The 64,041-nt window shown below is 52.8% G+C and overlaps 4 protein-coding genes, 2 non-coding genes and 1 pseudogene across 7 annotated transcripts; 3 read left to right on the forward strand and 4 right to left on the reverse strand.

The window, feature by feature from the left end:
• Positions 1–6,210: 6,210 nt before the first annotated feature.
• LOC111166169 (serine/arginine-rich splicing factor 3 pseudogene) lies at positions 6,211–8,370 on the forward strand (annotated as a pseudogene).
• An 11,694-nt stretch (positions 8,371–20,064) lies between these two features.
• Positions 20,065–24,463, forward strand: EIF3G (eukaryotic translation initiation factor 3 subunit G). Its single transcript, XM_022557356.3, has 11 exons — positions 20,065–20,169; positions 20,309–20,355; positions 20,856–20,939; positions 21,051–21,139; positions 21,290–21,349; positions 22,338–22,442; positions 22,532–22,721; positions 23,448–23,555; positions 23,669–23,805; positions 23,892–23,998; positions 24,348–24,463. Exons 1-11 carry the CDS (start codon positions 20,150–20,152, stop codon positions 24,361–24,363), a joined length of 963 nt encoding a protein of 320 aa, XP_022413064.1. The 5' UTR covers positions 20,065–20,149; the 3' UTR covers positions 24,364–24,463.
• Positions 24,464–31,824, reverse strand: P2RY11 (purinergic receptor P2Y11). Of its 2 annotated transcripts, XM_022557354.3 has the most exons (13): positions 31,719–31,824; positions 31,460–31,630; positions 30,870–30,971; positions 30,627–30,677; positions 30,349–30,519; positions 29,623–29,699; positions 29,309–29,416; positions 29,077–29,200; positions 28,906–28,984; positions 28,657–28,786; positions 28,414–28,583; positions 28,237–28,323; positions 24,464–25,878 (listed from the first exon to the last, which is right to left on the reverse strand). In XM_022557354.3, the coding sequence occupies exons 1-13, from the start codon at positions 31,734–31,736 to the stop codon at positions 24,773–24,775; spliced, it is 2,394 nt and encodes a 797-aa protein (XP_022413062.1). In that variant the 5' UTR covers positions 31,737–31,824; the 3' UTR covers positions 24,464–24,772. The 2 variants fall into 2 exon arrangements, with proteins under 2 accessions (XP_022413062.1, XP_022413061.1); XM_022557353.3 differs by lacking the exons at positions 28,237–28,323; positions 28,414–28,583; positions 28,657–28,786; ... (7 more) ...; positions 31,460–31,630; positions 31,719–31,824 and adding an exon at positions 27,543–28,106.
• Positions 29,496–29,575, reverse strand: LOC115804197 (small nucleolar RNA U105B). Its single transcript, XR_004025058.1, has one exon. It is a non-coding gene; the product is annotated as a small nucleolar RNA U105B (small nucleolar RNA).
• LOC115804196 (small nucleolar RNA SNORD105) lies at positions 30,740–30,825 on the reverse strand. Its single transcript, XR_004025057.1, has one exon. It is a non-coding gene; the product is annotated as a small nucleolar RNA SNORD105 (small nucleolar RNA).
• Positions 31,825–31,969: 145 nt separating the features above from the next.
• ANGPTL6 (angiopoietin like 6) lies at positions 31,970–50,467 on the forward strand. Its single transcript, XM_089905493.1, has 5 exons — positions 31,970–38,690; positions 39,494–39,671; positions 40,227–40,414; positions 40,494–40,764; positions 41,273–50,467. The coding sequence occupies exons 1-5, from the start codon at positions 38,115–38,117 to the stop codon at positions 41,461–41,463; spliced, it is 1,404 nt and encodes a 467-aa protein (XP_089761619.1). The 5' UTR covers positions 31,970–38,114; the 3' UTR covers positions 41,464–50,467.
• Positions 41,675–46,158, reverse strand: SHFL (shiftless antiviral inhibitor of ribosomal frameshifting). The gene is made up of 8 exons (XM_022557406.2): positions 45,897–46,158; positions 45,304–45,427; positions 45,067–45,116; positions 43,654–43,692; positions 43,375–43,524; positions 42,791–42,894; positions 42,490–42,644; positions 41,675–41,957 (listed from the first exon to the last, which is right to left on the reverse strand). The coding sequence occupies exons 1-8, from the start codon at positions 45,915–45,917 to the stop codon at positions 41,752–41,754; spliced, it is 849 nt and encodes a 282-aa protein (XP_022413114.1). The 5' UTR covers positions 45,918–46,158; the 3' UTR covers positions 41,675–41,751.
• Positions 50,468–64,041: the final 13,574 nt, after the last annotated feature.

The raw sequence follows: 64,041 nt of genomic DNA on the forward strand, positions 1-64,041 counted from the left end.
CCCTACCCCTAAATCAAACTAGTGTTTTCTTCCATTATTTCTATGACATCTTAACATATGAATCATTTTTATGTGGCGGGAAATTGACATCTCAACTTATTTTTTCAACAGGTAACGAACGCACATGGTAAACACAACAGCTCGACATGGTAAAGTTCCCGTCAGATTTTATTTTTTAGCTATATGTTCTGCTTTTTTAAGCTAAAAACGCATGAAAAAGTATATCGTGAGTACAGTGAAAAGTATGCTAAGTCTTCATTCCCAGGCCCCCTGACCAAGACACCAAATCCTTGTCTTTCCAAAGTCCTTCTGTGCCCGAGTGCAGGTGTGTGTGTCTATCTTTGCTACAAATAAATGGTGGCATCGATTATAAGCGCTTTGCACTTTGAAGGTTGTTCTACCTAGGAGTGTCTCACTGGATTCCTATTGTAAACTGAGGTCTAATATGGAAATGCACACGTCCTGGGTGTGCAGCAGTTTATTCCGGTAAATGAATCAGTCTGAGGACCGACATCCTTCTCAGACTATAGAATGTTTCCATCACCCCAGAAGTCCCCTGTGTCCCTTCCCAGTTCAGTATCCCCCTTTGCCACCACCACCAGGCAACCTCTGGTCCACGTCCATCTTCATGGATGACTTTCACCTGTTGGTGCAGTGTGGGCTTCTCTGTCTGGCTGCTTTCACTCAGCCTAATGGTTTTGAGATTCACCCATGTTGCTAATGTATCATCGGTAGTTGGTCCCTCCTTCTCACTATGCAGAAGGAATGCCCTTATTTTAAACCTCATCAGTCTGTGTTTTAAAGTCTTCATATAGATATTACAAGTTTCTTAACTCAATTCCTAGGTATTTAATCCTTTTATTACTAATGTATGCAGGATGTTATTTTCCAAACAGTGGTCCTTTGCCTACAGAAAGATTATTGACTTTGGATTTTCTATATATATATATATATATATATATTTTGTGTGTGTGTGTGTGTGTGTGTGTGTGTGGTACGCGGGCGTCTCACTGTTGCGGCCTCTCCCGTTGTGGAGCACAGGCTCCGGACGCGCAGGCTCAGCGGCCATGGCTCACGGGCCTAGCCGCTCCGCGGCATGTGGGATCTTCCCAGACTGGGGCACGAACCCACATCCCCTGCATCGGCAGGCAGACTCTCAACCACTGCGCCACCAGGGGAGCCCTATATATATATTTTTTAACTTAGCCAACTTACTGAATTCCATCATTTTTGTGATACTTTTCCAGTTGAGGTCATCGTTTCAGGTATTCAGTATGCTACCAGGAAAAATCTGAGGAGCACGTTAGCATAAAGAGTGGAAACAGTGTTCTGTGGCTCAGCCCTTGGGTCTCAGCTGGGTGGTGGGCTGTCCCTCAGGGGTGTAGTTCCAGGGGTGGCCCAGGGTATACCTGCCTGTGAGGTATACCCACCTCCATGCACCCCGAGCTCGCTGGCCTGAGCCAGGCTTGTGGACCTAGGGGGCGCTGCTGTGCTTGGGCGGGCCAGAGTGAGGGGACACCGCTGCCAGCAGGTAGCTCCTGCCACCCTGGCCAACTGGCAGGGAAATTGTTCCTTCCATCAGGGTGGAAGTTGAGCCTTCTCTGGGGAGAATAGTGATTGTAGTAGATTGGCGTACATGTACTCTATTTTTGTAAATTGAAGTATAGCTGATTTACAATGTTGTGTTAATTGCTACTGTACGGCAAAGTGACTCAGTTATACATTTATATACGTTCTTTTTTTATATATTCTTTTCCCTTATGGCTTATCAAAGGATATTGAATATAGTTCTCTGTGCTATACGGTAGGACCTTGTTGTTCATCCAATCTATATATAAAAGCTTCCATCTGCTAACCCCAGCTACCCACTCCATCCCTCCCCCAACCCCCTCCTCTTGGAGACCACAAGTCTGTTCTCTATGTCATGTCTGTGAGTCTGTTTCTGTTTCGTAGATAGGTTCATTTGTGTCATATTTTAGATTCCACATATAAGTGATATCATATGGTATTTGTCTTTCTGATTTATTTCACTTAGCATGATAATCTCTAGTTGCATCCATGTTGCTGCAAATGGCATTATTTTGTTCTTACTTATAGCTGAGTAATATTCCATTGTATATATGTACCACATCTTCTTTATCCATTCATCTGTTGATGGACGTTTAGGTGAATAGTGACATTTATTGTGAATAGTGCTGCAATGAACATAGGGGTGGATGTATCTTTTTGAATTAGAGTTTTGTCCAGATATATGCCCAGGATTGCTGGATCATATAATTTTTTTTTAAAGATTTTTTTGATGTGGACCATTTTTAAAGTCTTTACTGAATTTGTTACAATATTGTTTTTGTTTTATGTTTTGTTTTTTTGGCCACAAGGCATGTGGGATCTTAGTTCCCTGACCAGGGAACGAACCCACACCCTCTGCATTGGAAGGTGAAGCCTTAACCACTGGACCTCCAGGGAAGTCCCAAATTGTAAGTAACCCCCGAGGTAATTCTATGTTTAGTTTTCTGAGGAACCTCCATACTGTCTTCCACGGTGGCTGCGGATTGGCATACATTTAATCAATGGAAATACACTGGTGCTCAAAACCTCATTACCGGACTTCCCTGGTGGTGCAGCGGTTAAGAATCCACCTGCCAGTGCAGGCACACGTGTTCGACCCTGGTCTGGGAAGATCCCACATGCCATGGGGCAACTAAGCCCGTGCACCACAACTACTGAGCCTGCGCTCTAGAGCCCGCAAGCCACAACTAGTGAGCCCACGTGCCACAACTACTGAAGCCCGCGCACCTAGAACCTGTGCTCCGCAACAAGAGAAGCCACGCAGTGAGAAGCACGTGCACCGCAACGAAGAGTAGCCCCCGCTCGCCTCAACTAGAGAAAGCCCGTGCACAGCAATGAAGACCCAGCACAGCCAAAAATAAATAAATAAAATTAACAAACAAACACACACAAAAAAACCTCATTACCATTTGAGGTGACTATTCACAAATGCCCCCTTTTTTTTTTCGGCCACACAAGCACGGCTTGTGGGATCTTAGTTCCCTGACCAGGGATCGAACCCGGGCCCCAGCAGTGAAAGCACTGAGTCCTAATCACTGGACTGCCAGGGAATTCTCAGAAGTTCCTTCCTTTTTTTTTTTTTAAATAGTTTTTAAAATAATTTTTTAAATAAATTTATTTGTTTATTTTTGGCTGCGTTGGGTCTTCATTGCTGCGCGTGGGCTTTCTCTAGTTGCGGTGAGTGGGGGCTACTCTTCATTGAGGTGAATGGGCTTCTCACTGCAGTGGCTTCTCTTGCTGCGGAGCACAGGCTCTAGGCGCGCGGGATTCAGTTAGTTGTGGCTTGTGGGCTCTAGAGTGCAGGCTCAGCAGTTGTGGTGCATGGGCTTAGTTGCTCTGTGGCATGTGGGATCTTCCAGGACCAGAGCTCAAACCTGTGTCTGCTGAACTGGCATCTGGATTCTTAACCACTGCATCACCAGGGAAGTCCCTCGTTTTTAAAACTGAATAGTATTCCATTGGATGGATGGACCACATTTTGTTCATTCGTCCATTGATGGACTCTGTGGTTGCTTCCACCTTTTGGCTAGTGTGAATCATGCTGCTATGAATGTGGATGTAGAAATATCTGTTTGAGACCCCTCCCCCCCCCTTTTTTTTAATCTTTTGGCCATGCCGCATGGCATGTGGGATCTTAGTTCCCCGACCAGGGATCGAACCCGTGCCACCTGCAATGGAAGCGTGGAGTCTTAACCACTGGACTGCCAGGGAAGTCCTGAGACCACACTTGCAATTCCCAGTAGAATTGCTGGGTCGTATTTCTATTCTACAGTAATTCTATTTCTAATTTTTTGTGGACCTGTCATACTGTTTTCCACAACAGAAGGGGTTTTTTTTGGGTCTTTTTTTAAATGAAATAAATATTCAAGGCACAGCGGAAGCCCATTTGTGTGCCTCTTGGATCCCCGTCTGCTACTTCCCCAGACACAACCACTATGAAAGTGTTGGTCTGTCTCCTTCCTGTCTATGTTTTCCGACAGTTATCTCATGTCCCTAAACTCAGTTATTCTCTGTGTGTTCAGAAACATTAGGTTAATCTATTCTACCACACATATCTATCTGCAACCTGCTTTTCTCCCTCAAGCATGTTTGCAGTTTTTAAAAAGCAAGCTATAGAAAAAAAGACACTGAATCCCACGACTGCCAAAACGAATGGTCAGCACTTGTTTCCTCTTTTTGTGTCATGAGGAAGCCTTTCTAACACCCCATCATCACCACAGTGACCATGATCACGCACATGTGTAATGTGCCTGTCAGCTTTGTCCACACTGACATGCAGTCGTTTGCAACTACTAATCAAAAACTTACACAGACATCGTCACACAGCCACTGATCTACTGCTGACTATTTCAGTCCTGGTTCCGGGGCTGGGCATGCACGTAGCAATAAGACAGACCAATGCCGCCCCTGTCTGTCTCAAGAACAAGGCAGGCAGGCAAACTCCACAATGAACAAGGGGATTTGAAAGAGTGAGAACTGCTACAATCAAAATAAATCAGAGAATCGGGATGGAGTGACTCTGATCTTTGCTTTGTTCCTCTCCAGATTTTATTAAAATGCACAGATCTTACATGTGCACCTGGATCTTTTTAAAGGATCTGACCCTTTTTTTTTAAGGGTAGCTGGAGTTTTTACGTGTGTATTTGTCTGTGTCATCAACCGCCCAGATCAAGATGCAGAAAATTCCCATCACCTTCCTGGAACCCCTCTCAAGTGGGTCCCACCCCCATTAAGAGATGGTCACAGTTCTGATTTCTGTTACTAAGCATTAGTTTCGCCTATTTGAGAATTTCACACCAATGGAATCATATGGTATCTATTCTTTTGTGTCTGTGACATGCATCCGTGTCACCGTGCATCAATGTCATTTGCCCCTCTTTATTGCTACGTGGTACTCCATTGTAGAGATGGAACACAGCTTTTTGTCCATTTATTGATGGACTTTTGAGTTGTCTGATGACCTGAACTGTGTCCCCCCGAAATTCATACGTTGAAGCCCTAAACCCCAGTACCTCCGAATGTGAGTGTATTTGGAGATAGAGTCTTTAAAGAAGTGATTGAATTAAAATGAGGTCATTAGGATTTGCAGCAGCATGGATGGACCTAGAGATTATCATACTAAGTGAAGAAAGAGAAGTACCATAAGGTATCACTTACATGTGGGATCCAAACTGTGATACAAATGAACTTACGAAACAAAAACAGATTCACGGATATAGAACACAAATTTATGGTTACCAAAGGGGAAAGGGGGTAGGGGAGGGATAAATTAGGAGTTTGGGATTAGCAGATACAAAGTACTATATATAAAATAGATACAACAGGGCACTATATTCAGTATCCTATAATAAACCATATTATAGGATATAATAAAACCTCCCTCCCTCCCTGTCTCTCCCTCTCCGGGAGGGAGGGAGGGAGAGGGAGAGACAGAGGGAGGCAGGAGAGGGAGGGACAGAGAGGGAGGGAGGAGAGGAAGCAGGGAGAAATCAGAGAAAGAACACACCATCTACATTTCTGTCAAATGACACCGGGGGTCCTTACACAACCAGGAGAAAATAACACAGCGAGGCTCTTTCTCAGCTGGAACTGGAACTGCAGACGGGGCCAAACACCACCAGGCTGGCCACACACGTCCAGCCGCCGCCCCAGCCCCGTGAGACCGGTCACCGGGGCTCTGAATGTCTGTTCCAGGGAGCTGGGGTTCACCCTCTCGCCCGGGAGGCCGGGCCATGACAGCAGGGCCCCTGGACTCGACACAGGGGGAAAAGCAGCCCCACAGGACAGCTTGTGCAAGCAGATTCAGCCGCCAGATTCCAGAGGCCCGGGATCACCCTGTGGCCCGTGAAACCCAGGAGCCACGTGGGTCTTGCTGCCCGGGACAGCGGCTTGGGGAACAGAAGTTAGGGCAGCAGAAGTTGGCGTGATGGACCTGAAGCATCTGCCTGGGTCAGCGTGCATCCGTGGCTGTCCCCGAAATCTAGCCGCCCAGAGGCAAACGAGGTGTCACATTTTATGCAGCAGCCTGTCACACAGAACCGGTGAGGATGCTCAAGCCCCGTCTGAACCCCGGGCAGAGCTCACAGGCCGATGCCCACCTGGCCTGGAGTTTGCAAAACTGTCCACGGGGGCAAGATGGAAGCAAGTTTGTAAAAGGCTGAGGACCCGATCAACTGGGAAGGAGCCTGTAGAGACAGGAACTAAACGCAATGCCTGAGGCCTGGCTCGAGCCAGATGGGGCCAGAAACATAAAGACTGCCATGGCGGGGGTGGGGTGGGGGGACTTCCCTGGTGGCACAGTGGTTAAGAATCCGCCTGCCAGGCCATTTCATGGACGACGGGTGTGAGAGAGCATCTGCGGGTGCCAGGCGGGAGGGGACCGGGAAGACCCCGCCAGGGGTGTGTGGATTTGAGCCTCTGCATTTCTAACCCGAGATCTCAAAATGCATCGTGATTCCTGTCCATTGGAGTGTAAAGTTTATGTAGGGAATCTTGGAAACGATGGTAACAAGACCGAATTAGAACGAGCTGTAGGCTATTATGGACCACTCCGAAGTGTGTGGGTAGCTAGATGCCCTACCGACTTCACTTTAGTTGAATTTGAAGATCCCCCAGATGCAGCCGATGCTGTCCGAGAACAAGATGGGAGAACATTACGTGGCTGCCTATTAAGAGTGGACCTGTCGAATGCGGAAAAGAGTAGTCGAAATCGTGGCCGCCTCCTTCTTGGGGTCGTCGCCCTCGATATGATTATCAGAGGATTCCTCCATCTCGCCACAGATCTCCAAGACGGAGAAGCTTCTCCTGCAGCCGGAGCAGGTCCCTTTCTAGAGGTAGGAGAAGAGAGAGATCACTGTCCTGGGAGAGAAATCACAAGCTGTCCCGATCTTTCTCTAGGTCTCCTAGCCGATCCAGGTCAAATGAAAGGAAATAGAAGACCACTTTGCAAGAGGAGTGGTGCACAGGAAATAACTTCATTTGACAGGAGTATGTACAGAAAATTCAAGTTTCGTTTGAGACTTCCGAAGCTTGGTGCACTTTTAAAATGTTTTAGCTGTTCCCATTTGTTTGTCTCTTGGGACAGTGACACATAAAGGTGTCATTCTCTGTGGTTTGAAATGGGTCATATGAGGCATGTAATATGAAGAATTGTTTCTTTACAATGTTCCCTTAAGCAAAATTGAATTTGCTTTGAATTTTTGGTCTTGCCTAGACTGATAATAAAACTCTAACTCCTGCCCACCTAAAGTGTGATGTTTATTATTATGGAAACAACACTGGCAAACATTGAAAAGACTTTCTGTAGCTGGGATGTGGTATGCAGCTGTAGTCAAGCAAGCAGTCTTTAAAAGGTACTGTGAACACAAGCCAGCAGGTAGAAATGAAAGCCGCACCCTTACCCTAGATGAGAGGTTTAAGAATTCCACTAGTCTTCACACTGGACAAGAGGTTGTGCAGTGAGTTTAGCATCTAAGAAGTTTCAAGGAAGTTAGTTTACCTTTGAGTTAGGTCATAAGTCCCCTCTGTGATTGCTGTACATGAATACATAGCTCTTTGTAATATTATTTGGAAATTTGAGACTATTCAAGATACCAATGTCCTGCCCGTTTAAGGGTCCATTGTAGAGCTGAAGTTTTGAGTTACTGTGCAAGATTTTTTTTTTTTTCATGCTGTCATTTGTAACATGTTGTGTGAGAATCCTTGGGATTAATGTTTTGGTTACAAAAAACAAACAAAAAAAAGAATCCTCCTGCCAATGCAGGGGACAGGGTCTCGAGCCCTGGTCCGGGAAGATCCCACGTGCTGCAGAGCAACTAAGCCCGTGCACCACAACTACTGAGACCGTGCTCTAGATCCTGGAATTCACAACTACTGAGCCCACGTGCCAAAACTACTGAAGCCCGGACACCTAGAGCCCGTGCTCCGAGACAAAAGAAGCCACCGCAATGAGAAGCATGTGCCCGCAACGAAGAGCAGCCCCCGCTCGCTGCAACTAGAGAAAGCCCGCGTGCAGCAACGAAGACCCAACGCAGCCAAAAATACATAAATTAATTAATTTTTTAAAAAGACCGCCATCGGGACGGCTGGGGGACAGCTTCACGCTTCCCGAGGGGGGCCTGCACCCGGGGACTCAGGAGGCGCCCTTGCTCCTGGCGATGTGTCCGGAGGCCCCGGCGCAGGAACAGCACACATGGCATCCACATAGGGAGGCCGGACCCGAGGAGCACACGGGGTCTCCCTGGTACTATTCTTGCCACTTCCCTACAGGTGGGCAGTTTTCAAAATAAAGCATTCGGGGAAGAGGGCAGAAGCTGAAAAAGCCGCCCAAGCCCCAGCCCTTCAAGACCCCACGCCGGGTCAGGTGGGGGAGGACCCTGTGAGATTAAAGAAACATCACAGAGAGCGGGGGGGGGGCGGAGTCTCGAGGGACAACTCCCTTTCGGGGCAGAATCTCGGTAGACAGACCGCCACATTCCCCTAGGAAGGATCCAGAGCCTTGGGACCCAAACAGTCTGAGCACCTCAGGAGAAGAAGGCCCTCCCGGGGGTCAGGGGCACACGGACGCCTCTCCACCCCCGCGCGGGGCCCGCACGCACCCAACTCCTCGCGCGTGAATGGCAGGAAGGTCGTGTCCCCGTTCAGGTTCTTGTTGAAGTCGATGCACAGGAGACTCAGCTTCTTCTTGATGCTCCTGATTTTCTGAAGGAAGAAGACGGCCGTGAGATCGGGGGGCGGGGGCACGGAGGGGGGTTAAGGGAGAAGAGGCGGGTGAGAGGAGGGAGATGGGAGAGAAAGGGCCTCGGGTCCTAACTGTTAGGACCCTCCTCAGGAGTTACCCCAAGGTGGCAGTCTAAGCTTCAGCCATTTCAACGGAGCTAAGTTTCTGCCCCTTCAGGGTCTATCTGGTTTGCAGAAACAGGTAGAAATGGACCAGCCTGGGGAAGGGAGCGACGTGGGGTGCAGGAGAAGGTGCCGGTTCCCCGGGGCCCCTGCCGGGCCAGCAGCAGGCGGGGCGCCTCGAGGACCTGCCCAGGCTGCGCGCCCTGCCCAGCCCAGGACTCAGCGCGCCCGCCCCGCTCCCGCTCCCGCTCCCGGGCTGAGCAGACGTGCCTGTCGGAGGACAGGAGGGGCGCTGGGGGAGCGTGTCCCCTGGCTCTGCCAGGAGGAGGGGCTCGTCGGACACGCCTGGCTCAGAAGCAGCCCGAGGGACACCGGGCCTCTGTGGGCAGCAGGCGCCGTGCCGGGCACTGGCCCCCCTGCAGCCTCACGGCCCCACCGGCCACTGCTGGGCAGGAGCACAGGGCGCCCTGGGAGGGCGGGGCGGCACTCAGGACCCCGCCCCGCGCCAGCAGGCCGCCTCTCCTGGGCGTCCCCCCTCCACGGGCGTCCCCGTGGTCCCTCCGGCCAGTGGTTCTCAGGTGCCAAGGCAGTCTGCGCAGCCCCACGGTCCACACCCTCGCCTCCCCCAGCCTCGAAGCTCCATGCGCCTGACGCTCCGGAGGACTTCGGGGCCCCCGCGCTCGGCCCATCCTGGAGACTGGAGTCCCACAGTCCTCCGAGTCCCGGTTTCCTCCACCACAAGGCACAGAACCGGCCAAAGCAGGACAGCATTTGTGTTGAGTAACAAGAACTGTGGCTGAACCCTGGGTTGAGCCTGATAGCCGCGTTAAGTGTTAACCGTGTCTTTGACTTTTGACGCAAACCAGCCAGCGCAGGGCTGCACCCCAGCCCCTTCTGTACGGGGCTCCCACACTTGGGGCCACCGTCCCTCTGCGCTCATCACACCAGGTAGGCCCGGAGCCCCGGGTCATTCTAGCCGATCCTGAGCTGCTCCTACCGGGGGCCCACACCTCAGGCTCCAGTCCCCAGCCACCCCTCCCCTCCTTGCTGCCGAACCCTCGTGCTCCCGGGAGGCCCTAGGTGACGAGGCGGGCCCCTGCCCAGAACCGCGAGTGACAAGCTCTTTCCTCATCTGCTGGCCTCACTGTTCTCTGTCCTCCACACAAACCGACTCGGTCAGCGCTCACGACCACCTGTGAGGGGGTCCTCGGGTCACGCACGTTGCAGAGGGTGAACAGGGACAACGGGGTCCAGTGACCGGCCTCCGGGCACCCAGCCAGTTGGTGGCAGAGCTGGGTCTGATTCCAGCCATCAAGACGCGTGCAGCCACGGCGCCACACGCCCCCCACCGAGGTGACGCGCTCGACCGTGGGTGGCTCACCGTGCCCGCCCCCCTCCCCACCCCATGGGGCTGCCACCCGGGAGGGGCCGGGCTGCCCATCGCCTGCCTGTCCAGGGCGCCGCAGGGTCCCCGTCCGGCTGGACCAGGGGTGGGAAGAGCTGAGGGCTCTGGGGTCCACGCTGAGGGCAGAGGGGTATCAGGCAGCTGGGAGGACCTGAAGGGACGGGTCCTGGGGGACTGGGCCCACTGGGACCCCACGGGACCGCAGGGCTCAGCCCAGAGAGGAGGGAGGGGGTGAAGGCGGACGCCAGGCTCGTCAGCCTCCCATCGCCCCCCAGCCTCCGTGCAGGAGGAAGGAGACGGGGCTGGGCGCTGGCTCTGTGTCCAGGCCACGCTTTCCAGCCGGGCGGTCCGGGAGCCCCCTTCCCTTCCCTCGGCCTGGCCGCACCTGGGTTGGCCTGCTGGACTTGGTGAGCTTGTCCAGCAGCTCCTGGGGGATGGCGCTGCCCGTGCAGTGGTGCTGGGACATCCTGAGCAGCGGCTCCACCTCCCACACCCCGTTCTCCAGCATCTGCGAAGGTGCCTCCACAAAGCCCCACTCCCCGTGGCGAACTCAGCCTGCAAAGCGGCCTGTGGAGCTGCAGGAGGGCCCTACCCTGGACCCCAGACCTGCCCGGGACACAGTGAGGCAGAGAGCCAGCCGTCCTGCGGGTCACCGCGCCCCCTCCCCACCCACGGAGCCAACAGTCTCCAGCCAAAGCCCCGCGCCCAGGAGGCAAAGGCGCAGACACAGAGGATCTGGATGGCGGCCGTTGGCAGGTGCTCGTTGTTCCTCTTGTGCCTGAAATTCTTCCTGAAGACACGGCGCCTGACGCAGTGGGGCTGGAACCCAGGCCCGGCAGGTGTGGGTCCACATGAGCCCAGTGACCCCGGCATGTCCTTCCCAGGCCCCAGGGAGCAGGGCAGACGCTGCCTCCTCACTCCTGGGTCACTCGACCCCCAACTTCTGGTTCCAGCCCCAACTGCAAACAAGCGTCCTTCTCTCGGTCTGCTGAATGCCCCGATGTGTGCATTTTTGTGTTTTCGGGGTGATTTCTCTCCTCAACACGGCTCCGAGCATAGAGCTGAAGCGTTGGCCGCTGTCCCAAGTGCAGGAGGGCGGTGACGTGCTCACGGGGACAGTGCGTGTGTTAGATGAGCTTCCTTCAGGCGAGGGTTACAGCCCCGCCGTGAGTGACTCAACAATTGCTATCAGACCAGGTGTCTCTAAACAGAAACGCACATCACATGTGGCCGCGCGGGGATCGGTGGCGACAACGTGGTGACAGAGGGCGACCCCCAGCCTCACACCACAGACAACACTCCACCACAGTGGACAACAACAAAATGAAAAGCTTGACTACAAAACTTCTAGGCAGAAAATTTAGAAGAAACTCTTAGTGCCCCGGGTTAGAGAAGGAGTTTTTCCATAGGACACAAAAGGTGCAAGAAAACAGTTAATAGACTGAACTTCAAAGTCAAAGCCTTCTGCTCATAAACATACTAGTAATAAGAGGTCCCTCCACACACGGGGACGTCCCTCAGCCACGCAGAGGGGTGAAGCCCTGACACTCGCTGCCATGTGGATGGACCTTGAGAACACGATGCTCAGCGAGAGAAGCCAGACACAGAAGGACACACAGGGGTGTGACTCCACTGATGGGAAACGTCCAGAACAGGTAGATCCACAGAGTCAGAGAGTGGGTTCCTGGTTGTCAGGGGCTGCCGAGGGGAAGGAGTGATAGCTAAGGGCGTGAGGGACATTTTTGGGGTGATGGAAATGGTCCAAAACACGGCAGTAGTGACGGCTGCACAGCTCAGTAAACTGTCCCCACGCGCTCCGGTGCAGCCTGTGAGAACATCGCTCTCGGGACGAGGGGCTGACCGCAGGAAGACTGAGAGAGCAGTGGGTCCTGGGCCTGGCCGCTCAGCTGGGGGCCCCCTGTGGGGAAGTCACTGGGACTTGCTGAGCCTCCATCGAGACTGGCAGCAGCCCCAGGGCCTCACAGGGTGCGGTGCTCCTGGCCCCAGAGCCTTCCCTCTGGTTCTCATCACCGGCTGTCACCAGACTTGCAGGCAACGTTCCTTTCTTTTGTCTTTTTTAAAGGTAACTCTTGAGTACATGTATTTAACATGTAGGGAACTAGCCCTGACACCTTGATCTGGGTCTTCCAGCCTCCAGAGCCTCGAGGACATACATTTCCATTGTTTACGCACCAGTGCGTGGGGTTTGACATGGAAGCTGACCCTGAGGGCGTTGCCACATGAGGGGTGACATCAGCGGAAGAATCCCTTGGCGAGGGCCTGCCCGAGGACCACACGCGCCCTGGGCCCTCCCCGCCCCCTGCCTGCAGCCCCGCGCCCGCACCCACCTGGGAGCAGAGCTGGTGCATCGCGTGCCGGAACTCGTGGAAGTAGGTCTCCAGCTCATTGTGCTGCAGCAGGGAGGGCGGGTCGCGTGGGCTTGGTGAACTTGGCCACCGTGGCCGCGATGGCGATCTGGTGGCTCCCATCCTGCTGCAGGCAAACCGGCTGCAGGCTGAAGCAGGCCGTCTGCTGAGACACAAGAGGAGTTTGTGGATGATTTTCGAGTTGGGGAGTGAGTTTGGGTGAATGGGAATAAGCCTGGATTTATCCAGTTCCTGGGAGAAACCCAGTTTGCACCAGGCCAATGGGCCGGGATCATTTTAGATGAACCCACAGGCAAGAACGATGGTTCAGTGGCAGGAATTCGGTATTTCCAGTGTGAGCCTTTAAAGGGCATATTCACCCGACCTTCAAAGTTGACGAGGAAGGTACAGGCAGAAGACATAGCGGATGGCCTGCAGGCAACTCATGCTTCCAGAGCGACTTCGCCTCTGTCCACTTCGACAGCCAGTATGGTGTCCTCTTCCCCAGCCAACCCCTCAAATATTCCCCATAAATCGCCCCAGCCAACCGCAAAGGAACCTTCAGCTATGCCTCAGGTCAGCAACCTTACAAAAACCACCAATGAATCTATTTCCAACCTTTCAGAGGCCGGCTCAATCAAGAAAGGAGAAAGAGAGCTCAAAACTGGAGACCGAGTATTGGAGACACGGGCTTGATCCCTGATCCGGGAACTGAGATCCCACGTGCCGAGGGGCAACCAAGTCCGGGCGCTCTGGAGCCTGCGTGCCACCACTAGAGAGAAGACTGTGTGCCGCAACAAAGACCCGATGCAGCCAAATAAATAAATATTAAAAAAACAAACAAACAATACAAACTCGGACTTCCTTTCCCTGGGGAGGGACGCGGGGTGAGGCCCAGCTTCTGCAGAGGAGCCCCAGCCCACGGCCGACAGGTTCCCCCACGCACGCACCAAGGGTAGAGGTCCAGGTAGAACTTGCCGATGGAGGACCTTGCCTGAGGCCGCATCCCGGACCGTGTAGAGCCTCACGCCTTCGTGCCACACGTTGGCGCCCTCCTCCAGGTCGAAGGTCAGCCCCAGCAGCTCCTGGGAGATGCCCAGCAGCCCGCACGTGACCACCTGCATGGGGAAGGACTCACTGAGCAGGCACTGGTCCACGTGGTAGCGCGTCTCCTCCCCCTGGTTCATGTAGTAGCGCAGGTCCCAGGCGTTGCTGGGCCCTGTCAAAGTGCAGGCCCCGCCTCTGGCACTCGGCCTTCTTTAGCTCCAGGATCACGGCCACTGCTCCTGGCTCCCCGAGGGGCTTCAGCTTCTGGGTCAGCTCACCTGCGGGCAGAGGGGAGAGGCTTGGCTACGTCCCTGGGGCGGCCCCCCAGCCCCTCAAGGAAGAATGAAGGGTCCGGGAAGGTGACCCCCAAGGGCTGACACAGTGGGGTCTCAGGCAGCACCGCGTCCGGTCAAGGTCCGCCTGACCCCGTCCCCACTGGGACTCAGGGGGAGGCGGGGTTACCTAGGACAGTGGCCACCACCTGGCTGGTCTTGTCCATGTTCATCTCCAGCACGGAGTCGGCATGCGTGCGGAACCCCAGCAGGTGGGACTTCAGGGCCTGCAGCCTCACCAGCTCCCTGAGGATCACGCAGTTCTCCTGGAACCCAGAGACGGAAGGCGCTGGGGACCGTGGGCCACGCCCTCCCCGCGGGCCCCGGGCCAAGTCTCTGCAGGCGGGCAGGGCTCTCAGGCCACTAGCAGGCACAGCCAATCCCGCTAGACACTTTGGTGCTGTCCTAACACGTGGTCTTTATAAACACAGGTCCTTTTGGAACCAGAAAGGGCATGAACCGTGATGGGCTCTAAGGCCAAGGGCAGGAAGAAATGCGGCCAGGCTCTCCAGGAGTCACCAAGGGGCCTCCCCGGGCTCAACAATACAAACTCGGCTGCCATGCAGACAGCAGCTCATCCCCATGGCGCCCAAACACCCAGTCCCTGGACGGTGAGACACCTGTTGCTGCAGGTGGCCCATGGCTCTCTGGTGAGGCCCGGCCCCAGGCGTACGCCCCCTTCTCCGGGGCCACCTCTCCGGTTCTGCGGTGGGGTTCTCCTGGGAGCCCCCAGCCACCACAGGACCAAAGTGGCCTGTGTGCAGCCCAAGAAGATGGGGACCCAGGACTGTCCTCCGTGCTCCCCCGCATCCCCCGCAAGGCCGAGTGAGCACCAGTGGTGTCTGCGGGGAGGATGAAGGGCTCATGCACAGCCCCCATCTACTGAAGATGCGAAACGGGAGAAGCACAGACTGCAGCCACACGCGGTATGGACCAAACACAAGTGTCCATGCAGGACCCGATGTCTGAATGTCAAGGCCGTGCCCGGGCCACAGCGAGAAGGCCCAGCCGCCATGCAAGGCACAGAGAGGGGATGGGGAGGCCATCTGCGCATCTGAGCTCATCGGGCATCACCCCAAAGGGAGACGGAGAGGGAGAGAGGAAGAGACTTCTCTCCCTTCCCTGGGGGCTCTCTAGTGCAGCCAAGGCTGAAAACCACTGCATTTCGGGAGATGGGTCCTCGTGGAAAAGTTAAATAGTAGCTCATGGCATTATCGACACATATTAAAAAGGCTCAAATTCTTGGGGAGTCAGGGAGGGTAGCTGGCAGCTGCCTCGTAAACGAGGAGAGATTGGGCATCAGAGGAGGTGCCTGTGCAGCCCGCCGCCCAGGGCCCCACAGACTTCAACTCCCAGCGGTGGTCCCGGGCTGGAGGTCAGCGGGGAGGTCAGGCTGTCCAAGCATCAACGTTGACTGCAGGGCTGATCTAAAAGGCGCCTGGTGGTTGTTGAAGCAGAAAGAAGAGAAAGCAGTGGGGAGAGGATGGGAGGGGGAGGGAGCCCCCCTCCTCTGCCCCTCTCCCTCTCTCTTTGCTGTACACCTGAAATTAACATAATACTGTAAATCAACTATACTTAACTATATTTTAAAAAATAGATAAGTAGGGCTTCCCTGGTGGCGCAGTGGTTGAGAGTCCACCTGCCGATGCAGGGGATGCGGGTTCGTGTCCCGGTCCGGGAAGATCCCACATGCTGCAGAGCGGCTGGACCCGTGGGCCATGGCCGCTGAGCCTGTGCGTCGTCCGGAGCCTGTGCTCCGCGATGGGAGGAGCCACGGCAGTGAGAGGCCCGCAAAAAAAAAAAAAAAGATAAGTAAAATGAGGTCATTAGGGTGGGCCCAAACCAATATGACTGGTGTCCTTATAAGGAGGATGTGAAGGCACAGGGCGAAAACAGCCATGCACAAGCCAGGGAGAGAGGCCTCAGAACGACATTTTGATCTCAGATCCCCAGCCTTCAGAACTGTGAGAAAATAAAATTCTGTTGTTTATAAGCCATTCAATCTGTGGTATTTTGTTATGGCAGAAACTAATTCAAATTGTTCCCAGTTTTGGCCATTGTGAATAAATCTGCTATGTACATACTCTAATGCGTGGTCTTTTGTGGACGTGTATTTGTGGCTCTTATGAAGAATACTGGGAAGTGGAATTCCACGTGTGACATCCAGTGAACCCCCGAAGCTGCTGCTGAATTTCCAAGGGATGGCACACCCTGCATGTCCACACTCTCCTCCTTATGCCTTTTGCAGGGGTTGCTTCTGCCCTTGTCTTGGCTGCTGTCCTGTGGAGATTCTGGATGTGGAAAGAATGTCTGTGCCATGAAAAGGACCAAAAGAAGGGCTCGGGGACGTTTTTCCATTCAGTCTTGGACTCAGCCTTCTCCCCACTGCCCTATGCTTCCCTGGGCCCCCTTTTATTATTCCTTGGAAAATTCCTGATTTTTAGAAAAAAATAATACACACTTGATGTTTAAGAAAAAGTGCTCCAGGGACTTCCCTGGTGGTCCAGTGGTTAAGACTCCACGCTTCCACTTCAGGGGGCACGGGTTCGATCCTTGGTCGGGGAACTAAGATCCCGCACGCCACACGGTGCAGCCAAAAAAAGAAAAAAAAAAGAAAGAGAAAAGAAAAAGTATTCCATACAGAAAGAATACTGAAAAGGAGGTACATGCATACCTCAGAGATATTGCAGATTTGGTCGTGAACCACTGCAGTAAAGCAAATATCAAAAGCAATCAATGGGGGCTTCCCTGGTGGCGCAGTGGTTGAGAGTACGTCTGCCGATGTAGGGGACAAGGGTTCGTGCCCCGGTCCGGGAAGATCCCACATGCCGTGGAGCGGCTGGGCCCATGAGCCATGGCCGCTAAGCCTGCGTGTCCGGAGCCTGTGCTCCACAATGGGAGAGGCCACAACAGTGAGAGGCCTGCGTAACGCAAAAAAAAAAAAAAAAAAAAATCAATGGATCAATCAATAAAGAGAATATCATGAGTCGCCATTTTTTCTTTGGTTTTCCAGTACATATAAAAGTCACATTTACACTGTACTGTAGTCTATTAAGTGCACGATAGCATTATGTCTAAAAAAAAAAAAATCTTAGGGACTTCCCTGGTGGTCTAGTGGTTAGAAATCTGCCTTCCAATACAAGGCATGCAGGTTCGATCCCTGGTTGTCCCACATGCTATGGGACAATTAAGCCCTGGCGCCACAACTATTGAGCCCATGTGCTTTAGAGCCCTTGTGCCACAACTAGAGAGAAGCCCGCGCACCGCAGCGAGGAAGATCCCGTGTGCCGCAGCGAGGAAGATCCCGTGTGCCGCAACTAAGACCTGATGCAGCCAAATAAATAAATATTTTTAAAAACCCTTAATTTAAAAATATTGCTAAAAATGCTAACCATTATCTGACAACACAGGGTTCCCACAAACGTTCAACTGGTAAAAAAATTCTGCAAAGCGCAATGAAACGAAGTATGCCTGTAAAGATGAGGCCAAACTGAAACACCCAGAAGCATCAGAGTTTAGTGGTTAACGTCCTTTTGGGCAGCCAGAAATGGGCACAGTTTTCCCTCAAGGGGTGGTGCTCATATGAGTGGGGCGACATTTAGCTAATCCCTTAATCATGATGGTTGTGCAGCTTTCAATTTTCCAATCCTTTAAGCCACACTGTGCTGGACACTTTCTTACAGATGATTTAGTGCACTTGGATGTGTATTTCCTTGGGCCAGTCCTGGAAGAAGAAGTGCAAGTTCCTGGATATGAAAAACATATTAAAATACATTTATATGTTACATCTCGCATGTATTACATGAATGTGTGCTATATATTAATATACGAAGTATAATTTTATAGTTATGTATATGTTTGCATTTAAACCAAAAAACATCACATGATAAAAATTTTAAATACAACAGAAAAATCCGGAAATAAGCTTTTCTTTCCTAATGGCTTCCTCTCAAAGCATCCCTTAGCAACAGTTTGATATTACTTTTCCAAAAATAGTTTGCATATATTTATATATATATGTGCTATTAAAGATTTACAAAATTGTTTCCTATAGCATTTGCCATTTTATATCTTGCTTTCTCTCCTTATCATATATATATATATATATATATATATTTTTTTTTTTTTGGCCGCACTGTGCTGGCATGTGGGATCTTAATTCCCTGACCAGGGATCGAACATGTGTGCCCCGCACTGGAAGCGTGGAGTCTTAACCGCTTGACCACCAGGGAAGTCCCTCAGATATATTTTTTAACATGACCACAAAGGGATCTACTTCCTTAAAGACTGCATAGCATTTAATAGATTACAGCATAGCGTGTCTTAATCTATTTAAACAACCCCATGAACGGACAGATAGGCGTTGCTAGTTTTTGTTATCATAAACAATACTGCCCAGATAGCTTATTCTCACATCTTTGCATACATTTACAAGTTTTTCTCACAGGTTGAGTTATTAGCTAGTTCAAAGGAAAATACATATGTGCATTTAAGTTTTAGCAGATGTTGTCAATATTCCATCCAAAGAATTTGCATAATTTCACGGAATAACAAAGTGTGGGAGTGTCTTTTTCTCTACATCTTTGCTAACATTGGGTAAGATACATCTTTTACAGTTTTGCCCATCTGCTACATTGTTTGGATTTTGCATTCCTTGGAGTAAACTTGAGTGAGTTTGCACAAATGTTTATAGGCTCTCTGTACAAACTTTATAATAGTTTCTTCTGTGTGGACACTCTCTCTCTTTCTGTCTGTCTTTTTTTTTTTTTTTTTTGGTGGCGCTGCATGGCTTGCGGGATCTTAGTCCTCCAACTAGGGATCGAACCTGTGACCTCTGCAATGGAAGCTTGAAGTCCTAACCACTGCATGCCAGGGAATTCCCAACCATCCTCTTTATTTACTTACTTTCCCAGCCTCCTTCCTGGACTCCTGCTAATTTATTCCTTTCCACTCTATCCTCTACAGGCTTCCAGAATAACCTTTCTCACAAGAAAATCTGGTCACATTGGGTCACCACTCAAAACATGTCAGTGACCTCACCCACACCCCGCAGCCTATGCTCTTTAGTCTAGTTTAAAAAGTCCTTTATAATATGGTTCCTACCCCATCCCAAATGCCCATTAATTGAGCACTAAGTTCAGACACCCTGTGGGTGCTGGGGACCCAGAGATGAATGAAACAGGCAGATGTCTGCTTTCTGCAGCAGTCTACAGCAGTTTTTACTATTTTTTTCATTATTGCCTCTCTATAGGAGAAAAATAGAATTATCTTTAATTTAAATCAGTTTTAATCTAATTACATTTAATTTCTCCCTAACAACAGAAATTAAATGTTTAGGAATAAGATTTTGTCAGGGAGGGTTGGCTTTGGAGGGCCACAAGCCATTGTCATGTCTAAGGTTTTTTTGTTCTGTTTTGTTTTGTTTTCCCCACCCAAGAATTAGTTTTGGCCCTCTTGGGAGCCATATCACTCCCATTGAGAATGCATGCTCTAGAGGGAGAGCTGGACAGTAAACAAGTAAATGGAAAAGATCATTCCAGGGAGCCAAGAATGTTACTGTGAATTCCCTGGTGGTCCAGTGGTTAGGACTTTGCGCTTCCACTTCAGGGTACCCGGGTTTGATCCCTGGTTGGGGAACTAAGATCCTGTAAGCCCCGTGGCGCAGCTGAAAAAAAAAAAAGTTACTAAAGGAGGAAGAATGGTTGAGGGAGCCACGACATCTTGATAATTTGAATCAGGAAATCTCTTTCCAGACAAGGGAGACGAGCCTTGGTTTCTTCAGCTGCAAAATGGAAATAATAATTTCTCCCCACAGTTCCTGCAAACAGTGAAAGCTCAATAACTGAGCTTTGTTGTTATTATTAATTTTTAATTTTTTAAAAAACGTAAATGAGATACGCTCCTATTTAGCTACCTAGCAGGGTACCAGCGCCCAGCCTCTCACACAGCCGGCGCCTCTACCTCCGTCCGTACGGGGGCGCTGTGGGGCACAGCGGTTGGGCTGCTCTAGGCAGCGGAATCGGAAGTCCCGTGCTCCTCTCACTTCCGGTCTTTGGCCCAGGCTTGGGCTGCGTGGAGAAGGTGTTCCAATGCCGACCGGAGACTTTGAGTGAGTCTGGGGTCATGGAGGGAGGCTTGGGAGGCGGACTGGGCGTTCTAGGGGGTATTATGGAGCCTGGGTGCGCCGAGGCCGCGGGAGCCGGGCCGCGCCTCACCCAGCCCTCCTCCTGGCCAACTTGTCCCCGCAGTTCGAAGCCCAGTTGGGCCGATCAGGTGGAAGAGGAGGGAGAGGACGGTGAGTCTGCCCTGTCGCCCCCGATCACCACAGCCAGCCCTCCAGGCCGTCACTGCTGCCTGTTCCAATCCCCCACCCTGGCACCGCCGTCTGACCCTGCATCTCCCCTCACGGCCAGCCCCTGCCCCGCGCCATCCTTATCCGGGCCAGCCTATCTCCAATTCCAGACGTTCACCTCTTCCTCCCATGCCACCGCCCAAATCCTTGGTCCCAGCACAGCTGCTCCCCTTCTCCGGGGAGGAAGTTGTAACAGCCTCCCTCCTGCCTTTGTACTAGCGCCCGGGTGCCAGGGATCCCCTATGCTTGCCATTGCTGGAAGTTGCTACAGCCAGCTTCGTGTCCCCGGACGGCTATCCCAGGACACTTCCTGGCCAGTCGTCTGCCCTTGGTCCCGCCTTTCTCAACTCTTGGTGCGGACATCATCCCAAAGCTCCCTCCATTTCGGTTTGGGAGCTCTTGCCTCTCTATCTAATCCCTGTTCCCTACACTCCCTTCCACAGACAAATGTGTCACCAGCGAGCTTCTCAAAGGGATCCCTCTGGCCACCGGGGATACCAGCCCAGAGCCTGAACTATTGCCGGGAGGTGAGTGACAGACTCCTCTCCGTCCCTGGGCTGCCTCTTCTCCCCAGCCGCCTTCCTGCCTGGTCCCCGTTCCCCAGGGCTCAGTTCCTCTTGTGTCTTCCCCTCTCCCAGCTCCACTGCCGTCTCCCAAGGAGGTCATCAATGGAAACATCAAGACACTGACTGAGTACAAGATAGATGAGGATGGCAAGAAGTTCAAGGTGAGGCTGGGGAAGAGGTGGGGGCCCTTTGCTTGGGGGCACTTGGACAAGGAGAGAATGATGTGTGTTGGGTGCATTGATGAGGAAGATCCCCTGGCCCCAGGAACCTTAAGGAGCTGGAAGCCCACACGTCTCCCTTTCTGTCTACAGATTGTTCGCACCTTCAGAATTGAGACCCGGAAGGCCTCAAAGGCTGTGGCAAGAAGGAAGGTAAGGACTTCCCTGGCAGTCCAGTGGTTAGGGCTCTGCACGTCCACTGCAGGACGCATGGCTTCAATCCCCGGTCGGGGAACTAAGAGCCCACATGCCGCGTAGTACGGCCAAAAATAGAAAAGAATAAAAAAAGAAAAGAAGGGGGAGGAAGGTAAGACCCTTCTTCCCCTGTCTTGGGGGCGCCTCCAGGGCTGACTCAGAGAAAAATAGGAATGCTTTTCCCCAGTACCTTTATTTTTAGAAGTGGGGTTTAACTATTTGTACTTGTTTTACTGGAGCAGAACTGAGGCCTGTTTGCAGTCTGTGGGGGGCCCTGAAAAGTCCAGCAGGTGCAGCAGTGGGTGGGCTTGATTCTTATTCCTCTTGGGTTGTCTACCAGGAGGAACAGAGCCAAGCCTTCCCCTCAGGTGGCTGTCACAGCAGAAGAAGTGATAGCAATAAATACATTTGGCACAATTCCTGGCGTACTTTCTCTGTGTTAGACCCAGGTGCTTTGCAGGAAGTATTTTCTCATTCAGTCCCCGTAGCGTTCCGGGGAGGTGTGGGGAGCATTGTGGTCCCTTTTTTATAGGGGAGGAAGTTGAGGTTCAGGTTGTTTAATTAGCTCAAGGCCCCTGGAAGTCTGGGTGACCCTGCACACCCCTGAGCATCACTTCATGGTGGGGGCTGGTCCGCTACCTGCACGGCCCCCACCAGGAGCTGTTGGCTGTGGAGCTGTTTCCCCCCTGAGCCTCAGTTCTCTCATCTGGAACATGGGGCTGAGAGCTGCCCTTGCCTCCTGGAGCTGGTGGGAAGCTAGGGCCTGGCAGGCACTCAGGGAACAGGAACTGTCATCACCACTGCTTTGAGGAGCATTTGGGGAGGGTGGTGAGTGGGGTTCAAGGCTCAGACACCCTGGAGGTGGCGCTTGTAAGTCTAGGGTGCCAGTGGAGGGGGTCGCATTTGTCCTTGCCCTAACCTGTCCCCTATCCCGCCCTGAGCTCAGAACTGGAAGAAGTTTGGGAACTCGGAGTTTGACCCACCAGGGCCCAATGTGGCCACCACCACCGTCAGCGATGATGTATCCATGACATTCATCACCAGCAAAGAGGTAAGTGGGCCAAGAGGCTGGTGGCCAGGGTGGTGGTGGTGTCGGGGTTGTGCCAGCCCAGTCTGAGCTGCTCTGACCTGCCCCACCAGGATCTGAACTGCCAGGAAGAGGAGGACCCGATGAACAAGCTCAAGGGCCAGAAGATCGTGTCCTGCCGCATCTGCAAGGGCGACCACTGGACCACCCGCTGCCCCTACAAAGACACGCTGGGGCCCATGCAGAAGGAGCTGGCCGAGCAGCTGGGCCTGTCCACTGGCGAGAAAGAGAAGCTGCCCGGAGGTGCCAGGGCCCGGGGATGCGGCTGGCAGGCTGTGGGGTGGAGGATGGGGATTGTGTGCGCCTCTGGGAGAGTCGTGGGTCGTCACCTGGCATCTGAACGGGACCGCCACTGCTGGGGCTGTCGTCTCCCACACAACAGCGTCCGCACTGCAAGGCTGTGACCACAGGCCACGTTTGTTTGTGTGAGAGAGACTGGCAGGTGGGTGCTCTGACTGCTGGTGATGTCACCTGACTCTCCTCACTGGGGGCCGTGAGAGCCGCTCGTGGGCACGGCCGCGTGTGTGACTACATACACCATGAGTGGTGGGGAGACGGTTGTTCCCCGGATGTGTCTGTGAGTTTCCTGACTTGAGTGCGCTGTGTTTGCATGCCCACACCAAGGAGCAGACTCACCCAGATGAGCAGCCACTTGTCGCCTGCCCGGGGGCAGGTACCTGGGGCCTGTCCCTAACCCTGTGTACCTGTCTTCCCATGTGTTGTGAGGCTGGACATTGCTGTCAACCCCTGTGGGTTCTCTCGCTCTTTCTGTGCCGCCGGCAGGGTGTTGAGGTGGTGTCAGCTTCCTGCATGTGACCTTTAAGTCATGACCACGAGGCCTTGAAGGAATCAACCGATCACCTGTGGTTTGACAGATGGTGCTTGGGCGGGTCCGTGGCTGGAGCCGCCAGCATCCTGGGGCAGGTCTGTGCCGGGGAGGCCTGACTGGGCCTTGCTTTTGGTCTCCAGAGCTGGAGCCTGTGCAGGCCACTCAGAACAAGACGGGGAAGTATGTACCTCCGAGCCTGCGGGATGGAGCCAGCCGCCGCGGGGAATCCATGCAGCCCAACCGCAGAGGTGAGGTGACGAGCACCCTGGCACTGGGCCGGCGGGCGGGCACCTCCCTGCACCCTGTGATTATCCCGCGGGCGGGGCCGGCCCCTTACAGATGCCTCTCCTTGCCCGCCCAGCCGACGACAATGCCACCATCCGCGTCACCAACCTGTCCGAGGACACTCGTGAGACCGACCTGCAGGAGCTCTTCCGGCCCTTCGGCTCCATCTCCCGCATCTACCTGGCAAAGGACAAGACCACCGGCCAGTCCAAGGTGGGCTGGCGGCCAGGGGGTGGGGAGGGGTCCTCCATAGGTCCCAGTTGTGCCTTGAGCGTCCCTGACCCCACCCCCTCCCCCAGGGCTTTGCCTTCATCAGCTTCCACCGCCGCGAGGACGCCGCTCGCGCCATTGCCGGGGTGTCCGGCTTCGGCTACGACCACCTCATCCTCAACGTCGAGTGGGCCAAGTGAGACCCCTGCCTTCCCCCGCCCCCCGACGGCGTCGCGGCCCACAGACGCTCAGGCTGACTGCAGGCCCCAGGCCAGGTTAACAGCCACAAAGGCTGTCCTGGGGCGCAGGTCATTTACTGTCCTTCTCCTCTCACGGAGGGGCGCACAGCCCATGTGCGGTGGGGCCTTCCTGCCGGTCTGGCTCGTCGTGTGCTCTGCGCCGCCGCCTGGTCTTGTCCTGCCCTGTCCCCCTCATCCCCGTTGAGTTCCCTGTGGTGTGGGTGTAGGGTGTGCTCTTGGGATTCCCTTAGGGGTCGGAAGCCCCCATACTTCCCATCCTCAGCCACCTCGTGTTTCTCTCTCTAGGCCATCAACCAACTAAGCCGGCTGCTGCTGCTCGGCCCCCAGACCCGGGATCCTTCAGTGACAGAGGGCAGCCTCCGGAAGCAGGGGGCTCCGAGGGCAATAAAAGATCTCCATCACCCTGTGCTGTTCCATTTATTCGCAGATGTCACTCACACTGTGGTGGGCGGGGCCAGGCCCCCTCCCCCCTTCCCCCCCTGTTGTGAGTTTGCTCCCTGGCCCTGCCCGGGGTTACTGCTGCGGGTGGCAATTCCTGCTGCTCTGGCTTGGGCGCTCCCTGGTCCCACTGCAGGCCTTTCCTTGGGGAGGAAGTTTTGGCTCAGGGCCTCTTGGGGGATCAGAGCCAGGGGCCTGCTGTGCTCTCAGCCTCCATTCTGCTGCTGGGTCCCAGTGTCTCGTGATGAGGAGGGGGCTGAAGATGGACCAGGTCACGGGCTCAACTCAGGGGACTGGGGCCCCGAGGTTTTGGGGGTGGCTGTGACATTGAGGGGCAGGGCTTGGCCGGAGCACTCCATGTTCTCTGGGGCCTGCCCCTGCCCGCAGCCAGGGCAGCGTCGGTGGCAGCAGTCCAGGCTGGGCACCACAGCCATGTAGAGCAGCGGGTGTACGCAGATGGCCAGGGGAACGAGGCCCCGTGTTACCTGATGGGCCACGTACGTCCTCCAGCCCAGCGCCGCCTTTGCCTGGGCCACACTCGCAAAGCCTGGGCAGAGGGCTCTCCAGCGCTGCCGGGCATACACGTTGAGCACCCCTGTGACGTAGTAGGGCACGTAGGAACTAGCGTAGAGGGCAACGCCACTGGCCACCAGCACCATGACGTGCAGCTTGTTGGCCGCTGTCATGCCGTGGCTCTGCAGCACGGCCTGCCCGAGGGCGCCGTAGGCCACTAGGCTGAGCAGCAGCGGCAGGCCGCAGCCCAGAGCCGTGAGCGCCAGGCTGTAGACCCTGTAGGCCTCAAGCTGCTTGTCATCCGCTGTCCCCAGGCACTTGATGCAGGCATCGGGCCTGTCCACAGTGCACTTGCCTTCCTGCTGTGGCCCACTCAGGTGGGAGAAGCTGAGCGTGGGTGCGGCCAGCAGGGCCGCCAGTGCCCAGCCAGCAGCGCTGATGGCCCAGGCGTGCTTGGGCCGCAGTTGGCTGTGGGTGAAGAAGGGGTGGGCAATGCCCAGGTAGCGGTTGAGGCTGATGCAGGTGATGAAGATGACGCTGCCCAGCAGGTTGCAGGTGAAGAGGAAGCGCTCCAGGCGGCAGGCAGTCTCCCCGTAGCTCCAGTGTTTGGGTGGGTAGAAGTAGGCGGCCAGCGGGGGCAGCGTCAGGGCATAGAGCAGGTCGCTGACTGCCAGCTGGGCTGAGAAGATCACGGCTGGGTGCCAAGGGCGATGGTCCTGGGTGCAGAAGCGGTACAGGGCCAGGCTGTTGCCAGCCAAGGCCACCAGAAACACAGCCACCAGCATGGGCCACAGAAAGTCTTCCTGGAAACCGCTGAGGATGTGGTCAGCAGCCGCTGAGATGTTGGCTGGGCAGTGTGTGGGACCTGGGGCAGAGAGCGTTGCTGCATCAGCCCTGTCCCTGACCATGGTTCCCGCTGCCTTCAGAGTCGGAAACACTGTGACACCCATACCGGCTGTGCGCCGGGAGCCCTTTGCGGGGCATACTCCGCTGAGTACTTTTCCACACCCAGGAGCGGGGGGGGGGGGGGGGGGGCAACCACAGCTCCTTCGTACAGAGGGAATCTGTACGAAGAGGCCCAGAGCAGATAGAAGCACAGAGTCCTTCATTCAGCCTCTCTCTGTGTCCCGCACCATCAAGAACCAGCTGGAGCAAGAAGCAGGGACGTGGGCTTCCCTGGTGGCGCAGTGGTTAAGAATCCACCTGCCAATGCAGGGGACACAGGTTCGAGCCCTGGTCTGGGGAGATCCCACATGCCACTGAGCAACTTAGGCCTGTGCACCACAACTACTGAGCCTGCGCTCTAGAGCCCGCAAGCCACAACTACTGAGCCTGTGTGCCTAGAGCTGGTGCTCTGCAACAAGAGAAGCCACCGCAATGAGAAGCCCGCCCACCGCAACGAAGAGTGGCCCCCACTCTCCGCAACTAGAGAAAGCCCGCACGCAGCAATGAAGACCCAATGCAGCCAAATAAATAAATAATAATAAAAGTAAAGGAAAAGAACCAGGGACGCATGTAACCTGGCAGTGACCACCCAGAGCCACTGGGGCCTGCGGTGTAGGAGAGGGAGCCCAGGGGAGTGTCCCACCCCACTACACAACTCCCAGTCCGATCTGTCAGTCTGTCACCCCCTTAGTGTCACCCAAGTCCAGCCCCCACCGTCTACCTGTTGGCTGCACTCGGGTCTCCCTGCTCTGGCCCTCACCCATCTGTTCTCTCACATCCTCCAAAGGGCACCTGAGACAGGTCACATCCCTATCCTCCCAGCCCTCCCCGGCTTCCTCCTCACATGGAAGAAAAGCCAGCGCTCACCTTTTCGCACAAGGCCCTGCAGGAGCTATCCCTCCCACCCCACCGGCTCTCTCATTTCCCACTCCCAGCTCCCTGGGACCGTAGTGTCCTGGCTGTTCCTTAAGGCACAGCCTGCCTCAGGGCCTTTGCACTGGCTGAGTCACAGGCAACAGGCATCCTTAAGGCTGTCCCACTCACCTCCTCCTGGTCTGGTCCTGAGAGAGGACCTGAGATCACCCTAACGTTGTGACTGCACCCTTGGTCCCCTACCCTGCTTATATTTTTGCCACAGCTTGTCACTCCATCTGATCACTGTAAGAAAAATCCCCAGAATGTTCCCTCCTGAGGGCGGGGCAGCGCCCTGCTACTGGCTTCCCAGTGCCCAGAACAGCACCTGGGACTGAGCAGTGCGGGGGGAAGCTGAGCTCTGCAGTTGACCCTTTACACGCCCCACTCAGCCTCAACTTTCCAACCTGAGAATTGGCCTGTTCCCAGTTGGTCCAGCAGGCTGGCCAGGAGCTCTGTGCGAGGTGCATGTACCCCTTCCCTGACCCGGTCAGCTACCCCACTCTCACTTCTGCCTTCCTATCCCATCCCTCCGCCCTGGGAGGAAGTCGGTCCAGACGTGATTCTAAACCCCTTCTCCCCTCTGTCTGCCCTCCAGGAGCCGGCCGCCTCCACCCCCATGGCCCTGGATGTGTGCCTGGCTCAACCATCCCAGCAGTGCTGGCTCCTCACCTGAGGTGGTGGTGGCCGTGGCCCGCATGGCCTGCCTCTGGGTCTGCGGCCCGTGTGCTGTGGTGCACACGGTCCTTTGCTGAGCTACCAGCAGCGCTGCTGGCCCCTCCCCTTGCCAGCAGCACCTCCTTCAGCCTGCAGAGCTGGTCTGGGCACACGCCTCACTTCCACCCCCGGTTTCCTTCCTCATGACACCCAATCCTCCAGAGCTGGCCCATCTGCTTGTGGGGGCCCTTGCTAGACTGGGGGAGGGGCCCAGGACCCCAAGGCACCAAAGCAGGGTCAAATCTGCCCGTCACCCTCGCCTGTGAAACAAACAAGGCCCTGCACTTCCACTGCCCAGGGTCGGGGAAATGGGCCCAGGCTTCGGGCAGAAACCAGGCCCCCCATTTCAAGCGCAGACTAAGACTCATGAGAAATCAGTTTATTAGAGGCGGAGGTTAGGAAAACAGTTCTCCTTTATGAAAGGAAACCGAGGGCTGCACCTGGAGGCCCAGGAGGTGGGGAGCCCAGGGCAGCACTTCTCAGGCCCCAATCTGGGGCATTCCACCTGCCACCCAGGCTTGGCCTCAGGCTACTCTCTTCGGTGGCCACGGTCGGCCTCGCCTGTGGTCCCGGGCAGCCCCTTTGGGTCCCACCTTGGCCTGGGCCCCCGGGTGTCTGCCCTTGGCCTTTGGAGGCCTCCGGTCACTGCCTCGGTCAGGCTTCCGTTCCTTTACCCGTCGCTTCTTGCCTGGGGGCCCGGCAGGCCGCCTCCGCTTGGCTGCCTTTGGGAACATGTCTGTGGGAAGAGACTGTGTCAGGGCCACCAGGGCACAGGGACAGACAAGCCCACGGTGCCCAGCTACACTGACCCCTGCCTGCCACACACCCTCATCAGGCTCCTCGCCCACAGCCTGGCGGAAATACTCGGCCTCGTCCTCCTCTTCCTCTTGCTGGCTGACCCCCTCTGCCTCTGCAGGGGCCCCGGGGTCCTCTGCATCGCTGTCCTCCCCATCAGCCTCTGCCTGTGCCCGCTTCATGCCCGCCAGGCTCTTCTTCCTGGAGGAGGAACACTGGTCAACGTGGCAGCCTGCGCCCAGGACCCCGCCTCATCCGCCTGGCGACCACACACCTGTGGGCCTCTCGCTGCTCTCGCTTGCGCTGAACGTTCTGGGCCTGCTGGTCCTGCCTCTGGGCCTTGAGCCGCAGCTTCTCCTCCTTGGCTGCCAGGGTGGCCTGCAGTTCCTCCTCTGTTTTGTGCACTAAATGGGAAGAGACAGCCACTGAGGCCTTCACCAAGATCCAGGTGAGGCCCCCAGCACCTTGAGACCCACCTTCGATCAGGCCTCAGACCCCGGTGCCCCTCCAGCCCCGTCCTCACCAAAACTGTGGAACAGCACATTCCCTTCTCCTACACCCTCCTGGATCTTGATGAGCTGCAGTGTCATCCGAGGCCCGATCTGGAGGAACGGGGGAGGGGGTTGGGGGAGTGTGTGTCAGTCCCTCCTTGAGACTGGGGGAAGCCACCGGGCCTGCCTGGGCGGGGCCTCACCTCGGTGAGCCGCACAGCGCTCTGCTGGGCTGGCATGTTGCCACGCCCTGCCACGGCCTGGGGCAGCACCGTGATGTTGTGCTCGCCGTCCGGCTCCGCTTCACTCTCGGACAGCCCTGCGCCCCTGTGTGGGGCACACACGGGGCTCAGCAGGGGATCCCGGGCTCCTGGGACAGCTCTGGGGCCCGCTGGCGTGCGGTGGCCCCCTGCCCCCACCCTGAGCCCTCCTCACGTGGCCAGCAGCTCACTGACGTCCTGCAAGCGACTCATGTTGGGGAGCTTCTCCTGAAGAAGTTTCTTCATCCCACGACTTGCACCCACAGGGACAACTCTGATGCTGCTGCAGGGGTCAGAGCGAGGGAGAACAGGGGTCAGGAGCCATGGGGTCGCGGGTCAGCTCCACCCCCCACCAACCCTTTCTGCGGTCCGTCGGAGCGTGTACTTTGAAACGAAGCAATCACAGGGGCTCAGCAGCAGCGCTGTCAGCAGGTGCAGAGCGGGGCCACGCCCGCCACCCCACCCCGCCCCGCCCCGCCCCAGACTCACTAATGGCGGAGATCCAGCTCCTGGGACTCAGGGCTGTAGCTGATGAGAAGGCAGCGCTTGATGGTGTTCAGGTTCACCTGGAAGGGAGCGGAGAGAGGGCGTGGCACCGCGTGAGCTGCACCCAGGCCCCGCTGTGTGCCGGAGCCCACGCCAAGCCCCGGCTATGGCTGCACTCCTGAAGCCTCACAGTAGAAGGGCACAGAGTGCTGAGAGCACTGCAGGGGCGGATGGGGCTGCCTGGACGTTGGCTAGAAATCCTGGGTCCGAGGCCCACTGAGGCCGTCGACACCGGACTTGCTGGCGACTGGCATCTAACAAGGCTAATTTGAGATCCACTGGTGCCACGGATTAGAAGCAGGGGCTCTGCTGCCAGACAAATTTAAAAATCTGGTCCTGCCTTCTTCTCCCTCGTATCTGACCTGAGACTAGTGACTTCACCTCTGTCGGCCTCAGTTTCCCCCTCTGTAAAATGGAGCCACAATACACGCTCCTCTACTTAGACCAGCACTCAACGCGCATTTAGGAAATAAAGCACTATGGGCATAGTTTTCCACCTGCCAGATGGGATGGCAGCTCACGGGGGAAGCCTCTTGCGCGGTGTCACAGAACGCTATGAGTGGGATTCGACCTCAGAACCCGGAGCTCTCAGCCTCAATGCTAGGAGGTGAAGACTGAGCAATCAACCCAAGGGCCTGTGCGTGGTAACTGTTGCCTGGCCCAGCCCACCTTGTGCACGTTGATGGAGGGGAACAGGTTCTGGAACATGGTGGCCATGAGCTTCACGTGCATGCCGTGGGGGCCAAAGCTGTTGAGCACCAGGAGAGGAGGGTGGGCAAACTGCTGCTCGTGCATGCGGTGACGTCGCAGCGAAGAAACCACATCACGCACCAAGGTGTACTGCAGGACAGGGTGACGAGTGGATAACTGCCAAGCACACGTGGCTGGGGCAATCCCCAAACCCAGCTCCTACCCCTCGGAGGCCTCATACCACCTCTAGTCCTTACCTTGTTGATCCGGAAGGTCAAGGTAGGGCCTCCCGGGAGGCGTATCAGCTTCTACAGAAAAAAAGGATCAGTGAGGGTCAAGGTGTCCGACTAGAGAGCAGGGGGAATGGGAACCTCTGCCCATCTCTTCAGAGCGTTTACTTTGAAGCCAGAATCACGGCAGCTCAGAGGCACAAGGGGTCATCATGAGAGCTGGGGGAGGAGGAGGGGGTGGGGGAGTGAGGGGTGAGAGCATCCACTCACAAAGTAGACACTGGTCTCCGTTTTGCTCAAGATCAGGAAGTGTGTGACCCCAAGGGGCCCAGCCACTGCCACACAATCTTTCAGAGAGTTTTTCTTTCGAATCTGGAAACGACAAAAAGAAAAAGGGATGATCACTGATATCCCCTTACTGAACAAAGCCTATACGCTTAAGCTGTTACGCCCTTTCTTGCATTTAACCCTTGGAAGAAGGGGGGAGGAGAGAAGAGCGGAATGCTCTTGGCCTCTAGAGCCAGTCAGACTTGAATCTGAGCACCGCCTCTGTCCCTCGACAGCCAGCTGAGGCCCAGACAGGTTAAGTAACTTGATCGGGGCTTTTGAGAGAAGCCAGCTTTGCTGATTCCTGAGTCCCCTCTTAACCACCAGTCCTAGGCACCCAGCCAAGCTGCGCGCGGTTCATCTGCTCGCCCTCGCTGCTGCCACTCAAAGCCCTGAGAGGCAGCCACGATGGTCCCCATAAGGGCTCCTTTCTCCAGCCAGGGAGACTGCGGCCTCGCGCGGTTTCGAGGATGGAGCCATCCCCACAGAAGACGGGGCCCACAGCGGGTGGAGATGGGCTGGGCGATGCAGACCTGCAGGCGGGTGGCGGTGAGCGGCTCCATGACCCGCCGCAAGTCCAGGCTGAGCTGTCGTACGCTGCGACCCGCGCGGCCCCGAGAGAACACGAAAGAGTGCGGCTGTGCGGCATAGGCCTCGAGGTTGCGGAGGTGCGCCTGGGCGCGCGCCCGCTTCTGGTGCCGGGACTGCGGGGGCGAGAGGCAAGAGGTGAGCACTGCGGCCACCGCCGGGACCCCACCCGCGCTGCCCGCTTTCCCGGCCGCCGCGCCTCACCCGCCCCGACTGCCCCATGCCACCGTCTCTTCCTCGAGGCCTCTTCTGCCGGCTGCTTCCGGCGCCGCACAGCTCACTTCCGGCGCCGGCGAGGCGACTACGTGAGGCGCCGCTGCGTGATGACGTCACCACATGGGCTTGCGCACCAGGTCGCGGGAAACCTCGGAGGGGTTGCTGTGGAGACACCTGGTGCCTGTTTCTGTGGAAACCGGGGGGGGGGGTGGGGGCACGGTTCGAAATGATCCATGGGTTCGAATCCCGCCTCGGCCATTTCCACCAGCTGTGCGATTTTGAGGCACACGTTATCCACTCCAAGGCTCCTAAAGTATCCCAAAGTGAGGATGATCATCATTTCCTCTCTGACCCGCGAATTAAGAGAGATGATGTATGCACAGTACTTGGCACACTGGCGCCAGGCACTTGGGGACCCGAAAAGGGGATAGCACCTTGGCAGGTACTCATTTAGGCCCCAGGTCCTGAGGACCAGCTGTCCCCCGCGGGGGCCCTGTCTGCGGACGGGCTGAGGGATGGAAATTCCACATCACCTCTGGAAATTCAGAGCAAGGCGGTAGCTTCGTGAATAATTCACCCCCTCCCAGTTTCCGCTCAAAGCCCCAGCCTTGGCCTCAGGCCTCTGGCTTCTTCCCCAGAACCTTCGGGTGGGGGGAAGAGATCCCCCAACATCTCTCTCCCTGTTCCATTTGTCTCTGTCTCCCTCTCCCCAGCTTTGAACTTGCCAAAAATTGTCTCCATCATCTGTAAGTTCCATCTTTCTCCTCTCTCTGTCTGTCCCTATCCCCGTTTCTCTCTTCTCATCTCTATCCCCATCTCCCATCTCTCTCCCGATCTCCCAGACGTTTCTCCTTCTCTGTCTCTCTGACTCTCTCTCCCTCCTGTCATCCCCTCTCCTTGACTTAGGAGGTTTCTTCTCTCTCTGCTGCCAGTGGGGGAAGCTGGAGGGGGCCCAGCGTGGCGGGTGGGGGGGGGGCCGCCAGCCCAGGCCGGGAGCCCAGCCTGGCAGCCTCTCTCAGATCTGGGACGACCATTTCCTCCTTCAGCCCGGGAGGCCACTCGGGTTACGAGTTCAGGACTGTAGGAAATGGGAGGAGACTGCTAGTCGGGGAGGCCTTCTTACAAGTCGGAGACCCTAGCCTGGTGGGGGCTCTACGTGAGTCACTTTGTTCTGTCTGTTTTCGGCCCTGCAGGACCTGACCTGTGTGAGGATGTGAGAGTGTGTGTGGGAGATAAATGGAAACTTGGCGCTGGGCTGTGGGCGGGTATCAGGGGCTCGCCGTGTGCCTGGTTTGTGTCTCTGCGCTTGCCAGTGTGTGACCATGTGTACCTGGGTGTGTACATGCCTGATGCAGATTTACAGACACGCTCAGCCCACGGGGTATTTTCCTTTAAGTCGTGGTGTGTGCGTGTGTGACCGTATTTTGTTTTTAGTTTTTGTTGTTGTTTTTTAAATTAATTTATTTATTTTTGGCTGCGTTGGGTCTTCGTTGCTGCGTGTGGGCTTTGTCTAGTTGCGTGAGCGGGGGCTACTCTTTGTTGCGTTTCGCGGGCTTCTCATGGTGGTGGCTTCTCTTTGTTGCGGAGCACGGGCTCTAGGTGCACGGGCTTTAGTAGTTGTGGCACGTGGGCTCAGTAGCTGTGGCTCGCGGTCTCTAGAGCGCAGGCTCAGTAGTTGTGCCGCACGGGCTTAGTTGCTCCACGGCATGTGGGATCTTCCTGGACCAGGGATCGAACCCGTGTCCCATGCATTGGCAGGTAGATTATTATTATTATTAATTAATTAATTAATTTTTGGCTGCGTTGGGTCTTCGTTGCTGCACGCAGGCTTTCTCTAGTTGCAGCGAGTGGGAGCTACTCTTTGTTGCGGTGAACGGGCTTCTCATTGTGATGGCTTCTCTTGTTGTGGAGCACGGGCTCTAGGCGCGCGGGCTTCAGTAGTTGTGGCACGTGGGATCAGTAGCCGTGGCTCGAGGGCTCTAGAGCACAGGCTCACTTGTTGTGGCGCACGGGCTTAGTTGCTCCGTGGCATGTGGGATCTTCCTGGACCAGGGCTCGAACCCATGTCCCCCGCATTGGCAGGCGGATTCTTAACCACTGCACCACCAGGGAAGTCCTGTGACCACATTTTGAACACACAGTTGCTTCCTAAATCTGTGCTATTTCCAGTTGTGTCTTTATTTATTTATTTTTTTTGACTGCACCACGCGGCTTGTGGGATCTTAGTTCCCAGACTAGGGATCGAACCTGGGCCCCAGCAGTGAAAGCGCTGAGTCCTAACCACTGGACCCCCAGGGAATTCCCTCCAGTTATGTTGTTGTAATTGTCTGTGCCGGGAAAATCCACGGACACACACACATACACATATACACACACAGATTCCATCTGTCTATCTTTGCTGCTTTGTGCAGTGGTTTGCATGTCTCATTGGGTATCCGTGTGTGTCTTTGTGCTCTACTGTTATGTGCACACACAGAGGTGTGTGTATGACTGTTGTGGTATATGTGTGTGAGTTCTGGAGCCATGTTACCTGGGCCGAATACCATTGCCGATCCTTTCTTTGGCTGTGTGACCACAGGCAAGTTGCTCACCCTCTCTGAGGCTCCGTTCTCTGATGTAAAATGTGGTTACATACAGAAACCAGCTCTGGTTGCTAGGATTAAATGAGATACAAAATGTAGAGTTTAGAGTCATGCCTGACAGGCTGCAGGTGCCGCTGATATTCGCTACTGTTGTTCTCTGTGGGGGGTGTGTGTGTGTGTGTGTGTGTGTGTGTGTGTGTGTGTCTGTGTCTGCCTGTCTATGTCTGAGGCTGGGATCCACCCAGCCTCCCTGGGCCTGCAGCCTCCCACGCTCTGTGCTGTGCTGTGGGGGGAACGTCCAGGGCACTGAACTGTGTTATCAGGCTCTGGTGGCCTGGGCAGGAGGGTCTGGCAATTCTGCCTCAGTTCTCACATGGGAAATGCTAAATATTTACAGTTTGGAGCTCCTGGGCTCAGCATCACCGCTCTAGTCCCAGGCTCTGGGTGGTTACCAAGCCTCCTCCCTCCTGCTCTCCCACCAGCCTCTCCCCTTCTCCAGTTCAGAGGCCCTGCTGGACCCTCAGCTCCTCCTTGGACTTCTTGTGTCTGCTGCGGGCCTTGCTGAACTCAGGGTCTTGGTCGTGAGAGGTGAGAGCGCAGGAGCGTGGGAGGGCAGGTGGAGGCTGAATCTGTCTGTTGGGAAACCTGGGCCTTGGCTTGGCTGGGGGACTCCCCAGACCTCCTCTTTACTCCAGGCTGAGATCCTGGAAGGCAGTGGACGTTACGCACACTCTAGTTCAAACGGGTTTGGTCCATCGCTGTTGTGGAGGGCCTGATGTCTTTGGGCGGGGGGCAGCAATGAGAGGACCCTGCTCTGCCCTTGGTAGCTAGTGCTTGGGGTGTGAGTACAGTAGTGAATATGCCTTTCTCCAGCACAGAACCCTCCATGATTCCCACATGACTCAGAGTAAAACCCCAAATCCTCCTCAAGGTTCACAAGGCCCTGCACACTTTGCCCCCATCACTTCCTCCTGCTCTCCGCCTCACTCATTCTGTTGCAGCCTTACAGGCTTCCCTGCTATTTCTTGGGAATATCAAGTAAGGTTCAACCTCAGGGCCTTTGCACTTGCTGTTCCCTCTGCCTGAATGCTCTTCCCTTTCTCTCTCTTCCTTCAGGTCTTCACTCAAGTGTCATCTTCTCAGTAATGTCTGACTCCTCTATTTAAAATGCACCCCCAGCCCAGGTCTCCCACCCCCTTCCCTGTTTTTCTACTAAGCACTTACCTCTGGCCTACCCACCATCTGTTTTCCCAACCTGCTCCACAAGGGCAGGGGTTTTGTCTGTGTTGGTCACAGCTGTGTCCCCATCTCCTGGAACAGCTCCTGACACACAACAGGTGCTCAAGGAATGCTTGTAGAGTGTGTGAACAAGGCAATGTGTGTGACAATGAAGCCTGCAGGACATGCGCCTGTGTGGCCACCAGGATGTGTGGGTTTGGAATATGGTGGATCTTGGCGCGGACAGGGCCAGCATGTAGACATGTGGAACATTTTCTTAATGTTGGCATGTGCACGTGGGAGGGATGTGTTTCCCCATCAGACAGCCTGCAAGTATGTGAACCCCAGGAATGAAGACAATGGAGGCCCGCGTGTGGATCCTGCAGGGCCGCGGGTTGGTGGCCACAAGTATACAGCTCACCTGTGGGAGCCAGGGAACACCTGGCGGGGGCGGGGCGTGTGGGCAGACTCGGGGCATGTGGGTGTTGCGGGGTGTGTGTGACGCCTGGCACTGTTTTAGGCACTGCGGACAGAGCAGTGAACAAAACCCAGGCTCAGCCTCTGGGAGCTTATGTTTTGGTGGAGGAATTCAGATCATAAACAATGGCAAACAAACAAGGCAATTGCAGAGTGATAAATGCTAAAATGAAATAGACGGACTGTGCTAGGGCGTGCCCAAGCAGGGGCAACTCTAAATGGGGTAGTCAAAGAGGGCTTCTTTTTTTTTAAATTTATTTTTGGCTGTGTTGGGTCGTCTTTGCTGCATGCGGGCTTTATCTACTTGCGGTGAGCGGGGGCTACTCTTCCTTGCGGTGCGCGGGCTTCTCATTGCGGTGGCTTCTTTTGTTGCAGAGCACGGGCTCCGGGCGCATGGGCTTCAGTGGTTGTGGCACGCGGGCTCGGTAGTTGTGGCTCGCGCGCTCTAGAGCACAGGCTCAGTAGCTGTGGCACACGGGCTTCGTTGCTCTGAGGCATGTGGGATCTTCCCGGACCAGAGATTGAACCCGTGTCCGCTGCATTGGCAGGCGGATTCTTAACCACTGTGCCACCAGGGAAGTCCCTCAAAGAGGGCTTCTGAGGAGGAGACAACTGAGCTGAGACCTGAATAAGGAGAGACAGGGAGCTGTGATAAATTCAGGGAAGAATATTCCAGGTTGCGGAAACAGCAAGTGCAAAGGCTCTGAGGCTGGAGGGTCCCTTGTGTGTTTGAGGAACAGCCAGGCCAGGGTGCCTGAAGCAGAGTGAGCACGGTGGGTGGGAGGGTGAATGGGAGGAGGGGAGGGCAGGGAGGGGCCTGGGCAGAGCATGCAGGGCCTTGTGGGCTGCAGGGAGGACTTGGGCTTTTCCTCGGAGTGAGGAGGAAGCCACAGAGGTCCTGAGCAGAGGAGGAGGGACGTGACCTGACTTGGGTGTTCACGGGTATCCTCTGGCCACTGTGGGAGAAACAGAGCAGAGGTTGAGGACGGAAGCCTGGAGACCTGGCAGGCAGCTGCTCTAAGGAAATCCAGATGGTGTATTGAGCTGGGATCATGGGAGGGAGTGAGAATGGGGGGGAATGTGGAGGAATTCAGGGTCTAAACACAAGAGCTGATAGGCCTGGCTGATGGGTTCCATCTGCCATGAAGAGACATGAATGACTCTGGAGTTTTGGTCTGAGGACATGGGAAATAGGGTGTCCGCTACTAGACTGAGTTAGTGAGACTTCCTCCTCATCTCCCCTCACCCGCCCCTCCCACCCCCCCCCCCCGCCACCTGTTTCCCCATGGCTTCTGCTCCAGTCTCCTCCAGGTTCCTTTAATACATCAGGCATGGTCCAACCTCAGGGCCTTTGCACTTTCTATTCCCCCTGCCAGGGACCTCTTTTCTCCCAGATACCCCCATGGTTTCCTCCCTCACCTCTTTCAGGTCTTTGTTCAAAACTGTCACCTCTTCCAGGTCTTCCCTCCTCTCAAATTGCCCCTGCACATATCCCTACATCTCTGTCTTTTACTGGTTGTTGTTTGTTTTTTTTTTTTTGTAGTTGTTTGTTTCTTTGGCCGCGCCGTGCAGGTTGCGGGATCTTAGTTCCCAGACTAGGGATCGAACCCCGGCCCTTTGCAATGGAAGCCGGGAGTCTTAACCACTGGACACCCAGGGAATTCCCCTCTTTTACTAAAAGTACCTTTTATCTTTAGTACCTAGGGCTGTCTAATACACTCAATTAATTCTAAGTTTATTTGGTCCTTGCTCACCAGGGCAGGGATTTTTGTGTTTTGTTCCCAACTGTATTCCCAGCGCATAGAACTGAGGCCAGCACACAGTTAGCACTCAGAGAATGCTTGCTGAATGAATGGACGAGACACACTGACCCGCAGGGCGCCTGGAACTCAGTGGGGAGGCCAGAGCTGGATTCTATTGGCGTATCTCCAGCCTCGGGACAGGGAAAGGGATGGAGGCGGGCGTGTGTGGACCCTGATCTACGCAGGTGTACACCTGTGCATTCCCGCGTGGGACCACATAGGTATGGCCCAGCTTGAGAGTCGGGGGTCGAGCCTGGGTTCCGGGGCCCCCTCCTTCCCGTTCACCCTCTGCCTGCAGGTCCGCCATGTCGGCACCCCGGCTGCTCACGATGCAGCTGCTGCTCTTGCTGGACGCTTGGTGGGCGCGCGCAGCCGCCCCGCGCTGCACCTACACCTTCGTGCTGCCCCCGCAGAAGTTCACAGGCGCCGTGTGCTGGAGCGGGCCGGCGGCTCCGCGCCCAACTCCGGAGGCCGTGAACGCCAGCGACGTGGCGGCACTGCGCATGCGAGTGGGCCGCCACGAGGAGCTGCTGCGCGAACTTCAGCGGCTGGCGACGGCCGACGGCGCTGTAGCCGGCGAGGTGCGCGCGCTGCGCAAGGAGAGCCGTGGCCTGAGTGCGCGCCTGGGCCAGCTGCGCGCGCAGCTGCAGCACGAGGCGGGCCCGGGGGCGGGGCTAGGCCTGGGGGCGGAGCCTGCCGCCGCGCTGGCGCTGCTTGGGGAGCGTGTGCTGAACGCCTCGGCCGAGGCGCAGCGCGCCGCCGCCCGCTTCCACCAGCTGGACGTCAAGTTCCGCGAGCTGGCACAGCTGGTCAGCCAGCAGAGTGGCCTCATCTCCCGCCTGGAACGCCTGTGCCCGGGGAGTGCGGGCGGGCAGCAGCAGGTAACTCTGAAACTATCTCCCTCCCCAAATAGCAGCCACTTCTTGTGAGCATCTTCAGTAGATGGGCCCCCTTTTTTTTTTTTTTTTGGCCGCGCTGCGGGGCATGCGGGATCTTCGTTCCCCGACCAGGGATCGAACCCGTGCCCCCTGCAGTGGAAGCACCGAATCTTAACCACTGGACCGCCAGGGAAGTCCCAACCCCATGATTCTTAGTTCCGAAATACAAAAAGCTCCAAAAACGGACCCCTACCTCTTCCCCAGTAACTCATTTGGGTCAAAACGCAACTGGTAGCTACTTGAAGTCTTTACTTATCTACCTAATATGAATACCCATAGGATCCTATAATCAAGCATATTATTAATATGTGATAAAGACCAAAGACCTCGTTGGGGGTGTTAGGTAATATAAAGGTAGACCCTGCATTACTGTTTCTAACTCCTGCTATATTATTCTAAATTCTGGACTATGTCTCACCTTAGGTTTTGAATAAGCAACTGTTGCTTTGTGACAGTACCTAACTTACAGGGTTGTTGGGAGGATTCAGTAAGTTAATAATATTGGATATACTCATATTATCCCTACTTCACCGAAAAGTTTGGAGGCACAGATCGGTTAAGCTATTAACACCAGACCAGGAGTTTAAGCCCAGCTCTGTCTCTTCTTGACTACTAGAGTTAGGCTTGGGAAGATCAATACACGCCCCTGCTTGATCTTCCCATCTGGGTGCTAGGAGATTTACGAGCCCAGAGCGTCCTGGGATAAGGGTTAGTGCAGTCACATCTAACTCTCTTGGTTACCCCAGGTCCTGCCACCGCCCCTGGTGCCTGTGGTTCCAGTCAGTCTGGTAGGTGGCACCAATGACACCAGCAGGAGGATGAACTCAGCCCCAGAATCCCAGAGAGACCAGACCCTGAGACAGCAGGGGCCCTTGGCCTCTCCTGTGCCCTCAGGGCACCCTGCTGTCCCTACCAAGCCAGCAGGTAAGACAAGGGCGGGGCTGTTGGGGGTGTGAGGAGCCAGGAGATTCCCAGTGCAGCATGAATAGAGGGAAATGAGAGTCAGGACTTTAATGCCAGATTCCTCTCATGCTGGGGGGCCTGGAGGAAATGATGCTTTTATCCTGATAATGGAACAGGGAGATATGGCTCTTACTTTGATAAACACCAAAATTCTTACTATGGTGTGAAAATAAGACAGGTACTCTTACTTTGACAAGAGGGCAGGGGATTCAGGACTGCTACTTTGGTGAGAATTTGAGGGAATTCAGAGGGCCATGTTCAAGACCTCTATTCTGATGAGGAGACCATAGAAGGAGAATTTAAGAATCCCAGGCTCCACATTTGCTTTAGTGAGAGAAGAATGACTTAGAGTCTTATTTAGGTAAGAAAAGGGGTATTGGGGCTCTTATTCTGGAGAGGGGATAGGAGAGGCAGTTCGACTGTTCTGGTAAGGGGACCAGTGAGAATCAGGACTCTTACTCCAGTAAAGGGTTGACTGGTCCAGGTTGTGCCTGTCCCATATCCCTGTGCCCGCAGGCCCATGGCGGGATTGTGCAGAGGCCCGCCAGGCAGGCCATGGACAGAGCGGAGTGTATGAGCTACGAGTGGGCCGGCATGTGTTGTCAGCATGGTGTGAGCAACAGCTGGAAGGTGGAGGCTGGACTGTGATCCAGAGGCGGCAAGATGGCTCCGTCAACTTCTTTACTACCTGGCAGCACTACAAGGTGAGCGCAGGTGGGTGGGGCAAGGCTGGGCAGGGGAAGGGGACCTGCTGCTGACTCCCTGACTTTCCTGCCCTGCCAGGTGGGCTTTGGGCAGCCTGATGGGGAGTACTGGCTGGGCCTTGAACCTGTGCATCAGCTGACCAGCCATGGGGACCATGAGCTACTGGTGCTCCTCGAGGACTGGGGAGGCCGCGGGGCACGTGCCCACTATGATGGTTTTTCCCTGGAGCCTGAGAGTGACCACTACCGCCTACGGCTTGGCCATTACCACGGAGATGCTGGAGACTCTCTATCCTGGCACAATGACAAGCCTTTCAGCACCGTGGATAGGGACCGAGACTCCTATTCTGGTAAAGAGCTCTCATTCTGGTGGTGGTGGTGGGGAGGGAGTAGGAGACTGTTAGTGAGGAAATGAAAGGGGGTGGGGTAAGACTTTCCTCTGGTAAGGACCAGGATAAACAGGAGAGTGGAGGACAGGACTCTTATTCTGGTGAGGGGGTGCGGAGTCCAGATTCATCCTCTGATGAGGCAGTAAGAGTCAGGACTCCTGCCTTTGTGAAAGGTGGTGGTGGGGGGTGGGGGGAATAGGGGGAGGTATGAGAGCTAGGACTCTTATTCTAGAAAGGAAGTAGAGAAGGTTGTTTTCCCTGATAAAGGAATGAGAGGTAAAGCTCCTAGTTTGCAGAAAGAATGGCGAAAATGTGACTTATACTTTGGTAAGGGGATAAGGAAGGAATTAAGGCTATTACTCTGAAGAAGGTATGGGGACAGAGGATGCCTGGCAAAAGCCTTGTACTAATGAGGTGCTGGTGGAGGCTTTTATTCTGGTGAGAAGACATGGATTCTCTCTTCCCTCAGGTAACTGCGCCCTGTACCAGCGGGGAGGCTGGTGGTACCATGCCTGTGCCCACTCCAACCTCAATGGTGTGTGGCATCGTGGTGGCCACTACCGTAGCCGTTACCAGGACGGCGTTTACTGGGCCGAGTTTCGTGGTGGGGCTTACTCTCTCAAGAAGGCTGCCATGCTGATCAGGCCCCTGAGGCTGTGACCATCTGTTCATCTGTCCCCCAGGTCACAGGGGATGTGTGTCCGCAGGAGCCCAAGTTGTCCTGGCCACACCTCCTTTGTGACTCAGTGTGGGCCGCGTCCCACAGACCTCTTCTCGTTGTGGATCTGCTCCCCAGGACCCTGAAAACAGGACCCAGGAATCCCCCTGCCAGCATCTTGGACCCAGACAGCTCCCCAAGGGCATTTAGATCTCCGTTTGAGCTCGTATTTTATAACAACACAAAATATGCACAGACCGTGTCTGGTTTGCATCTGCACCTGGCAGGGGTCACTCCCCGTGCCCGCCCTCGTCCTCCTCCTTCAGATCCTCCAGAATGAGGTTGTCCAGGTCTTCCAGGAGGCCCCCCTGGCTCAGGCAGGTGGCCACAGTGGAGCCACTGCTGATGTGGAGGTTGCTGGGGTGCAGGACTTTGGGCAGGTGGTTCTGCTTCCGACTCTTGGGGTGTGCGCAGGACGTCCCAGGCACGTGGGGCTCTGGGGAGGGAGAGGTTCTGAGGTCGTGGGGCTTGAGGCCACGGGGAGCTCTGGGGAGGGGAGGGGCTGAGGCTACAGGCTCTGGGGCCAGAGCTACAGGAAATTCAGAGGTGAAAGTCACAGGTGTTGAAGCCACAGGAGACCCAGGGACATGGGCATCACCTGAGACTACAGAGGACACAACAGGAGCCAAGAACACAGAGACCACAGGGGCAGAGTCCACAGGACACTGGGGTGTGGGCCACCAGAGTGAAACCACAGAACTTTATGTGAGGAGACATGGAAGGTGGATGACGCCATGGGAGGTGGGTGTTAGGAGGGGCAGGGGTCCTGAGTGACCCGGAGGTAAGGAGGCTGGAGGCCCGTGGAAGATGTGGAAGGAGGGGCCGTTGCAGTGGGAGATGAAAAGGCCCCCAGGACTGAGGCCTTAGGAGGTATGCGGAAGAAGCAGGCAGAGACCTTGGTTCTTAAAGGCTCAGAGATGTATGCCCGGAATGGGGGGGTAGGCCATGGGGACGCGCCAGGCCCTCACCTCGCCGATTGTAGCAGTCCTCAGCTGAGCAGGAGTGGGTGTGGGTGCTGCGGCGATCTGTGTCCCGGTCCCAGCGTGGAGGGAGGATCCGTGTCAGATCCACGGGGAAGCCGCACCCGTAGCAGGGGGACCGGGACCCCATCTGTGCCCAGCCCCTGGGGGCGGGCAGGGCCGTGAGGGTCCAAGGGTCAGCTGGGCCAGGGTGGGGCCAGGGCAGGGAGGGGCAGGGCTGGGGTGGGGCAGGGCCGAGGATGGGAGGTGGGGGTGGGGTCAGCGCCCTCACCGGAAGTTGTGCCCTCACCGGAAGTTGTGCCGACATCTCGGGCAGTGGAACTCAGCCACGCCCCACATCTTATCACTGGGCACCGGCTCGTAGCGCTTCCGGCATTTCCTGCATCTGGACACCTGGGGGTGCGGAGAGAGGGGCAGGCTCGCTGTCAGAGGTGAGCAGTGATAGCCTGATGTTAGCCAGATCGAGATTTACACTATGGAAATTGGCAAACACTGTAAATCTGGGGGTGCCTCTGCCCCACGAGAGCCGGTTATTAGGCATTTACCAGAAGCATACCACTGGTCAGGGGGTTCAGAAGCCAGATTTGGGGTTGTGGTTTGGGGGTCAGGTTTGATTTCTGTGGTAGCTGTCAAACTGTGTAGTCAGAAGTCAGGCTCCGGGATAAGAGTTGAGCTTCTCAAATTGAATGTCAAGTTGAAAAGTCCAGCTCAGTGGGTTGGGGTTAGGGTCTGAGATTGGGGTTGATCTCTGAGGTTGCAGGTCCGGGGTTGGGCTCTCAGAGGCTGATGTTCTTGGGTCAGAGGTTTGGACACTGAGAGTGGGGCTTTGGAGTGGAGCCGGGACAGAACCAAGGTCAGAGGTTGGGTTATCACCTCCTTCCGCTGGGGCACGCGGCGCCACCAGACATGGTCACAGGAGGAGCAGGCGAACTGCCGGTCCACGGCAGGGATGAGGTCTTCCTGGGCACGTTGGAACATGCGTAGGTTGGCTTCTGTTAGTGGCAGGAGCGAGGTCGCCACCGCCTGCAGAATGGAGAGGGTGGTCAGCCCTCTTCTCCCCTTCCTGCCCCTACAATGTCCCTCCTCCTCACCTATGAACACCCCAATGGATGTCCTCCCTGCTTACCTCCCTGTCCCACATCCTGGACTCACCTGGATGTCCCGGTCCTGCTTCATGTCCTCTGGGGGGTCCTGGGTGGAAACACCAGGGGCAGAAACTGGAGATGTGGTTCACGCCTCTTTTCTGGGGGCGGGGCTTCTGCACGGGGAGGCAGGGTTCTGGCCCCATATAAGAGTAGAGTGTCCCTAACTCAGGAGGAGTTGATTGAGCAGCATACACTTCCTGAGGGCAGGATGTGTGACCTCAGTTGTCCTTATAGCAACCCTGGGAGGTGGGCACACCTGTCATCCCCATTGCTCAGACGGGGATACTGAGGCCCAGAGCCGGGAGAGGGCTTGCCTGAGATTACCCTGAGTGAGCATGGTGGAACAGGCTGGACCCCATGCTCCCTTCCTGCCAATGAATGCCACACACTTCCTGGCATTGTGAGAGGTCACCTCTTTGAGGCCATGCTGCTTTAGGTTAAGTGCTTGAGCTCTGGATTCAGAGAGATGCAGGTTGAAACCCTGGCTTCATCACTTCCAGCTGTGGGGGTGTGGCCAAGCCACTCCTCCTAATGAGGGACATCTAAGAGCCCAGGTTCTGACTCTTGGTGGCCTGGGTTCAAATCCCAGCTGCCACCTGCATTCAGCATGAACCTGGTGAGTGACGTCATCACCCTGTGTCTCAATTTTCTCATCTGTAAAATGAACGTGATAAGTAATAGGACCTGTCTCACAGGACCTGTGGCAATGAAGTAAGTCAACGGGTAATATTCCTGGAGTCCTGCCGCAGGGGAAGTGCTCAATCAATGATACTCTTTGCTATTTTTATCATACTCATTATATGTATAACTGTAAATATATAAATGTTAAGGGTATAATACGTACTTTATTATACTCTTTAACAACTCTGTGCTGGGTCTTTCAGGCAGGCCAACCGGTACGCCAGCCACCAAAGCCATCTAAGGGGCAAAGTGGCCATGCAAAGCCTTTCATTCATTCATTCATTCATTCACATGGGCTCCCCTGCCCCTCTCCTCTCTGATCTCCTGCTCATCCCAGCCTGTCTGTACGTTCCTTTTGTCATGCCACCCCTCTTCCAGGAAGACCCTCTCCAACCCCTCCCCTTCCCAGAGGTCACGCCTCCTTAGTCTTGAAGAACTTGGTACCTCCTCCTCCAGGAAGCTTTCCCTGATCTTTTTGGCTCCTCTATAATGACAATCCTGATTCGTTTCACTGCTTAGTTTCTTGTCTCTCTCTTCCATTTAATACAGTCAGCATGTAATGAGCATCTACTGTTTGCAGGCTCCCTGGCCAGATACACGACTGAGAGGTGCATAAGTGAATGAGGCTAGACCATGAGTTGTGGACTGTCAAGGCACAGAGGGGGCTCACCATGGATGAGCCTGACCCTTCTGTTCTCCCTCCCCTTACCACATCTTTTGAGGGGAGGGCGCAGTTTACCTGGGCATCCAGGTCATTACTCAGTTCCTGTCCATCTTTCTGCTTTACCCCTGGTGGGGAGAGTAAGTGTAAGTGAAAGGCCTTTGAAAGACCTTGTGGGAGTTTCAGGGCCCGAACCCGATACAGACCACCCCCCAAAGAGATGATCTCATCGCCTCTTCCTACCCTCAGCAGAGACCACACCCCCTCCCCGCTCCCCAGCGGAACCCCCTGCAGGCAGGACCCCCGCCTGCTCACCGTACACGATGGAGCGCCCCACTCCGGTATGGTCGCTGCCAAACTTCCTCATCAGAGTCCCCGCCTTCTTGGAGGATACCTTCCCATGAAACTTCTCCCGGAGGCGCCGGACGCTCTTCTCCAGCTGGGGTGGGGAGACAGGGGCTCAGATGGAGGAAGGAGAGGCGCGATTGCCCCTCCCCCATCCCTAGGCATCCTTTTTTTCACGGCCTGAACTTGACCCTTGGTTTTAGCCTCCGCACCCCACCCCCCCAATCCCTCTACTGCATTTCCTGGAAAAAGCCAAAGTCCCCACAGGGCACTGGGGGAGGGAGCGGACTAAGGCGAACGTCCCAGGCTAAGGGAGGAGGCCGGCCAGGTAACCCCTGGCCTCTGACCCTTGACCCAGCAGCCCCCGCTTTTCCTCGAGGAGGCCGCATTTCGCTCTGGGGCATGTGGCGGTCCCTCTCCTTTCTGAGGGGGACGAGTGCCAGCCTGGGGGAAGGTCTAGGTTTCGGATGGAGTCCCCAGGAACTGCGAAGCCCCCTCCGCGTCCCCCGGCTCCTCCCCAGCATCTCTCGCGGGTCCCCGGCCCAGTTGTAGCCTTCTCCTACCTCCACACCTTCCTGAGACATGGTGGCGGCGCCGGTCCCAGCGAGGGTCCGCACTGGGCGCTCAGCGCCCCCCTACCTGGGCGCGCCCGTCTGTCCAGCTGCCTCTCAGGGCAGGGGGCGGGGCCTCCAGGCCGGCTCCGCCCTTCCTTTCCAGCCCTCCGTTTCGCTTTCGATTGGAAAGAGGGGGGACGGGGCGCGCTGGCTCCGCCCTGGCTCCACCTCTGCTCTTGCGCCCCAAACCCAGGCGGGCGCCCCCGATCTGCACCCTGCGGCGGAGCGCGCAGACCTCGGGCGGGGGAGGCGGCGCGGCCTCTGCAGTCGGTCACATGTCCCCACGCTGCGCGGGGTCCGCGTCTTCACGTCCCTCGTGGGGGCGGGGCCGCATCTGAAGGCCGCGGTGTGTCTCCCGGCCCCCGCTAGCTCGTGCTCCCCCAGTCCATCGCTCTGTCCCCTCCTCTCCCCCAGGAATCAGGCGCTAATTAGGACCTGGACCCCTTTCTCACTTTGAGCCTCTTACCTCGCCACGTCCCCTCTCTGAACCTCAGTTTACTCCTCTGTAAGATGGGGATGATGATAGTGGCTACATCCTGGAGTGTGTGTGTGTGTGTGTGTGTGTGTGTCCGCGCGCGTGCGTGTGCCAGGATTCGAGTCCCCGGGTAGAGCACTTAGTAGCTCCTGGCATGCTGTAGACATTCAACTAGTCCCTGGGCCACCTACTATGTGCAAAATATGAAGGGGCAGGCAGTTGGCGGGAAGGAGGAGGTGCTTGCTAAAAATACTGATTCCTGGTCCCTAGCCGTTCTGCAGAATCGGGCTGTCTAGGGGTTCCAGGGGATTTGCACTGTAAAACGTAAGATTGAGAACCCCGGGGGGGCCAGGACAATTTTAACCCAGCAAGCGGGGGAGGGGCTCTGTCCCAGCCTTGCCGTATCAGAAATGTCTTCTTGGAGGAGTCCTGGAAGTGTGAAGTCTCAGCAGGTGAAGAATGGAGTGGGGGAAGGAAGCAGCTAGCCGTGCAAAACCCCCAGAATCAAGAGAGTCTAGCGCTTTAGGCCAGGGCTTCTCAACCTCAGCAATATTGGCATTTTGGGCTGGATGGTTCTCTGTGGTGGGGGCCTGCCGTGTGCATCGTAGGATGTTTAGCAGCATCCCTGGCCTCAACCCACTAGATGCCAGTGGCACCCCTGCCCCAGTCATGACAGCTGAAAATGTCTCCAGACGTTGCCAAATGTCCTCTGGGGGTGGCAAAATTGCATTAGGATAAATGACTCCTAAAACTGTTTTTCTTTCTTTTTTTTTTTTTTTTTTTTTTTTTGTGGTACGCGGGCCTCTCACTGTTGTGGCCTCTCCCGTCCCGTTGCGGAGCACAGGCTCCGGACGCGCAAGCTCAGCGGCCACGGCTCACCGACCCAGCCGCTTCGCGGCACGTGGGATCCTCCCGGACCGGGGCACGAACCCGCGTCCCCTGTGTCGGCAGGCGGACTCTCAACCACTGCGCCACCAGGGAAGCCCGTAAAACTGTTTTTCAACATGCACCTCTATCAGTAAAAATGTTGAAGCTCAACCCCCAGAGGGATATTTGTTTATAAATTATATACAAATACAGTTATACTAAGAGATTCTGTAGATCACTTTATAATAATGTATTTATTACATAATGATATTCCTTAGCAAACTTAAAAAAAAAGATTAAAAAAATGTTCTAATGTTTTCTACCTGAACCCCAAAGTTTTGTTTGTGGGGTGTATGCACCCCTCCCTGGGGTGCATGTAAACAGTTCATGGTTCTTTGTGCTGAGTGGTGGGATTTCAGGCAGGGAACGGGGGGTGGTATAGGCAGCGCAGAGGACCTGGGATTTTATCCTGAGGGAAGTGGGGAGACGTGGAGGGGCTCTCCCAGTATAGTTGCCAATTACTACTTACCCAGTGGAGGGGGAGGTCACAGCTACGTCCCACCCCTTGGTCAGGGTGGGCACAGAGCAGGCAGGAAACAGGTGGGAGTCTGATCCAGCCCCCACACAACTCAGGTCTGCTAGATTCTCATCCTAATGGCCACCACAGTGAGAGCTTACTCTGTGCCAGGCACTGTTCCACTGTGGACGCAGCATCAAAGAAAACAAAGATCCCTGCCCACATAAAGCTAGCATTCTAGTGGGGGAGACAGACAAGAAACAAATATGTAATAGGATAGGAGAGAATACATGCCAGGATGAAAAATGAACTGGGGCAGGGAGATGGGTAAAGGGAGTTTAGGGAAGCCTGCAGGAAGTAACATCTGAGTGGAGACCTGAAGGATGTGGGAGAAGAGAGTTCCAGGTAGAGGTGGGAGCCTGGGACTCTTGTTACCAGGTGTCGTAGTTCTCTGTTGCTGCATAACAAATTATCCCCAAATGTTCTGGCTTAAAACAATAAACACTTATCAGTTCATACGGTTTTTGTGGGTCGGGAATCCAGCAATGGCTTTACTGAGCTTTCTGGCTCAGGGTTTCCATAAGGTCGTAGTCAAGGTGTTGACTGGGGCTGCAGCCATCTGAAAGTTTGACTGGGGCTGGAGGATCTTGCTTCTGTGGTGGCTCACTCACATGACTGGCAGGTGGGTGCTGATTGTTGGAGGGCTGCCTCAATTCCTCCCTACTTGGGCTGTTTGTGCTTGATACGCCCAACCTGGCAGCTGGCCTCCACAGAGCAAGCAACCCAAGAGAAGGAAAGCCAGGTGGAAATTGTATATTTCCAAGACCTCACCTTGAAAGTCACGTAGCATCACTCCTGCTGCCACAGCCTGTGCGTTAAAATTGAGTCACTAGATCCAGACCATGTTTAGGGAGAGGGGAATAAAGACCCTGCCCTCTCTCCCCTCCTCCCCTCCCATCTCCTGCTGGAGCCTCTCACTGGCTGCACCAGCAGGCAAGGAAGGTAAGGGAGCCAGTCATGCAGTTAGCCTGTCAGGGCACAGGGCAGGGGGAGAAGGGTGAGAGTCAATTCAGAAGGACAAATAAAGATACAACCTGAGTATTCAATTTTGGCATTTGTAGATGATCGGAAAAACAGATTCCCAGAGAACACATGGGGGCGCTACCTACCCGCCAACAGTTCTGTTTGAGCTTTGTGGCCATCTTGGTCCGTCTGGCCAGATGTAGCTTGGTTGTAGTGAGTGGTGTGAGCATTTCTGCATTTTATCCTTTGTCTTTATAAGAAGGTGTGGAAAGGGAGAAAATGGATGTGCTGATAACAGTGATAAGAAGTGTAGCCTCTGACACTTTAGTATAATTGAGTCAAAGACGGAGCCCACTTGATCCATCCATTCATTAATTTGACAGACATGCATCAGGTGCCTCCTATCCGGCAGGCGTGGTGTCTGGCACCATTTCTGCCCTTCTGGAGTCATGGTCTTAATGGGAAAGAGAAACATGAAGCACATGATATCACAAGTGGTTATTTAATTATATTTATGATATGTACCAAAAAAGAGAAATTGAGAGACCATGAGAAAGGACAACACATGGGACCCTGAACTGGGTAGGGTGGTCAGGGAGGGCTTCATGGAGGAGGTGCCTCTTGAACTGAATTTTTTTTTGACCGCTCCACGTGGCTTGCAGGATCTTAGTTCCCTGACCAGGGATTGAACTGTGGGTCACGGCAGGAAAGCTCTGAGTCCTAACCACTGGACCTTCAGAGAAGTCCCAATGAACTGAAACCTTAACACTTTCTGAAACACTGTGTCAAGTGTCTTGAACTATGTATCTCATTTGATCCTCATAGCAATCCTATAATGGGGGTAATATTATTACAAAAGGGAAGACAGGTTCAAGAACCTGCTCAAGAGGGGCCCTCCAAAGGATGAATAGGAACTAACTAGGTGAAGAGGTGCAGGGCAGAAAGAGCAGCAAGTGCAAAGGCCCTGAGGTGGGATGGGGCAGGGTCTATTGCAGAAATCTATAGGCCACCATGGCTCCGGCTTAGCGAGCAGGGGGGAGAGTGGAGGGAGGGGAAGCTCATGCCCAAAGCAGCAAATCTTGATCTTTAGTTGAACCTTTTGAGGCATATGCTGGGTGACCATAGGTTTAATTGTGGAGGAAATGGACCTGATTGAAGCATGTGTGTACTTTTTGCAACCTAGTCAATTTCCCCCTCAGTTTAATTAATTAATTAATTAATTAGACCATGCTGCGTGGCATGCAGGGTCTTAGTTCCCTGACTAGGGATAGAACCCGTGCCACCTACAGTGGAAGCAAGGAGTCTTAACCACTGGACCGCCAGGGAAGTCCCCCCTCAGTTTAACCAAATGAAGAAATTTGGGGATGCCCAGAATTGGAGATGTTGGGAAATGGGAAATCTCCAAACCGTTGGTTGGAAAGGGCATCCCTTGGTAGAACCTTTGGAGAGGGCAACTCGGCAACACTTACTAAAGCATTGTGTGCTATTTTTTTTAATAACAAAATATTTTTATTAATTAGCTATCAGACATGCCTCTCAAAACTTTTTCCCCACATTTTATGGATATGTACTCTTCTTTTTTATACATTTATTTATTTATATTTTTAATTTTTGGCTGCGTTGGGTCTTTGTTGCTGCGCGTGGGATTTCTTTAGTTGCGGTGAGTGGGGGCTACTCTTCGTTGCGGTGCGCAGGCTTCTCATTGCGGTGGCTTCTCTTGTTGAGGAGCACAGGCTCTAGGTGTGCGGGCTTCAGTAGTTGTGGCACGTGGGCTCTAGAGCGCGGGCTCAGTAGTAGTGGCACACGGACTTAGTTGCTCCGCGGCATGTGGGATCTTCCCAGACCAGGGCTTGAACCCATGTCCCCTGCGTTGGCAGGCAGATTCTTAACCACTGCGCCGCCAGGGAAGTCCTATGGCTATGTACTCTTTAACTGACTCTTCATATGACAATGATTTGTAATGTTTTCTGTGGAGAGAATACAAAGATAATTTATCTTTTCTCTAGCATGGTTGATCAGTATTTGTTTTTTTATTATTAATAACAGAAAAAATTTTTTCATCCTCGTAGTTCATTATTCCTGTGTGTGTGCACGCGCCCATGAAATTTCAGAAGATTGTGTGCTATTTTAATTGTCTCTTTCAACTTTCGTATTCTGATGCTTTGACAGCTGGGGCCTCGCTGATGACCCTCCCTGGGCACACACACAAACCATTTGTGTGCATTTCTGCATGTGGATCTCCACAACACCTTTACTTTCCACATGGCATATTTCTCTAACAATCAAATTTTTGGGTTTTTTTTTTTTTGCAACAAGCATCCATAACTTTTGTAATGAGAACCAAGAAAATACACAATAAGACAAATCCAATTACGTTTTAAAATAACATGTATGAAACCCTGGATATCTATCTTTGACAATGACACCTAAGAGGTGAGAAGTAATTTGGGATTTCATAATCTGTGCAGTCCTTAGTAAATGGAATGTCCTTTACAGCGCAGAAATCTATTGTTCAAGTTTTGCGAAGTCACATTCAAACATGTTTCCAAGAATGCATTATGTGCAAAAGTTGGGTAGCTTGTTTGGGACTCTGCTCAAATGAACTTGGTGAGTGGAGAAATCGCAGCGGCTAAAAGAGCCTGAGCGTACCCAGGGGCCAGCTGGGCGCCAGGCTCTCTGTGGGGTGTCCTCCAGGCTTTAGGCTATCAAGTCATCCCTCAGCCTTCTGGCTAGGTGCCAGTGTCCCTTTTTCAGATGAAGAATCTGCATTTCAGAGCAATTAAGCAAATCATGCAGGCACCTGGCTTATAGGTGGCACAGTCAGGACTTGAACTCAGGCCAGCTGACCGCAATGCTCCTTCCAGCTGGAATTGACGATGAGAAGTATAGAGGTCAAGAGGGCACACGTTGGAACCAGACAGTCTGGGTTTGAGTCCATTCCTAGCTCTTTGAGCAATTTCTTTGCCTTTCTGGGCCTCAGTTTCCCCATCTCTGAAATGGAAATAGAGTTATTGTGAAGGTTCCATAAGTTAATATAGATAAACCATTGAGAACTGGGCTGTCTGAAAGGGTAGCCACTGGTCACATGTGGCATTTGAGCTCTTGAAACGTGGCAGGTCCTAATCAGATGTGCCATCAGCGTCAAATGCACGCTGGATTTTGAAGATTTATGTGAAATAACACATCATTGACTTTTTGTACTGATTTCATGTTGAAATGGTATTTTGGATATATTGGGCTAAATAAAATTATTATAATTAATTTCACTGGTTTTGTTTTGCCTTTTTAATGTGACGGCTAGAAAATTTAAAATTACATATATGGCTTGCATTATATTCTTATGGGATTTAGAGGATGCAAAACATAGTAACCCTCCAAGGAGCATGTAGCTATTTTTATGACCACACCACCTTGGTTATGTTGCTTTTCCTAAGGCATTAACTGTGGGAAAACAGTTCTCTGCTCCAGCCCTGGGCCTGGTGGCCCCGTGTCTGCTCCTGGCAGCAGAAATACCCACAGTTAATTATTATTATTATTATTATTCCACAGTTAATTATTGATCCCACATTCTGGAAAGTTCACAGGGAAAGTATCGGGAAAGTTCATGAGGTCCCCTTAGCTCTGGGAGCTGGGGTGGCCAGGTGACTTCATTTCTTTATATTTCACATTTTGAAATTTCAAATTTGTGGATAGCCCCCCCTAAAAACACAGGACACTCTGCCTTTTTTTTTCTGATTGCAAAAATTAAGTGTGCTTTTTCTTAAAAAAAAAGTTAAACATTAAGAAATATTTGTTTTAGAAAGAGGAAGTCTTTATATACATAGGAAAATAAAACCTTAAGTTATAGTTTTGCCTGTGGCCATAGAGGTGACCATAAACTGCAGGAAAGAGGACACAGGGTGGGCAAGCAAACCATGGGCAGTTCTGGTTCCTTGCGGGGGAGGGGGGATTTGGATGGGGCATCACATTTTCTTTCCCATATGCCTGCCTTTTGGGGAATCTTTTTGCTAGATCTTCATGTATGATTAAAAACAACAACAACAACAAAAATAAAGGAAGGGGTGGTAACTCCTCATTGCCCTGCTCCTAGGATAAGCCTCATTAAATTTGATGTATTGGATTGGCCAAAAAGTTTCTTCAGGTTTTTCCATAACATCTTACGGGAACACCCGAATGAACTTTTTGGCTAACCCAATATATTCTTCCAGATCTTTTTCCTTTCAGCTACTTATTTTTCTATCTGACTTCACGATGGTGATATTTGAAGAAAAACAGTAACTTAAAAACATCCCGATTTCCAAACAGAGTTCAGAATCAAAAGAGAAACTTTGTTGCCAGGTACTCAAGGAAGATATGCACCCTTTGGGCGCCTTCCTTTTGTCATTTAGGAAATGGGAAGAAAACAGTCCTCATCTCCTAGAGTTGCTGGGAGAAGAAAAGCATTCATGTGTGTGAAGTGCTTAGATCAGAGCCTTCACGTAATAGGTGCTCAATAAATGTTTGTTTCGACTCTTGTTACAAGATGCAGGTTCAGACTGATACCGACCAGTGGTCTTGGCCTTCCCCAATCAGTAGAAATGGACTAGAGGCCAGACAAAAAATTCACGCAAGGCTTTATTGGGGCCTCTGCTGCAGCAGCCGGGGCAGCAAGAGCAAGCAACAGGTCCCCTTGCTTGCTCGCTCCCTGAAGGAGGGAAGCTTGTTCTTATATGCAGTGAGGGTGAGGGTGTGTCCAGGGGTCGAGCCGGAGGGGTGGCTTAGGTGTTTTGCCCACCCCTTTGGTGGTGTTGTGTGCAGGGGGCATGCTCAGTGCCCTGCTTTTGCTCCCAATGTCCTGTTTTTGGTCCAGGCTCTTCAGAAGTGGCAGTTGAGTCTTTTTAGTCTTTTCTATCTTTTTGTCCATAACTTTCCCCAACTGCTCATGCACGCAGTTATTTTTCGTCCCATATAGTTTCTTTGTATTTTGTTGCTCGAGGTTTGTCCAGATTTAAGCACTGCAGCAAAGGGTCCCAGGTCCCTGCCCATCTCAAGACCAGAGTCCCAAGATACCTCTCTGCCCATGGCTGACCCCACTTAAGCCCTTTGTTGGCTCATCTGTAAAATGGGATCATAGCACTCATGCCTATTGTAGGATTAAGTGAGAGAATGAGACACAGAATATACCTACTCTGCCTTCAAGGATGCCTCAGGGGCACCAGTAAAAAATAAGCAATCATAACGTTCCCTATAGATGTCCAGGTTGGGGGAGGAGGGAGCATGTGGGCAGTATTCCACAAGGAGGTGGTATGTGTGGCATGAGAAGCTATTGGCCCTGAGGTTGGGTGGGGAAGGGGGGAAGAACTGAACTAGGAGTTCTCAAACTCTCCAGAGCATCAGGGCCTCACTGGGGACTTATTAAAAGGCAACTTTCCAGTGTCCACCCCAGACCTATTAGAGGTGCCCAGGCAGTGAGAAGACACTGGTTCTTGTCTATTCAATAAATGCTGAGCACCTGGCATTGCTCTGGGAGCAAGGAAAACAGACACAAATTCCTTTCCTGCAAGGAGCTGACATTGTAATGGCAGAGAGAGTCATGTGAAAGTTTATTGTTAGTGGCTGCAAGACAATGGAGACAGTGGCGGGTATGTGGAGAGCAAGAAGGAAACTATGATTATCATTCTTTTTTCGGCCGTGCCGCATGGCTTGTGGGATTCTAGTTCCCCGACCAGGGATTGAACCCAGGCCCTCAGCAGTGAAAGTGCAGAGTCCCAACCACTGGACCACTGGTTATTATTCTTAAGACATGTCTCATTTTTGCCTCCTACCATATCTAGAGAAGCAAGATGCATGACCAAGCACTCAAGATCTGGAGTGAGACAGTCCTGGGATCAAATCCTCCCTTCTTCACCTACTCATTACGGGCCATTGGGTGACTGATATAACTTGGCCATGCTTGAGCAGGGCAGTGAAATCAGGTCTCTGAGGAGAGTAAGGAGGGAGATAGGTTCACTGAGAGGTCTTAAACAGCCCAGAGATGTTGGACAGGACCCAGGTGGTGGCACACTCTTTTCCAAATGTAGCCACTGTATTAGCTATCTAGTGCTGCGTAACAAGTTGTCCCCATATTTAATGGCTGAAACAACAAACCTCTATTATCTTGTGGTTTCCTTGAGTCAGGAATCTGGGCATCACTTAACAAAGTGCCTTTGCGTCAAGGTTTCTCACAAGGTGGCAAGCATGATGTTTGCTGGGACTGTCATCATCTCAAAGTCTGATTTGGTTGACTTTAGGTCTACCATTTTATCATTATTATTATTATTATTTTGGCTGTGCTGAGCAGCATATAGGATCTTAGTGCCCCAACCAGACATCGAACCCAGGCCCTGGCATTGAAGGTACTGAGTCCTAGCCACTGGACCGCCAGGGAATTCCCTACCATTTTATTGTTTATTTCTGTTGGTCTCCTTTGTTTCTTTATTCTTCTCTATTTTTTTTTTCTCTCCTGCCTTCTTTTGGATTACAGGCATACCTCGGAGATATTACAGGTTTGGTTCAGGATCACTGCAACAAAGCAAATATCACAATAAAGTGAGTCACATGAATTTTTTCGTTTCCCAGTGCATATAAAAGCTATGCTTAGGACTTCCCTGGTGGTGCAGTGGTTAAGAATCCGCCTGCCAATGCAGGGGACACAGATTCGAGCCCTGGTCTGGGAAGATCCCACATGCCACGGAGCAACTTAAGCCCGTGCGCCACAACTACTGAGCCTGCGCTCTAGAGCCCACAAGCCACAACTACTGAGCCCATGCACCACAACTACTGAAGCCCGTGCTCTGCAACAAGAGAAGCCACCACAATGAAAAGCCCACACACCACAACGAAGAGTAGCCCCTGCCCACCGCACCTAGAGAAAACCCACGCACAACAACGAAGACCCAACACAGCCAAAAATAAATAAATTAAAGAAAAAACTTCTAAAAAAAAATACAGGGACTTCCCTGGTGGCACAGTGGTTGGGAGTCCACCTGCCAATGCAGGGGGCGTGGGTTCGATCCCTGGTCCGGGAAGATCCCACATGCTGCGGAGCAGCTGGGCCCGTGTGCCACAGCTACTGAGCCTGTGCTCTGGAGCCTGCGTGCCACGGCTGCTGAAGCCTGCGTGCCACAGCTACTGAGGCCCGGGTGCCTAGAGCCCATGCTCCGCAACAAGGGAGGCCACCGCAGTGAGAGGCCCGTGCACCGCGACAACGAGTGGTCCCTGCTCACTGCAACTAGAGAGAGCCTGCACACAGCAACGAAGACCCAACACAGCCAAAAATAAATAAATAAAAATTAATCTAAATTTATTTTAAAAAATACTAAACAAACAGAAAACAATTACAGTAGTAATATCAAAGATCACTGATCACAGATCACCATGATAAATATAATAACGAAAAACTTTTTGTAAAAATTTTATTTATTGATTGATTGATTTATTGATTGATGGCTGTGTTGGGTCTTCATTTCTGTGCAAGGGCTCTCTCTAGTTGCGGCGAGCGGGGGCCACTCTTCATCACGGTGCGTGGGCCTCTCACTGTCGCGGCCTCTCGTTGCGGAGCGCAGGCTCCAGACGCGCAGGCTCAGTAGTTGTGGCGCACAGGCCTAGCTGCTCCGCGGCACGTGGGATCTTCCCAGACCAGGGCTCGAAGCCGTGTCCCCTGCATTGGCAGGCAGATTCTCAACCACTGCGCCACCAGGGAAGCCCCAATAATGAAAAACTTTGAAATATTATGAGAATTACCAAAATGTGACACAGAGACATGAAGTGAGCAAATGCTGTTGAAAAAATGGTGGCAATAGAATTGTTCGACACAGGTTGCCACAAAACTTCAATTGGTAAAAAACGCAACATCTGCAAAACGCGATAAAATGAAGTACCATAAACAAGGTATACCTGTATTTGAATATGTTTTAGTATTCCATTTAAATTTAGCTCTTGAGTTTTTCACAATCTCTCTCTCCTTTTTAGAGATGGCTCTATGGATTACAATATACATACTTACCTTTTCACAGTCTACTTAAAATTAATATTTTAGCTCTTCAAGTGGAGTGCAGAACCTCTGTTTAGTTTCCTTTTTCCTCCCCTCTCTGTGTTGGAATTGTCACATGTGTTACATCTACATACACTGGAAAACGTCATCAATGTTTTAATTTTTGCTTTCAACCATCAAACATTTTAAAGAGAAGGAAAATAGTGTATCACCAGAGATTTATCATTTCTGTTGGTCTTTGTTCCTGAAGTTCCGACCTTCCTTCTGGTATTATTTCCCTTCTATTTGAAGAACTTCCATTAACCTTTTTTTTTTTTTTTTTTTTAAGAGAGGATTTGCTAGCAACAAATTTTCTTAGTTATCCTTCATTTGAGAATGTCTTTACTTCATTTCTTCATTTTCATGGGAAATAGAATTTGGGGTTGACAATTCTTTCAGCACTTGAAAAATATTATTTCCCTGCCTTCCATCTTGTATGTTTTTTGATGAGAAATCCATCGTCATTCAAATCATTGTTTCTCTGTACACAATGGATTGTCCCTCTCTGGCTGCTTTCAAGAGTTTTTCTTTGTTTTTAGTTTTCAGCAGTTTGATTATGATGTGTCCAGGAATGGACTTCTTTGAGTTTGTTGTGCTTGGGATTTGCTGAGCTTCTTGAATCTGTGGGCTTGTGTCTTTTGCCATTTGGGGGAGTTTTCAGCGATTATGTCTTCAAATATTTTTTTTCTGCATTTTACTTCTTTCTCCTCTCTTTCTGGGACTCTCCTGACAGGAATGTTAGACCTTTTAATATTGTCCCACAGCTCTGTCGTTGAGACTGGATAATTTGTATTGCTCTATTTTCAAGTCCGTTGACTCTTTTCTCTACCATCTCCATTCTGCTATTTAGCCCATCCAGTGAATTATTAATTTTGGTTATTGTATTTCTCAGTTCCGAAATTTCCATGTGGTTCTTTAAAAAACTATTTATTTCTCTACTGAGACTTTGTTTCCATTAGTTCAAGAGTGTTTGCTCTTACTTCCCGGGCATAGTTATAATTGCTGCTTTAAAGTATTTGTGCGATACTTCCAACATCTGCATGATTTTAGGGTTGGCATAGGATGATTTTCTTTTCCTTTGTGAGTAGTTGGAAATTTCCTACTGTTTCACATGTTGAATAATTTTGGATTGTATCCTGGACATTATATACAACATATTGTACTATTATGTTATGATACTCTAGGTCTTGTTTACAACCCTACAGAGAATGTTGATATTTATGTTTTGTCAGGCAGTCAACTCAGTTAGGTTCAGGTTGTAGGTTGCAACCCACTTTCTCCAGGCAGTGCTTCCAATATCATTTCAGTTTTCAAAGCTGTTGCAGTGCTATTTGGATCCGTTCTGTGTATGCACCACCACCCTCTCCGACCCACAGGTCCTCCTTCCTTCCCTGCTCATCAGACCAGTAAGAAAGGGTTTTTTAAAGAACCCTTTCTGTCTACATCCAGCGTGCAGTTCTGGGTTTTGGGTTGCCTTTAAGTCTAGGCTGGAAAATACCAGAGGAAAAATAATAAGGAGGGGCAGGACACCAGGCAGCTTCAGAGAAAGGAATTATTACATTTATATATGCACTCAGATGTATAAGTGTAACCTTTTAGTGCCCTGCTTCTTATCTCCTTGGCCTACCTGGATTTCAGCTGCATTTGTTGTGGACAACTCCAAAATGCGTAGAACTCCTACCTCAAGAATGCATGTGTTTTTCTATTTTCTCCTTCAGGGTCTTTGTGGCCCCCAGCATGTGCAGCTGTTAATGCCCTCTGGAGCAACCGTCAACCCTCAGCCAGACGTGATCTGGTGGGTAAATAATACCAACAAACTGAATCCAACAGTACATTAAATAGATTGTACACCATGACCAAGTGCGATTTATCCCAGGATATGTTCAGGCATTGGAAAACTCAAATGGGTATTTGTATGCCAGTGTTCGCAGCAGTATTATTTACAATAACCAAAAGGTCAAAACAACCCAAGCATCTATCAACAGATGAATGGATAAACAATGTGGGGGACTTCTGTGGTGGTGCAGTGGTTAAGAATCCGCCTGCCAATGCAGGGGCCACGGGTTCGAGCCCTGGGCCGGGAAGATCCCACGTGCCGCGGAGCAACTAAGCCCGTGCGCCACAACTACTGAGCCTGCGCTCTAGAGCCCGTGAGCCACAACTACTGAAGCCCGCGAGCCACAACTACTGAAGCCCGCGCGCCTAGAGCACGTGCTCCTCAACAAGAGAAGCCACCGCAATGAGAAGCCCGCACACCGCAACGAAGAGTAGCCCCCGCTCGCCGCAACTAGAGAAAGCCCGCGCACAGCAGCAAAGACCCCACTCAGCCAAAAATTTAAAAAAATGAATTAAAAAGAATCCACCTGCAAAATGCGGTATCTCCCACACACAGTGGGATATTATTCAGCCATAAAAGAAACAAAGAACTGTCACATGCTATTAACTTTAAGGAATCTTGAAAATATTATGCTAACTGAAAGAAGCCAGACATCAAAAATCACGTATTGCATGAATCCTTTTTTATGATGTATCCAGAACGGGCAAATCCATGGAGACAGAAAGCAGGTTCGTGGTTACCAGGGGATGGGAGGTAGGAGAAAGTTGGGGATGATTACATAATGGGTACAGGGTGTTCTTCTGGGGTGATGAAAAAGTTTCGAAACTCGAGAGAGGTGGAGACTCCACATATTGTAAAGATACCAAGTGCCACTGAATTGTCTACTTCGAAATGGCTAATGGTGTGTTCTGTGAATTTCACCTCCACAAAAAATAAAAACTTCAATCTATGGTGGAGTGGAAATCTAAACTGCCCAAACTCTTAGGATCTAATTTAGTAAATGCCCATGGAAGTTTAAATGTATTTTCTAGCAGCCAACTGCAGGAGCTCCCAATGGTCAAACTGGAGAGATTTGCTCATGAAAATCAAGTAGTATTGGATTATAACCCGAAGTATAAAATAAGTATTCATGAATCCATACGGATATAAATAAAGGATTGAATAAATTAATAAGTGGGGGGAGAAGAGACAAATTTCTCACGGTGAATTCCAAATAATCAGTGTAGATGCTCTGCCCTGGAGGAAGGGGAGTATAACTCCCCGCCCCTTTTGTATGGACTCTGCACAGAGACTTCTTTTCAAAGAGTACATTATGGAAAAGGGAGCAGGGATAATAATTTTGCAGTTAAGAAACCTGATAAACTGTACTTCAGCAGGTTGATCAAAGCAACATCAATAGTCATAAACCACGTTGATCATATATACCCTTGATATGATATGATTAAAACGGCATTTTAGGGGAATTCCTTGGCGGACCAGTGGTTAGGACTCTGCACTTCCACTGGTCGGGGAACAAAGATCCCACAAGCCACGCGGCACAGCCAAAAAATAAAATAAAATAAATGGCATTTTACTTCTGTGATATACCTCCCTCAGCCCGTAACCCGATAAGCCTAATCCTGAGAAAACATCAGGTAGATCCCAATAAAGTGTCATCCTACAGTATTCATGACCAGTCCTCGGAACTGTCAAGGACATCAAAAACAAGGAGAAGTCTGAGAAATTGCCGCAGTTAAGTCAAGCCTAAGGAGACACGACATCTAAATATGATATGATGTCCTCGATGAGATCTTGGAACAGAAAAAGGACATTAGGTGAAAACCAAGGAAATCTAAACTGTGGACTTCATGTAATAATAATGTATCCATATTGGTTTACTAATTATAACAAATATACTCATGATAATGACGATGTTTATAGGAGGGGAAAGTGTGCAGGGGTGTATGAGAAGTTTCTCACACATGTACTATAGTCTCAATTTTTCTGTAAATCTAAAACCGACCTAAACAATGAAGTCTATTTAAAAAATTGACCCACCCTTTGCCATTGAAGGACATCTGTATATGGCGGTGAGGGCACAGACTCTGGATCCAGATTGTTTGGGTTCAAATCCCAAGCTCTGCCACTTACTATTTGTGGTTGGCAGCCTGCAAGATGGCCTACAGTGATCCCTGCCTGTTGCTTGTCATGCCATGTGTAGCCCTCACCCACACTGACTAGTGCGTCCTCATGTGACTGATAGGAGGTTGCAGAAATGATGGTGAGTGATTTTTGAGGCTAGGTCACAAAAGGCACTGTGGCTTCCCCTGTGCTTTTTCGCTTGGATCACTCACTCTGGGGAAAGCCAGCTGCCATATTGTGGGGAGACTTGAGGAAGGTTCCACATGGTGAGGAACTGAGACCTCCCACTAACAACCATCGCCAACTTGCCAGTCGTATGAGTAAGCTACTTTGGAGATGGCTCCTCCAGCCCGTCAAACCTTCAGATGATGGCAGCCCCAGCTGACATCTTTTTTTTTTTAATTGGAGTATAGTTGATTTACACTGTTGTGGTTTTTAAAAATTTTTTATTGGAGTATAGTTGATTTACAGTGTTGTGTCCAGGGACTTCCCTGGTGGTCCATCGGTTAAGACTCTGTGCTTCCACTGCAGGAGGCATGGGTTCGACCCCTGGTCGGGTAACTAAGATCACACAAGCCCTGTGGTGTAGCCCCCCCCCCAAAAAAATGCAATAGTCAACAATGTTGTGTCCAGCTGACATCGTGATTATAACCTCATGAGAGACTGCTGCACCAAAATTAGGCAGCTAAGTTGCTCCCTAACAGAAATTGTGAAATAATAAATATTTAGTGGTTTAAGCTCGTAAGTTTGGGGGTAATTTGTTTCATAGCAATAGATAACCAATGCACTAATTCAGGGGTAGGCACACTTTTTTTTCCCCATAAAGGACCAGATAATAAATATTTCAGTCATTGCAGGTCATGTACAGTATCTGTCAAGCATCCTTCTTTGTTTTTTAAAAATCCTTCTAAAATGTAAAAAAACATTCTTAGATCAAGGTCTGTACAAAAACAAGCCAGAGGGCTTCCCTGGTGGCACAGTGGTTAAGAATCCACCTGCCAATGAAGGGGACACGGGTTCGAGCCCTGGTCCGGGAAGATCCCACATGCCACGGAGCAACTAAGCTCATGAGCCACAACTACTGAGCCTGTGCTCTAGAGCCCACGAGCCACAACTACTGAGCCTGCGTGCCACAACTACTGAAGCCCGCGCGCCTAGAGCCCGTGCTCCGCAACAAGAGAAGCCACCACAATGAGAAGACCACGCACTGCAACGAAGAGTAGCTCCTGCTTGCCGTAACTAGAGAAAGCCCGGGTGCAACAACGAAGACCCAAAGCAGCCAAAATAAATAAATAAATTTATATATATAAAAAAAGACAAGCCAGAGCCTCCCTGACATCTTTCCTTTCATCCTTTCTACATTCCTTCCTCCCTCCTTCCCTCCCTCCATCACTCTCTTCCTTTTTTTTTTTTTTTTTTGGCGGTACACGGACCTCTCACTGTTGTGGCTTCTCCCGTTGCGGAGCACAGGCTCCGGACGCGCAGGCCCAGCAGCCATGGCTCACGGGCCCAGCCGCTCCGCGGCATGTGGGATCTTCCCGGACCGGGGCACGAACCCGTGTCCCCTACCTCGGCAGGCACACTCTCAACCACTGTACCACCAGGGAAGCCCTCTCTCTCTCCCTTTATCCCTCCCTCTTTTCCTTCTCTCTCACTTTCGTTCTTTTATTTATTCAGTCCTTCATTCAGCAAAATGAACAGCTACTATGTGCCAGGCCCTCACTGAACTGCTGCAATTATATCTGTGACCAAGACAGCCTCCCTGCTCTCCTGGAGCTCCCAGTCCAGTAGGGGAGACAGACAGCAAAGATGTAAGTAAAGAATCTAGTTTATTATTATGCACTGTGACGTTTCGTCGGAAGGAAAAAATCAGGTTGCAGACAGAGATAACTTCAGGGAAGGATGCAATTTCATCTAGTGAGGGTGGTTGGAGAAGGCCTCTCTGATGGGAGACTTGAAGGGTGAGGAGAAAGCAGTCATGGGAAATGTGTTTTGGGCAGAAGGAACAGCTTATGCAAAGGCCCAGAGGCAAGAAAGAGCTTGGAGTTTCTGGGAACCAAGAAAGACGGCCTGTGTGCTGGAGTGGAGTGAGTGGGAAGCTGGGGGACTTGGGGTCAGGGAGGTTGACGGGGCCACATTGCAGGGCCTTGAGTGCTGCAGTGTCAGAGCAGTGGGAACCTGGGAGGGTTTTGAGCAGGGGTTGCTGTGGTCTGACTTTCTTCTCTGATTGTCGTGTGGATTCCAGCAGCTTTACTCCCTCCCCAAGGCCTCTTGTCTGGCTCATTGATAATTAGGCCAGTGAAGGTTTATTGAATAGTTACTATGTGCTGGGTACTCACAAGAACTCTCTGAGGGAAGTAATGTTAGAGGTGAGGAAACCGAAGCACAGGAGGTGAGTAAATGGGCTAATGTCACACAGCCAGGAAGAGGTGGAGGCAGAGTTAGAATTCGGGTAGCTGCTGCCATGCTATCCTGTGGCCCCAAACCCCACCTCCTCTTCAGGTTTCTTGCCATCAACTCAGTTTCTGCCCGTCAGTCAACTGGGCCTTTCCACTTCAGAGCTGGTCAATTCCTCTCCTGCTCAAACACCTTCCATGGCTCCCTACTGCCCTTGATAATGACCAAGCCCTCTAGCCTGGTGTTCAAAACCCCATCTTTCTTTTTCTCCCTCTCACCTTCAGCCCGTCCTTGACATCCCAAGTTCAAGCCATCCTGGATGCCTTGCAGTCCCTCCAGCACTCCCTCAACCCCCACGGGCTGCTGCCTTGGAGCGGCAGTCTCCCGCTCCCACTCCAGGCCACATTGATGAAACTCACTCACCCTCTCCTGCCCCTTGTCTCCTTTCTCCAGTTGCCTGGGGTTCCCGGTCAAAGCTTACATCAGGACCAACTGCAGAGTGGGTGCTACATTCATTCATTCATTCACTCATTCATTCAACAATCATTCCTTGAACACCTACTATATACCAGCCCCTGTTTAGGAACTGGGAGTACCGCAGTGAACAAGACAGACATGGCCCCTGGTCTTAAAGAGCTGATACTGTGGGGCAGGAGAAATACCCAGTTAACTAACAACCAAACCAGTAAATATCACATACAATATATTTTTAAGTGTTACTGAGAGTGGTGGGAGGAGGTCTATTTTTAGGTATGTTATAAAGCAAGTATCTTAAAAAAATTTTTTTTTAATTTTATTTTTGGCTGC

Source organism: Delphinapterus leucas, unplaced genomic scaffold (assembly GCF_059928025.1).
Source record: "Delphinapterus leucas isolate spDelLeu-1000000601 "Yukka" unplaced genomic scaffold, BTC_Dleu_Yukka2 spDelLeu_asBTCV2_sq25, whole genome shotgun sequence".
In the NCBI taxonomy this organism is placed as follows: Eukaryota; Metazoa; Chordata; class Mammalia; order Artiodactyla; family Monodontidae; genus Delphinapterus; species Delphinapterus leucas.

Bases quoted from the DNA above. Each gene is read 5' to 3' on its own strand.
- ANGPTL6 (XM_089905493.1), top strand. From the start codon at position 38,115: ATGTCGGCACCCCGGCTGCTCACGATGCAGCTGCTGCTCTTGCTGGAC. The intron at 39,672-40,226 runs GTAAGACAAGGG...CTGTGCCCGCAG, and splicing joins TGTCCCTACCAAGCCAGCAG to GCCCATGGCGGGATTGTGCA. The intron at 40,415-40,493 runs GTGAGCGCAGGT...CTGCCCTGCCAG, and splicing joins CTACCTGGCAGCACTACAAG to GTGGGCTTTGGGCAGCCTGA.
- EIF3G (XM_022557356.3), top strand. From the start codon at position 20,150: ATGCCGACCGGAGACTTTGA. The intron at 23,556-23,668 runs GTGAGGTGACGA...TTGCCCGCCCAG, and splicing joins CATGCAGCCCAACCGCAGAG to CCGACGACAATGCCACCATC. The intron at 23,806-23,891 runs GTGGGCTGGCGG...CCCCTCCCCCAG, and splicing joins AGACCACCGGCCAGTCCAAG to GGCTTTGCCTTCATCAGCTT.
- SHFL (XM_022557406.2), bottom strand. From the start codon at position 45,917: ATGTCTCAGGAAGGTGTGGAG. The intron at 43,693-45,066 runs GTAAACTGCGCC...GTTTCCACCCAG, and splicing joins GTAATGACCTGGATGCCCAG to GACCCCCCAGAGGACATGAA. The intron at 43,525-43,653 runs GTGAGTCCAGGA...TCCATTCTGCAG, and splicing joins AGCAGGACCGGGACATCCAG to GCGGTGGCGACCTCGCTCCT.
- P2RY11 (XM_022557354.3), bottom strand. The intron at 28,787-28,905 runs GTGAGGACGGGG...CTTCCCATTTAG, and splicing joins TGTGCTGTTCCACAGTTTTG to TGCACAAAACAGAGGAGGAA. The intron at 28,324-28,413 runs GTGTGTGGCAGG...CTCTTCCCACAG, and splicing joins GGGCGAGGAGCCTGATGAGG to ACATGTTCCCAAAGGCAGCC.